This window comes from Meles meles, chromosome 10 (genome assembly GCF_922984935.1).
Source record: "Meles meles chromosome 10, mMelMel3.1 paternal haplotype, whole genome shotgun sequence".
NCBI classification, from domain to species: domain Eukaryota; kingdom Metazoa; phylum Chordata; class Mammalia; order Carnivora; family Mustelidae; genus Meles; species Meles meles.
Window position 1 is genome coordinate 82,823,211 of NC_060075.1, and position 72,089 is coordinate 82,895,299.

At 35.5% G+C, this 72,089-nt stretch overlaps 1 protein-coding gene and 3 pseudogenes across 1 annotated transcript; all 4 read right to left on the minus strand.

Annotated features, from left to right (window-relative positions):
- Nucleotides 1-6,835: 6,835 nt before the first annotated feature.
- On the minus strand, nt 6,836-7,446 carry LOC123952052 (annotated as a pseudogene).
- An 8,033-nt stretch (nt 7,447-15,479) lies between these two features.
- LOC123952048 (small nuclear ribonucleoprotein Sm D2-like) lies at nt 15,480-15,905 on the minus strand. The gene has a single exon (XM_046021274.1). It carries the CDS (start codon nt 15,846-15,848, stop codon nt 15,495-15,497), a length of 354 nt encoding a protein of 117 aa, XP_045877230.1. The 5' UTR covers nt 15,849-15,905; the 3' UTR covers nt 15,480-15,494.
- Nucleotides 15,906-37,141: 21,236 nt separating this feature from the next.
- Nucleotides 37,142-41,825, minus strand: LOC123951538 (annotated as a pseudogene).
- A 6,278-nt stretch (nt 41,826-48,103) lies between these two features.
- On the minus strand, nt 48,104-48,533 carry LOC123951324 (annotated as a pseudogene).
- Between the last annotated feature and the right edge of the window lie 23,556 nt (nt 48,534-72,089).

Consider the following 72,089-nt stretch of genomic DNA (forward strand, 5'->3'; position numbering starts at 1 on the left):
GAATGTAAATGGGCTAAATGCCCCAATCAAAAGACACAGGGTATCAGAATGGATAAAAAAGCAAGACTCATTGATATGCTGTCTGCAAGAAGTTCATTTTTGATCCAAAGACACCTCCAGATATAATGTGAGGGGGTGGAAAACAATTTACCATGCTAATGGACATCAAAAAAAAGCTGGGGTGACAATCCTTTTATCAGACAAATTAGATTTTAAGGCAATGACTGTAATAAGAGATGAGGAAGGACTCTATATCATACTCAAAGGGTCTATCCAACAAGAAGATCTAACGATTTTAAATATCTATGCCCCTAACCTGGGAGCAGCCTATTATATAAATCAACTAATAACAAAATAAAAGAAGCACATTGACAATAATACACTAATCGTAGGGGACTTAAACAACCCCCTCACTGAAATGGACAGATCATCTAAGCAAAAGATCAAAAAGGAAATAAAGGCTTTAAATGACACACTGGACCAGATGGACATCACAGATATATTCAGAACATTCCATCCCAAAGCAACAGAACACACATTCTTCTCTAGTGCACATGGAACATTCTTCAGAAGAGATCATATCCTGGGTCACAAATCAGATTTCAACCAGTACCAAAGGACTGGGATCATTCCATGCATATTTTCAGACCACAATGCTTTGAAACTAGAACTCAACCACAAGAGGAAGTTGGAAAGAACTCCAATACATGGAGGCTAAAGAGCTTCCTACAGAATTAGTGCATGAATGAATGGATCAAACAGGAAATTAAAGAAGAATTTTAAAAACTCATGGAAACAAATGAAAATGAAAACACAACTGTTCAAAATCTTTGGGATGCAGAACAGAGGGTCCTGAGAGGAATGTATATAGTGATAGAAGCCTTTGCCTGGGTGGCTCAGTGGTTTAAGCCTCTGCCTTCGGCTCGGGTCATGATCTCGGGGTCCTGGGATCGGGCCCCGCATCTGGCTCTCTGCTCAGTGGGGAGCCTGTTTCTCCCTCTCTCTCTGCCTGCCTCTCTGCCTACTTGTGGCCTCTCTCTCTGTCAAATAAATAAATAAAATATTAAAAAAAAAAAAGAAACAAGAAAGTTCTCAAGAAGACAACCTAACCCTACACCAAATGGAACTAAAGAAAGAAGAGCAAAGAAAGCCTAAACATAGCAGCAGAAGAGAAATAATAAAGCTTAGAGCAGGAATCAATGAAATAGAAACCAAACAAACAGTAAAACAGATCAACAAAACTAGGAGCCAGTTCTTTGAAAGAATCAATAAGATTGATAAACCCCTGGCCAGACTTATCAAAAAGAAAAGAGAAAGGACCTAAATTAGTAAAATCATGAATGAAAGAGGAGAGATCATAACCAACACCAAAGAAATACAAACAATTAGAAGAACATATTATGAGAAACTATATACCAGCAAATTAGACAATCTGGAAGAAATGGATGCATTTCCTAGAGACATATAAACTACCAAAACTGAACCAGGAAGAAATAGAAAACCCAAACAGACGCATAAACAGTAAGGAAATTGAAGCAGCCATCGAAAATACCCCAACAACAACAAACAAACAAACAAACAAACAAAATATCCCAACATAGTAGAGCCTCGGGCCAGATAGCTTCCCAGGGAAATTTTACCAAACATTGAAAGAATTAATACATTCTCCTGAAACTGTTTCAAAAAATAGAAATGGAAGGAAAACCTCCAAACTCACTTTATGAAGCCAGCATTACCTTGATCCCCAAACCAGACAAAGATCCCATCAAAAAGGAGAATTACAGGGGCGCCTGAGTGGTTTAGTGGGTTAAGCCTCTGCCTTCCACTCAGGTCATGATCTCAGGGTCCTGGGATCAAGCCCTGCATCAGGCTCGCTGCTCAGCAGGGAGCCTGCCTCCCCCTCTTCCTCTGCCTGCCTCTCTGCCTACTTGTGATCTCTTTCTCTCGTCAAAAAAATAAACAAAATCTTAAAAAAAAAAGAGAGACTGTTTCAAAAAAAGAATTACAGACCAATATCCCTGATGAACTTGGATGCAAAATTCTCATCAAAATACTAACCAATAGGATCCAATAGTACATTAAAGGATTATTCACCATGATGAAGTGGGATTTATTCCTGAGCTGCAAGGTAGGTTCAACATCTGCAAATCAATCAATGTGACACAATACACTAATAAAAGAAAGAACAAGAATCATATGATACTCTCAATAGATGCAAAAAAAAGCATTTGACAAAGTGCAGCATCCTTTCTTGATCAAAAACTCTTCACAGTGTGGGGATACAGGGTACACACCTCAATATCATAAAAGCCATCTATGAAAAACCCACAGCAAATATCATTGTCAGGATATAAAATCAATGCATAGAAATCAGTTGCATTTCTATACACCAACAACAAGATTGAAGAAAGAGACATTAAGGAGTCAATCTGTTTTTAACTGCACCCAAAACCACAAGATACTTAGAAAGAAATCTAACCAAAGAGGCAAAGAATCTGTACTCAGAAAACTATAGAATACTCATGAAAGAAACTGAGAAAGACACAAAGAAATTGCAAAACATTCCATGCTCATGGATTGGAAGAACAAATATTGTGAAAATGTCTATGCTACCTAAAGCAATTTACACACTTAATGCAATCCCTATCAAAATACTATCAACTTTTTTCAAAGAAATGGAACAAATAATCCTAAAAAGTTTATATGGAACCAGAAAAGACCCCGAATAGCCAGAGGAATGTTGAAAAAGAAAACAAAAACTGGCAGCTTCACAATTTCAGACTTCAAGCTGTACCACAAAGCTGTAATCATCAAGACAGTATGGCACAGGCACAAAAACAGACACATAGATCAATGGAACAGAATAATGAGCCCAGAAATGGACCCTCAATTCTATGGTTAACTAATCTTTGACCAAGCAAAAAAGAATGTCCAATGGAAAAAAGACAGTCTCTTCAACACACGGTGTTGGGAAAACTGGACAGCCACATGAAGAAGAATGAAACTGGACCATTTCTTTCACCACACACAAAAATAGACTCAAAATGGATGGTAGACCTCAATGTGATACAAGTATCCTTCAAAATCCTTGAGGAGAACACAAGGCAGCAACCTCTTCACCCTCAGCTTCAGCAGCTTCTTCCTAGAAACATCACCAAAGGCCAGGGAAGCAAGGGCAAAAATGAACTATTGGGACTTGATCAAGATAAAAAGCTTTTGCACAACAAAAGAAATAGTCAACGAAACCAAAAAACAACTGACAGAATGGGAGAAGATATTTGCAAATGACATATCAGATAAAGGGCTAGCATCAAAAATCTATAAAGAACTTATCAAACTCAACATGCAAAGAACAAATAATCATATCAAGAAATGGGCAGAAGATATGAATAGACATTTCTGCAACGAAGACATCCAAATGGCCAACAGACAAGTGAAAGAGTGCTCAACATCACTCAGCATCAGGGAAATCCAAATCAAAACCACCGTGAGATACCACTTCACACCGCTCAGAATGGCTAAAATTAACAAGCCAGGAAATGACAGGTGTTGGTGAGGATGTGGAGAAAGGGGAACCCTCCTACACTGTTTGTGGGAATGCAAGCTGGTGTAACCACTCTGGGAAATGGTATGGAGGTTCCTCAGAAAGTTGAATATAGAGCTACCCTATGACCCAGCAATTGTACTACTGGATATTTATCCTAAATATTTATCCTAAAGATAAAAATGTAGTGATCCGAAGGGGCACATGCACCCCCATGTTTATAGCAGCAATGTCCTCAATAGCCAAACCATGGAAAGAACCTAGATGCCCATTGACAGATGAATGGATAAAAATGTGGTACTTATATACAATGGAATATTCTGCAGCCATAAAAAAAAAAAAAACTTACCATTTGCAATGACGTGGATGGAACTAGAGGCTATGTTAAGCGAAATAAGTCAATCAGAGAGAAACAATTATTATATGATCTCACTGAGATGAGGAATTTGAGAAACAAGACAGGGCATCATAGCAGAGGGGAGGAAAAAATGAAACAAGATGAAACCAGAGAGGGAGACAAACCATAAGAGATTCTTAATCTCAGGAAACAAACTGAGGGCTGTTCAGTTTGAGGAGGGGAGGGTGGTGAGAGGGATGGAATGACTGGGTGATGGACACTGCGGAGGGTATGTGTTATGGTGAGTGCTGTGACTTGTGTGAGACTGATGAGTCACAGATCTGGATCCCTGAAATAAATACTACATTATATGTTAATTTAAAAAAAAAGGAAAAGGGAAAATAAAAATACAGAAAACCTGTGATCACCTTAACTGCATTTTTATGTACTTTTTTCTTCACAGCAATTAGTACAGTCATCATTAGGGTGAGTGGCATAAATGAACCGAATCCAATTAGAACTACATTGGCATTTATCTTCAATATATTCAAAAAGAGTCCAGCTAATACCCTGGTTTGGAAAATTACATTAACAGATGCAGACTGACCATTTAATAATATAAAATACATCATTGTTGGAGGAAATTGGGGACCACCTCCCAAATTTTATGTTGAACCAAACACAGGTATTATGATAATACTGGTATCAATTAATAATACAAATTAAGAGTTCCTACACTCATTTGAAATTTATTTTATGAGTAACTTTGGATAGAAGAACATCTAAAAATACAGCTTTCCCTTAAACTATGTAATGTTCACCTTGGTTTGTAAGCTGTATCCATACATTATTAATTACTACAAGAAAATCACCAAAGAATTGATCTTTATTATATAGATCTTCAGAAAGTTTAAGCATATGTATGTTCCTTGTATCTAAGAATGTGAAAGAGGTGGTTAAATGGTGTGTGGATGGGATTCTTGGGTGGCTCAGGATGGAGTCCCACACTGGGATCCCTGCTCAGTAGGGGCCTATTTATCTCTCTCTCTCTCCCTCTGTGTGTGTGCTCTCTCTCTCTAGCTCTCACTCTGTCTTAGATAGATAGATAGATAGATAGATAGATAAAATGGTGTGTAAATTAACATCTGCCATGATTTTGCTGATGAATTATACTCTGGAAGTATGAATATATAACAAAATTTTATTTGTAATAGTTCATTTCCATTTGTTATTTTGTGACTATTTCATTTATATGGTTTATGATTTAGCATAAATTAAAGATATTTATTGTCCCAGGGATAACAGTTCTCCGTTCATTGTAGTGTCAGGAATGGTAAAACTATTGGATTCATTGGTTAGGGAAATTGAATCTCAGTACAAGATAACAGAGAAAATAACAATCTTGGACCCCTATCCCCTTATACAGAAGAGTGGTACTGCTCAGGTAATTGTCAATGCTCTGGTAAGAATGAGTTACTGCTTATAATGCAGTTATCCCTTAGGAAGTTCATTCTTAGGAAATAAAAAGAGAAATTGTGAGTGAATACAATTTGGTGTCTTCAGCATGGATTTAAGTTCAGAGAGTAACATCTTGGGTTAAAAAAGTGGTAAAAATACCATTTTATATATGATATATATCAAATATATATCATATATTATACATGATAATTATATATTATATATCAAATATATATATTATCATATATATTTCCATATGTTATATAGATTTAAGCTTTCCAATTTTCTTCTTGTAATTAGTTTCTAAGTTCATAACACTGCAGTGAAAAAGGATGCTTAATATTATTTCAGTCATCTTAAATTTATGGGGGCTTATTTTTTTGCCTAATATATGATCTGCCCTGGAGAATGTTCTATGTGCACTTGAGAAGAATGCATATTCTGGTACTTTTGTATATACTGTTCTGTATATATGTGTGTGTGTGCATGTATATATATATATAGAGAGAGAGAGAGAGAGAGAAGAGATAGAGAGAGTTTAGTCTAATGTGTAATTTTAGGCCAGTTTTTTATTGAATTTTCTGTCTAGGTGATGTAAGCATTGAGGCAAGTGGGGTATTAAAGTTCTCTACTACTATTGTATTTCTATTTCTCTCTTTAGGTCTTTATATAGTTAGATATTCTTATAATTATATAATGCCCTTATTATTATATAATGCCTTTATTATTGTATAATACCTTCTCTTGGCTTTTATTGTAGTTTTTATTTTAAAGTCTCTTTTCTTTGATATAAGTATAGTCACCCCAGCATTCTTTTGGTTTCTATTTGCATGAAATATCTTTTTCTATTCCTTTACCTTCAGTCGGTCTGTGCCCTAAATCTGAAATAAGTCTCTTCCAGGCAGCATATAGATGGACCTTGATTTTTCACCCATTCAGCCACTCCATGTCTTTTTTTTTTTTTTTAGAATAACAAAAAATATTTTACTAAAACACAAGATTTATAGAAGTTTCCAGACAAGCCATACAAAATGGTCACAAGCTTTTTCTTGAAGGAAGGATTCTACACTTGACAGCAAAGTCACAATGTTATTAGTGAGGCTGTGATGTTCGTTTAATGTTCCCATTTTGGTTCAAACCAATCAAGCTTGTCCATCTACAGCGTCTAAATAAAGTTAGACTTGGCTAGAGAGCATATTCTAAAGAACTGGTTAGCTGCTTTTAACCAATGCAATTAGATCACCATAAAAAGGGGGAAAGGAGCCCATAAAATTAAAATAAACCTACCTCTCCCCCTCAAAAAAGTAATAAAGAAAAACCCCCACACCCCTTCAGCTAACCCTGACAACTACCTTCATTCACAGTGCTTAACCACGATGGGGGAAATGAATAAAAGCAGAGAAGGGCGTCTGCTTTTAAACGTTTCACAACAATCCAGATGGTACTTCTAGCCTCTGCTCATGCTTTACAACAGTGAATCAGGACAAGACAGATTTGCTAATGTGCATTTAATCACCAAAGGACTGAAGATGTCTGGGCTTTTATTCTGTAATGTTTCTAAGACTGTGTCCATTAAATGCAAACAAAAAAGGAAGAAATCTTGGCAGAACAGGATAAGTGATGCACACTTGATGATCAGATCGATTTTAAATATTATTCATGGCATATAGCCTAGTCCATGCTCTAGCTGTTTCTATGGCTTGGGCCTCGTTGATCTTCCACTGCTCTGCTACATCGTTTGCTAATGGATCATCCGGATTGGGAGCACTTAACAAAGCCTGGATAGATAGCAGAACTGTGAGGATCTGCAGTGCTGGGGACCACTTATCTTTCAAAATATCCAAACATATTCTTCCCAACTTGTCCACATTAGGATGATAAATTTTGGTCATGAAACGTACTTTAGGGGCTGCCATCGGGTATTCTTCTGGTATGAATAGTTCAAGCTTAATAAAAGTCCCTCCCTCAAAGGGGGAATCCTGGGGGCCAGCAATGACCACATGAAAATAACGGGCGTTGTCTCATCTGGTTCTGCTTTAATGCCAGGAACTGGTTCTGCCAGCAAACGCTGGGTTTCCTTGATAATCCTGCGGGGCAGCCTGGCCATCTTGTCATATCCCGAGTTCGGCCTCTGGTCTCCACTCTGGCTCCACTCGCCTCACACACGAGTGGAAGTCCGGGGCTTCTCCATGTCTTTTAATTAGAGACTTTAGTCCATTTATATTTGAAGTAATAATTGGTATGTAGGCACTCATTGACATTCTGTTAATTGTTTTCTGGCTAGTTTGTAGTTCCTCTCTATTGTTTTCTTCTTCTCTTGTTCTCTTATGGTTTGATAACTTGCTTTGTTATGTTTAGATTCATTTTTTATTATTTTTTGTGTATCAATTATAAGTTTTTGCCTTGTTGTGACCATAAAGTTCACCTATAACAGCCTATATAAATAATAGTCGATTTTGAGTTGATGGCATTTTCAGTTTGAATATATTTTAAGACTCTATATTTTTATTCCCCTGACATTTTATGATTTTGATGTCATATTTAACACCTTTTTATTTTGTGTATCCTTTAAATGATTATTATGGTTATAATTATTTTCATTGCTCTTCTGTTTTGATCTTCATATTAGCTTTATAAGTGAGGGATTTATTTATAAGATATTTATTAATCCCTTACTTTTTCTATATATTTGCTGTCACTGAGATTGATACTTTCATGTTTTCTTCTAATTAAATTAAAAGTTGCTCTGGCTAGCCTGATGGAGGAAGCGGGCGGAAGCTGGTGGCTCTCGTGAGGATTTATTCAGCGACCCGCCAGTCTCCAGTGGGGTTTGTTTTCTAAAGGGCGAGACAGAAAAGGTATTTTCTGTCTCTCTTTGGTGAATGGAATAGGCATCTGAAAATCTATGATGTGGGGCTAGATGGCTAGACAATTGGGCCGGGATAATCAGAAGGGGGAGGGAGCCACCAGAAGCGACCCATTGGAAAGTAATACCCCAATACAAGCGCGCCCTATGATTGGGGACCAGTATTGTCTTGGAGTCTGGTTAAAAGCACTCAAAAAGAGCAAAAGATCTTAAGGGGCAACTGGTGGAATCGGGTGGTCATGGACACGGGCCTAAGCCCATGGATCCAGGACAGCCACCGCCAATGACCACCTGTGCCAGAGAGAGTGTGGCTATACCCTCAGGGTCCAGATTACCATCATGGACACTCCCGCCCCACATGCGGGAGTCTGATGACGGCGTCAGCCTGTGCTCCCTAGAACTTTTGCACACTGCTTGACTGGGAACTGACCCACTCCCCACGCACTCCCCACCAGCCCTGAGAAAGCTCTATCCTGGAGCTAGCTGGTGGTCTCTAGGCCCCCCTGAGGATCTGGATTCTGCCAGCCTCGGTGCAATCGAGCTGTCAACATGAGGTCTGCAGTCCTGGAAAAGGCAACCATCAGAAGCGGGCTCCCTGGACCAATGTTGCTCATAGTTTTGGCACGGGGGTGCAGACAAGAGGGCGCTTAAGGCAACCCCTAACACGGTGGCTGGGGACATGCTCTGCCTATGGGAGGGTGGATGGCTCAGCGGAGTTTGCAGAGAGGGAGTGTGTATGTTCTGGGCCACAGAGAGAAGAGCGGACTGAGGCTTCTCTCTGAGACAGAGGTCTGGGTGCAGTTTGCTTCCCTCTAAACCTCCAAAAAGCTGGAAAAAGCCACCAGAGGAAACAAACAAACAAAAAAACTTCCAGAGAACAAAAGCCTGAAAAATGGTTTCCACAGAGCCCAGCCCCTTGATAGGGGGCAGGAGGACTCAACCCAAGCAAGACTGATTGAAAAACAACCCAGCAAGCCCCTCCCCCAGAAAGCCAGCCAAAAGAATGAGAGGACAACAACCACAGGATCCTCATAAAACTGTAAAACCCTAATATCAGAGGAAAACAATATATTAAGTTCCCGGTATTGCCCTAAAACCTATATATTTCATAGATACAACTTTTATTTTTAATTCGTTCTCACTATTCTTGTTCTGTTTAATTTTTTAACCTACTTACCATTACAACTAGAGGTTTAATACAACATATTCCATAATAACCTTTTAACTTGAACTTTTTCTATACATATACCTGTGTTTTTCTTTTTCTTTTCTATTTTATTAATATACATATAGATATAAGCTTCAAGGTAATCTTCTTTCCCTAATCAATACTACCCCTATATATAAACCAGTTTTAATCTCCCCTTATCTCTGGAAGGTTGAGTCTTTTAACAAAGTTATCAAGATATACCCAGGAAGAATCAAAATAACCTGTCTCGCCCACATTGAGGATTTATAACCAACCTCCCATCTTTTTCTTCTGTCAGTGTCTCTGTGTATTTCTTTTTGTTCTGGTATTATATAAATCCTATACTTGGGGTTCATTCTGGCTGGGTTCTTTCTTCTTGTTGTCATTTACATTTGTTGGTCTTTTTGTCCGTTTATGTTTGTATACCTTATAAATCTTACCATTGGGGCGCATTCTGGCTGGGTCTTCTCTCTCTCTCTCTTTTTTTCCCCCGGTCTCTCTCTTTCTTTCTCTCTTTTTTTCTTTTTTCTTTCTTTTTGCTGGTCACTTCTGATTGCTCAAAAGTGTTCCAGGGTGCACCTTGCCTGGATCATGGTTGATATATTCAGCTACAAATCCCTTCAACCGCCTCTCACCAAAATGATTAGGAGGAGGAATGCGCAACAGAGGAAAAATTCAGAGACTGTGCCCTCTCCATCAGAGCTATGGATATGGACATAAACAGTATGTCAGAAAGGGAATTCAGGGTAACAATTATTCAGGCAATTGCTAGGTTAGAGAAAACCATTAATGAGAACATGGCATTGATTAGGGCAAAAGTGAAAGCTGCCCAGGAAAAAGTTAAAAATGCTGTCAATGAGATCCAATCTAATCTAAATTCTCTAACAGGGTAACCAAGGAAGAAGATTAGTGACCTAGAGGACAAACTGATAGAGAAAAAGGATCAGAGAAGGCCTAGAACAAATAGTTTAGAAGCCATGAAAACAGAATTCGGGAAATAAATGATGCCATGAAATGTTCTAATGTCAGAATTATTGGGATCCCTGAGGGATTGGAGAAGGAAGGAAGACTAGAAGATATAGTTGAACAAATTCTCCATGAAAAATTTCCCAGTCTGAGGAACGGAACCAGCATTTGTGTCCTAGAAATAGAAAGATCATCCTCCAAGATCATAGAATCTAGAAAGACCTCAAGACACCTGATTGTGAAACTGATGAATCATAATTTCAGACAGGAGCTCTTGAGAGTAGCTAGGAGGAAGAGATTCTTTACACACAGAGGAAGGTCCATGAGAATAACGTCAGACCTGTCCATCGAAATCTGGCAAGCCAGAAAGGGCTGGCAAGACATATTTAGGGCACTAAATGAGAAGAACATGCAGCCAAGAATACTTTATCCAGCAATGGTGACATTCAAAATGAATGGAGAGATAAAGAGCTTCCAAGACCAGCAAGGTTTAAAAGAGTATGTTACCACCAAGCTGGCACTATAAGAAATACTCTGGGGGTTCCATAAAAGAAGAAAGAACCCAAGAGTGTCATAGAACAGAAATTTACAGAGACAATTTATAGAAACAAGGACTTCACAGGCACCATGATGCCAATAAAAGTATTTCTTTCAATAATCACTCTCAATGTGAATGACCTAAAGGTTCCCATAAAACGGCACAGGGTTGCAGATTGGAGAAAACAACAGAACCTGTCCATATGTTGTCTACAAGAGACCCATATGAACCTAAGGATACATCCAGACTGAAAGTGAAGGGATGGAGAAACATCTTTCATGCCAATGGGCCTCAAAAGAAAGCTGGAGTAGCAATTCTCATATCAGATAAATTAGATTTTAAACTAAAGACTGTAGTCAGAGATAAAGAAGGACACTACATCATTCTTAAAGGGTCTATCCATCAATAAGATATAACAACTGTAAATATTTATGCCCCCAATATGGGAGCAGCCAAATATATAAGACAATTGTTAATCAAGATAAAGAGTCATATTAATATGAATACATTAATAGTAGGGAATCTTAACATGCTACTCTCAATAATAGACAGATCATCCAAGCAGAAAATCAATAAAGAAACGAGAGCATTGAATGACACATTGGACCAGATAGACATCATAGATATATATAGAACATTCCACCCTATACAGAATACTTATTCTTCTCAAGTGCACATGGAACGTTCTCCAGAATAGACCATATATTGGGTCACAAATCAGGGCTCAACTGATACCAAAAGACTGAGATTATTCCCAGCATATTCTCAGACCATAATGCTTTGAAACTGGAACTCAACTATAAGAAAAAGTTTGGAAGGAAACCAAACACTTGGAAGCTAAAGACAACCTTGCTTAAGAATGTCTGGATCAACCAGGAAATCAAAGAAGAACTTAAACAATTCATGAAAACCAATGAGAATGAAGACACTTCAGTCCAAAACCTATGAGATTCACCAAAGGTAGTCCTAAGAGGAAAATATATAGCCATCTAAGCCTCCCTCAAAAAAGCTGAAAAATCCAGAATACACCAGCTGTCTTTACACCATAAAGAACTGGAGAATCAACAACAAATTAAGCCAACCCCACACACAAGAAGGGAAAAAATCAAGATTAGAGCAGAAATCAGTGAGATAGAAACTAAAGATACAGTAGAACACATCAATGAAACTAGAAGCTGGTCTTTTTAAAGAATCAATAAGATCAATAAACCATTGGCCAAACTAATCCAAAAGCTAAAAAAAAGGACCCAAATTAATAAAACTATGAATGAAAAGGAAGGATCACCACTAACACCAAGGACATAGAAACAATCATCACAAATTATTATCAACAGTTATTTGCCATTAAGTTAAGCAACCTAGATAAAATGGATGCATTCCTGGAAACCTATAAAATTCCAAAACTGAATCAGGAAGAAATTGACAACCTGAATAGACCAAACTCTAGTAATGAGATTGAAGCAGTGATCAAAAACCTCCAAGAAACAAGAGCCCAGGACCTGATGGATTCCCTGGAGCATTCTACCAAACATTGAAAGAAGAAATAATACTTATTCTCCTGAAGCTGTTTCAGAAAATACAAACAGAAGGAAAACGTCAAGACTCTTTTTATGAAACCAGATCTCAACAAGATCCTAGCTAATAGGATCCAACAGTACATTAAAAAGATTATCCACCATGGCCAGGTGGGCTTTATCCATGGAATGCAAAGGTGGTTTAAACATTAGCAAATCAATCAATGTGATAGAACAAATCAATAAGAGAAGAGAGAAGAACCACATGGTCCTCACAATTGATGCAGAAAAAGCATTTGACAAGATATAGTATCTGTTACTGATTAAAACGATTCAATATATTGGGATAGAGGGAACATTCCTCAACTTCATAAAATCTATGTATAAAAAACCCACAGTGAAGATCATCTTCAATGGGGAAAAGCTGAGATAAGGAAGACGAGAAGGATGCCCACTCTCGCCATTGTTGTTCAACATAGTACTAGAAGTCCTAGCAACAGCAATCAGAAAACAAAGAGAAATAAAAGGTATTCAAAGATTTTGTTTATTTATTTGACTGACAGAGATCACAAGTAGGCAGAGAGGCAGGCAGAGAGAGAGAGAGAGAGAGAGAGAGAGAGGAGGAAGCAGGTTCCCTGCTGAGCAGAGAGCCTGATACTGGGTTCGATCCCAGGACCCTGGGATCACGACCTGAGCAGAAGGCAGAGGTTTTAACCCACTGAGCTACCCAGGCACCCCGAAATAAAAGGTATTCAAATTAGCAAAGAAGAAGTCAAACTCTCTCTCTTTGCAGATGATATGATACTTTATATGGCAAACCCAAAAGACTCCACCCCCAAACTACTAGAACTCATACAGCAATTCAATAATGTGGCAGGATGCAAAATCAATGTACAGAAATCAGTTGCTTTCTTATACACTAACAATGAAAATACAGAAAAAGAAATTAGAGAATGGAGTCCATTTACTATAGCACCAAGAACCATAAGATACCTGGGAATAAACCTAACCAAAGAGGTAAAAGATCTGTACTCGAGGAAATACAGAACACTCATGAAAGAAACTGAAGAAGACATAAAAAGATGGAAGACCATTTCATGCTCATGGATCAGAAGAATAAACACTGTTAAAATATCTATACTGCCTAGAACAATCTATACTCTCAATGCCATCCTGATCAAAATTCTACTGGCATTCTTCAAAGAGCTGAAACAAATAATCCTAAAATTTGTATGGAACCAGAAGAGACCCTGAATTGCTAAGGAAATGTTGAAAAAGAAAAACAAAACTGAGGGCATCATGCTGCCTGATTTCAAGCTTTACTACAAAGTTGTGATTACCAAGACAGCATGGTATTGGCACAAAACAGGCACATAGACCAGAGCAACAGAGTAGAGAGCTCAAATATGAACCCTCAACTCAATGGTCAAACAATCTTCCACAAAGGAGGAAAAAATATACAGTTGAAAAAAGACAGTCTTCAATAAATGGTGCTGGGAAAATTGGACAGCTACATGTAGAAGAATGAAATTTGACCATTCTCTTACACCATACACAAAGATAAATTCAAAGTGGATAAAAGACCTCAACCTGAGGCAGTAATCTATCAAAATCCTAGAGGAGAATATAGGCAATAACCTCTTCAACATTGGCCACAGTAAGTTCTTTCAAGATATGTCCCCAAAGGCAAAGGAAACAAAAGTGAAAATGAACTTTTGGTACTTCATCAAGATCAAAAGCTTCTGCACAGCCATGGAAACAGTCAACAAAACAAAGAGGCAACCCACGAAGATATTTGCGAATGACACTACAGACAAAGGGCGGATATCCAAGATCTATAAAGAACTCTTCAAACTCAACACACACAAAACAGATCGTGTAAAAAAATGGGCAGAAGACATGAACACACACTTCTCCAAAGAAGACACACAAATGACTTACAGACATATGAAAAATGTTCAACATCATTAGCAACCAGGGAGATTCAAATCAAAATCAAATTGAGATATCACCTCACACCAGTTAGAATGGCCAAAATCAACAAGACAGTAACAAGTGCTGGAGAGGATATGGAGAAAGTGGAACCCTCTTACACTGTTGGCGGAAATGCAAGTTGGTGTAGTCACTTCAGAAAACAGTGTGGAGCTTCCTTAAGAAATTAAAAATAGAGCTACCCTATGACCCTGCAATTGCACTACTGGGTATTTACCCCAAAGATACAGACACAGTGGAAAGAAGGGCCATCTGTACCCCAATGTTCATAGCAGCAATGGCCACAGTCATCAAACTGTGGAAAGAACCAAGATGTCTTTTTTTTAATATATATATATTTTATTTATTTGACAGAGAGAAATCACAACTAGGCAGAGAGGCAGGCAGAGAGAGAGGAGGAAGCAGGCTCCCTGCGGAGCAGAGAGCCCGACGTGGGGCTCGATCCCAGGACCCTGGGATCATGACCCGAGCCGAAGGCAGAGGCTTTAACCCACTGAGCCACCCAGGCGCCCCCCCAAGATGTCTTTCAACAGATGAATGGATAAAGAAGATATGGATATACAATGGAGTATTATGCCTCCATCACAAAGGATGAATACTCAGTTTTTGTATCAACATGGACAGGACTGGAAGAGATTATGCTGAGTGAGATAAGTCAAGCAGAGAGTCACATATCATATGGTTTCACTTACTTGTGGAGCATAAAGAATAACACAGAGGACATTGGGAGATGGAGAAGAGAAGTGAGAAGAGGGAAGTTGGAGGGGGAGACAAACCATGAAAGACTGTGGACTCTGAGAAATAAACTGAGGGTTTTGGAGGGGAGGGGGTTTGGGGGTTGGGTAAGCTTTATACCTAGTGGGTATTATGGAGGGCATGTATTGCATGGAGTACTGGGTATGGTGCACAAACAATGAATTTTGGAACACTGAAAAAAACAAAATAAAATGAAAAAATGAATTAATTAATATTCTTTCTTTCTTTTTTTTTTTCCCCCCACTAGAAAAAACACAGGACTTTATTATTCCCATTACAAAGGGCAGGTCTTCGCAGGATGAGAGCAGGAATTCTGACGGCAGGGAGGAGGCCCCTATTTGCCAGCGATGGGTGGGTTCCACAGGACCACGATGACAGAGTCCCCGCGCAGGAACATCTTGGAGATGTAGCGGTCCTTGTTGACTGGCTTGGACTTCTTGCCCTTGCCACTCTTGGGGAACTCGGTCCACATCGCCTTCACATTCTCCAACACCATGTTGCAGTGCCTGTCAAAGGCCTTCACGTGGCCCAGGAGCTTCTTGTTGTTGTGACAGTTGATGAGCACCTGGGTGTTGTTCTTGACTGACTGTGTGAGCACAGAGAACGGACCCATGTTGAGCTCTTCCTCCTCCCACTTCTGCAGCTCCTCTGGGGTCATCTCACTCTTGGGCTTGTTGAGGAGGCTCATGGTAGTAGTGGTCGCGCTCCCAACTCAGCACCGTCTCCTCCGCGTTGCTGCTGCCTCTGAAGGAAGAGCGACCAATATTCTTTCCTTTTAATTTAAAGAAGCCTCTAACATTTCTCATAAGAATGGTTTACGGTTGATGAACTCCTTTAGCTTGCTTGTCTAGAAAACACTGTCTCGCCTTCAGTTCTGAATGATGACCTTGCTGATAGACTATTCTTGGTTGAAAGTTTTTTTCCTTTCAACATTTAAAATATATTGTGCCCCTCTCTTCTGGCTTGCTAAATTTCTGCTGAATAACCTGCTGATAGCTTTATGCCATTTTTATGTATATGTAAGAATTTGTCTTTCTCTTGCTGCATTTAAGATTCTTTATCTTTACCTTTTGACACAAAATATATCTTTTGTGGATTTCTTTGGGTTCATCTTATTTGGATCTTTCTGGACTTCCTGGACCTGGATGTCTATTTACTTCCTCAGGTTAGAAAAGTTGTTAGCCATTATTTTTTCAAATGTTTTCTGCCCTTTCTCTCTTCTCCTTCTTCTCCTTCTTTCTTTATAATACAAATGTTATTCCACTTGATGTTATCCTATAGGTCCCTTAATGTATCTACTTTTTAAAAATTCTTTTTCTTCTTGCTGTTCTGTTTGTGTGAGCTCTTCTCCCTCATCTTGTAGATCACTGATCCTTTTTCTTGCTTTATCCAGTCTGTGGTTGACCTCTAGTGCATTTTCAGTTCAATTATTGTATTCTTCATTTCTATGACTCCTGTTTGGCACCTTCTTGTATTTTCTATCACTTTTTGAAGTTCTCACTATATTCATCCATCTTCTAAAGTTCTGTGAGCATCTTTGTAGCCATTACTTTGAACTATTTATCAAGTAAATTACTTACCTCCATTTGTTTAAGGTTTTATTTCTGAGGTCTTATCTTATTCTTTCATTTGGAACATATTCCAGTGTTTCCTGATTTTTCTTGACTCTCTGTGTTTGTTTTCATATATTAGGTGAAAAAAACTACCTCTCCCAGTCTTGAAAGATTGGACTTCTGCAGGAAATGAGCCTTATCTTTCAACCTTGCCCTGGAATGTGATTGTTGTCAAATCTTGATATTTGTCTAAACAGCCTGATTTATTCTTGCTAAGTGCCCATTGTGCCAAGACCGCATTAAAAAAATGGGGTCTCATTCAACATATAGTTTCAGGTTGATTAGAAGACAGATCCTTAGATAGCAGCTTTTAAAGTATGCAAAATATATTGTATTATGGGACCACAACCTTAAACCCCCCCAGTCTCCAAACCAGGCAATAAGGAGGTGTTCCCTGGGTGACAGTTGCAAAAACCAGGAATTAAGACAGTGTATAAGTTCCTTTCTGGGAGATACTAATGTAGCAAGGCTGAGGGAGAGTACAACGATGACATCCCCTGGCCTGCATTACTTGAGAGCTTTTCCATAGCTTCTAGATGTGTGGCAAATCTCAGGCTGAAGTTACAGGATCAGTAGTAAATAGACTTTTTTTTTCTCCCCACAGAAAGAGTGGGGATGTATTTCTGTCTGCTGTCTTTATAGTGCCCTGGGGTTGGGGGCCTTCCATGACCTGTTTCTTTAGTTGATACTGTCCCATGGGTTCCAGGAATATTAGCCTCCCTGGTCATCGGAGCCAGGCAATGATGGAGCATTCCCTGTGTGGACTCACATTCCTGCTGGTTTTCATGGGGCTATGGAAGTACAGAGGCCTGGGATGAACATACTGGCTTTCACAGGGCTTTGGAAAAGGATAGAGCCAGGGTGTACTTGCTGGCTCTCATGGGACCCCAGGAGAGTGTGGAGCTAATCCACACTAGTGAGGCAATCAAGGTGGAGGGACTGCAATAATAGCACCTGCCAGTGTCTCTGTCCCAGAAGAGAGTCCCAACAGGTCACTGACCCTCTAGTAGGTGCTTTAATATCTGCAAATGAATCTCCTTTACATATAGACTGTATATGCTTTTGTGCAGGTACCCAGGGCAAGTGTTTCTGCATGTGGGCCCTTTGAGAGGAGTATCTCAGTTCTGTACAGTCCTTTGGGTCTCCTGGATGTGAGCCACATTGGTTTTCAAAGACAGATATTTTGGTGGTTCATCTCTATATTCAGGTCCTAGGGTTTGAGGTGCCTAATGTAGCACAGGAACTCCTCACTCTTCAGAGTGAAGTTATAGATTTCTAAAATCCCTTTAAATTGTGGGTCACTGTGCTAAATGTGGACATTTTGGTGAGACCACATCTCTGCCTCTCCTACCTGTCCTAATGTATCCCTTTTACCATTTATTGTAAAGGAGTCATTCAGCTAGTTTCCATGTCTTTTTCAAAGCAAACTGTTCCACATGAAGCTATAGATTCCCTGTGTCTGTGGGAGGAGGTGAGTTCAGGACCTGCCTACACCATCTTGGAACACCAGAGAAAAGCTGATATATATTTATTTTTTTAATATGTTTTTCTGCTTATCTGGTTATTCTCTCCTTTTAAGCTTTCACTTAAGAAATAATTACTATTTTCACTACTAGTGAAGATTCTGAGGATCAGCTACAGAGGATCCAAACATGAAGAATACAGACAAGAACTTCTAACTTATAAATACTGTTTAAAATACTCTAAGTAAAAATATATTTGACTTGGCTTATTCAAGACTTACATCAATATAGTTCTATACATTACTTTTACTGGCAGAACTATACAAAAGGAGTTTTTTCCTTTATAGATAGTGCCAAATTTTCTTTATCTTATAACTTTGTGCTTTATCTTGCTACTTGAGAGCAATAAGAATTCCAACAATGGGTCCCACAAAGCAGGCAATGACTTCTAATAAAAATGATTTAAAACCACAAACATTGTTTAGAGTCTGTGTGTATACTTATATGATGAACACTTTCATATGTGTTCTTGGTGAACTAACCTTAGTGGTGCCCATGACTCAGTGTTACAATCCCCAATATAGGCTCATTATGTCTGGAAAACACAATAAACCAGGCCAACATTTTTTGCGGAGGGAAATTTAATAAAGTGATTTCAACGGTTTCAACCATGACTCAGAAGATGTCATAAGTTAATGAACCTGCTGTCTTTATGCAAGTTTTCAATACATACCCCAAGTGCACTCTAAATTACATTATAAGATTACATTCAGAAGATGTTCTTTTCATTTGCACTTCTATAAATGATTGTTTCTACTTTCATTTTGTTTGTGAATTCCTATACTCAGAGAGGACAGAACAAAATATCTTTGCTATCCAGCCTTACACGTATTCACCTTTCTTTCTCTTATGGGCTAGAAAGAATTACTGAGGAATAGATACTTGCTTCCTTGGGACTAGAAAAAGACTATGCATTCACCACCATTAGACAAGTGGGCTTAACTTTTGTATTGATACTAAATTCAAATACTTCTCCTCTAAAGATACTTCCAACTAAGCTTTGGTGGAAGATATCAATATAAGTTATTTAGGAAAATAATTCAAGGCCAAAATGCCCTAGGAAAATATAATAATTTTTTTATACTGTAACTTCTTATAAGAAAGACTAAAGCTGATATAAAAGATAAACACAAGATAGCAATTCTACTAAAATTAGAAGTAGATGAATGAATATATTTAACCAGTAAGAATGACTGAACAAGAAAAAACTCGTATGTTGTATAAGATGTGGGTGAATGGCCTCATGGATTATTTGTGTCCCACCAAAATTTATGTTAAAATCTTAATCCTCTTATTTGGAAATGGAACTTTTTGGAGGTGATTAGAGTTAGATGACATCATGAGGGTGAGGCCCTGGTTGGATGGAATTAGTTTATTTATAAGTGATACCTGAGAACTTGTTCTTTCTTAGCCATATAAAGGCACAACAAAGAAGCAGCCATCTGCAAGCCAGAAGTGAGGCCTCACCGAAATCAAAACTTGCTGAACTTTGAGTCTGGACTTTTCCGTCTTCAAAACTTTGAGAAAATAAATTTCTATTTTTTAAGTAACCCAGTCTATAGTATCTTGTTATGGCAGCCCAATTTGACTAACACAAATAGCAATTTAACTTAATAAACACAAAAATGTTATAAACTATATTTAAAAATGTGTGTTTCTGGGCCACCTGGGTGGCCCAGTTGGTTGAGCGTATGACTCTTGATTTCATCTCATGTCATGATCTCAGGGTCGTAAGAGCAAGCCCTACATGGGGCTCTGCACTCAGTGGGAAGTCTACTTGTGATTCTATCTCTCCCTCTGCCCCTCCCCCCCACTTTCCCTCTAAAAAATATATATAGATATAGATATCTATATATATCTATATCTATATCTATACACAACCACACACACACACACACACACACACTCATATATGTGTGTGTCTTGTAATCAGAAAGATAAAAAATCTCAATATGAATTCCAAGGTAATATAAAAACCTAACAACTTTAATAGTAAGTGAAGGAATAAAAATGAAAACAACCTGATTTATTTTTGTGTATTAAACTAGAAAAAATATGATATTTAGTGTTGATAATGGTATAAGGAATGGACAATTCATTCCTCTGGAAATTTAAATTAAATTGGCACAATTTTTCTGAAGGGTTTTTGGCATTCTATACAAATTAATCTTCACATTTTATGTGTGAGGAAGCTGATATTTATAGAGGTTAAATAACCTAGCATGATTACCAAAAGCATTGCCAACCCTTTGTCCCATGCCTTTAATCCCTATACAATTCAAGTATTTTTTCAAAAGCATAAACACAAAGACTATACTCCTAATTACTGTGATGGAAAATTATCTCAAATCATAGGAAACATACTATTTTCTAAATTGTATTTTCATTTGAAAATACCCACGGATGTATTTCCATGTCCTTAAATATTCTTCTTGGCATATATCTCTGTCTTTTAAATATCTTAATTAAAATGATTATAGTGTAAGATGACTCTTTGTTTCTAAAACAGCAATAGAATAAAAAGACAATGAAAAACACCCCCAGAACAGTACCTAAAAAGCACGTACACGATATCTTGGTATATCCTCCAAGATCAAATAATTTTGAAATGTATGTCAAAATGGTTTAGTAAAATTAATTTATAGACATCATTAACTATTATCAAATTAAAATTTGTTGTCTGTTGATTAGTTGACCTCCAGTCCTTCTTCTTGGAATAATGAATCATCTTCTTGGGTCAAATGTTTCAAGAAAACTCTTAGGTCATGATAATAGACTTCATCATGATGGTAAACTGGTCTGTTAGAAAATATATATTCCACAGGAGCAGGAGTTGGGAGACATGCCTTCATTTTGACAAAACTGGGCACAAACATTCAGGGAACATTTCTAAAGAAGTGAAGTTAAGAACACATCCCAATTTCATCCTACAGGGAAATATTATCTATTTCATAAAAGTATGATTACTAACCACCTTGACACCCAAGAAAGTTAGAAAATCTTCTCTCTTAGCTGCTGGTCATTATCTAAAGATATTTACTCATTGACTGACCGATATCCAGGTATACAATATGTGATTTCAGGCTTTTGATTTTCTCTCATTTTAATGTGTCTTTACTCTCTTCTTCTTCTTTTTTTTTAAGATTCATACATATTTTTTTTAATTTAATTTTTTTTTTTTTTTTTTTAGTGATCCATAGTTCATTGTTTATGCACCACACCCAGTGCTCCATGCAATATGTGCCCTTCTTAATACCCACCACTGGGCTCACCCAATCCCCCACCCTCCCTCCCCTCCAAAACGTTCAGTTTGTTTCCCAGAGTCTTTACTCTCTTCTGCACCTATTACTGTTCAATTTATATTTCAAGGTCGATTGTATTCTTTATACATGAAGCCTTATTTTTTTAAATAAAATGTGAGTTTTGAATGAAACTGTATGGCAAAGCCTGTGCTCATACCATGATCTAATTTTTTTCATACCATGAACTAATTTTTCTGTTCTCCAAATGCTTATAGCATGGTACAGTTATTCTTAACCAGGTTGCCTATTATTCGTTAAGGTAATATGCAGCCCAGAGAGGCTCCTTCTGGGATTATGAAACTTACAAATTTATTCAGAATATAAATTATATAAAACATAAATTAAGCCACAAAAAACCCTCAAATTTATGCTACCTCCTGTTCTGCTCAACTGAGGGGTTCCCAAGTCAGCAGAATTACAATTACACAATTTACAATTTATTTTCATTTTCACCTTAGGAGGTAAAGTGAATATCCTAAAGAATCTCTTGACACAAAACACCTTAAAATGTATGATAAAATATAACAAATAAGTCTTTAAAGTAGAAGATGATATCTAAAGAAATTAAGGGAAATTTCCAGGACCAAAAAACAGAGAGATCACTCAAATCTACCAATTGTTCTGGGACCATTTTTTTTTTCCTGTAAAGATGTTTGGATTTCACAGTGACTTGGAAACAGGAAAAAAAAATTGGGGAGCAAGAAAGGCACAAAGTTGAAACCTCTTATAAGAAGGGGGCCTTCTGGGGTGCCTGGGTGGCTCAGTGGGTTAAAGCCTCTGCCTTTGGCTCGGGTCATGATCCCAGGGTCCTGGGATCGAGCCCCACATCGGGCTCTCTGCTCAGTGGGGAGCCTGCTTCTCCGTCTCTCTCTGCCTGCCTTGTGATCTCTGTCAAATAAAAAATAAAATCTTAAAAAAAAAGGGGGGGGCTTCACAGAACAAAAGAAAGGACAAAAAAACATATGATCCTATCAACTGATGCAGAAAAGCATTTGAAAAAATACAGCATCCTTTCCTAATTGAAACTCTCCACAGAGTAGGGATAGAGGAAATATACCTCAATATCATAAAAACCATATACAAACTCAAAATGGATGAAAGACCTATATGTGAGACAGGAATCCATCAAAATCCTAGAGGAGAACGCAGACAATAACCTCTTAACCTCAGCTGCAGAAAGTTCTTGCTAGACATGCCTCCAAAGGCAAGGGAAACAAAAGCAAAAATGAATGATTGGGATTTCATCAAGATAAAAATCTTTTGCACAGCAAAGGGAACAGTCAATAAAACCAAAAGACAACTGACAGAATGGGAGACAATATATGCAAATGACATATCAGATAAAGGGCTAATATTCAAAATCTATAAAGAATTTATCAAAGTCAATACCCAAAAACCAAATAATCCAGTAAAGAAATGGGCAGAAGACATGAACAGACATTTCTTCATGGGTAAGTCGGTGGCTCAGTCAGTTAAGCATCCACCTTCAGCTCAGGTCATGATCCCAAGGTCCTGGAATTGAGCCCCATGTCGGGCTCTGTGCTCAGAGATGAGTCTCCTTCTCCTTCTGCCTCTCTCCCCACCACTTGTGCTCTCTCTCTCTCTCTCTGTCTGTCTGAAATAAATAAAATCTTAAAAACAAAAGACATTTCTCCAAAGAAGACACACAAATGGCCAGCAGCCAGGTGAAAAAATGCTCAACATCACTTGGCATCAGGGAAATACATGTCAAAACCACAATGAGATACCAGCTCACACCAGTGAGAATGGCTAAAATTAACAAGTCAGGAAACAACAAATGTTGGTGAGGATGTGGAGAAAGGGGGACCCTCTTACACTGTCAGTGGGAATGCAAGCTGGTATAGCTATTCTGGAAAACAGTATGGAGGTTCCTCCGGAAACTAAAAATAGAGCTATCTTAAGACCCAGCAATTGCACTACTAGGTATTTACCTCAAAGATACAAATGTAGTGATCTGAAGGGGCACCTGCACCCCAATATTTATAGCAGCAACACCCATAATAGCCAAACAGAAAAAAGCTAAGATGTCCATCAGTGGTTGAATGGTAATGATGTGATATGTGTATGTGTGTGTATATATGTGTGTGTGTGTGTGTGTGTGTGTGTATGGAATATCCTACACATACACACACACACACACACACACACACCCCACATCTTCTTTATCTATTATGGATTATATGGAATTCCATCAATATGGAATATTACTCATATATGTGGAATATTTTATATATATATTATATAAAATATATAATATGTAAATATATATATTTATTTGTATATTTATTTTTATTATTTATATTTATGTATGTGTGTGTATATATATATATAATGGAATATTACTCAGCCATCAGAAAGGATTAAATCTTACCATTTACATCAACATGGGTGGAACTGGAGGGTATTATGCTTAGCAAAATAAGACAGTCAGAGAAAAACAATTATCATATGGTTTCACTCATATGAACAATATAAGAAACAGAACAGAAAATCATAGGGGAAGGAGGAGAGGTAGAGGAGAGGTGGTTGGAAGGCTATGGTAACTGGGTGATGGACATTAATTAAGGAGGGCATGTGATGGGATGAGCACTGGGTGTTATATGCAACTGATGAATTACTGAACTCTACATCTGAAACTAATGATGTACTATATGTTGGTTAATTGAATTTAAATTAAAAATAATAATAACTTTTTAAAAAGAAGGGGGCCTTCACAATGATAAAATGAAAGAACAACTATATGTACTGACCTGGGGAAGGCAATAAATCAGCTTATCCATCGACCCTGAGTTTTGAATTAACGGGAACAACGGATCTCCTGAATTTGAAGCAAATATACTGGGTTTGAATTATAAATACTTTGAGATATTGGGAAACCCAAAACAAGACAGAAAACTTCAAATTAAGTCTCAACTTCAAATGATAATTTACAAGTTGTATCAAGATACCTGAAACACATTTTCAAAAAGAGAAACAAACTTGTCCTTTTATATAGATATGGCCTGAGTGGCTTCAGTCAGTAGATGTGCCTTTTATCAATTAGAAAGTGAACACAGAAATAGGTCTGTGCCATAAATAAGCAAATGACTAAAAAGAAATATGCTTATATCTAGTTAGAAACACAAGTTTTGCACCTGGAACATTTGAGGTAAATGAGCCAATATTCACTAATGGTCTTCTTGCCTAGATTTGAAGAAAACAAACCTTAAATTTCTTTACTTATGTAAAATAAGTAATAAGAATAAAATGATAAAACCAGTTTCCTAGATGATCACACATTGTCTATTACACCGTTGTGTACTTGCTGACAAGAATTTGCATACAAAATTGAAGGCTGTTTGCCTCCTGCAAAGAGCATGATAAATATCCTCAGAGGATAGTTTCTAAATAATCAGTGATTCTTTTGAAGAAGTTATTCCCAAACACATTCCTTTTGTTTCTAAACCAGAGTATAGTGGCTCTCCCATGACCAGATGCTTAGTTCATTTCTACAATATGTAAAAATACAAGCCATTTTCTTAACTTCTACATTATTAAAAGAGTCAATTACTTATAAATTAATGTTGGTCCTTCCTTAAATATGGCTATAAGAGAAGCCAAACTCTTAGAAATCATCCCTATTCTAAAGGAACTAGTATCCACAAGCACAGTAATGGCCACACTAATGCTAGCCAGTTTCAGAAATGAACTGCTTATTTTGATAAGTTAATTTTACTAGCTTTACTTTCTAACAGGAGTTAGAAAGCACAGAAATATTCTGAAATGACAAGGCACCATCAAGTGTTGCATGTCTCTCTGTGGCTACCTTTCTCTTGAAAAGCTTTTCATGCCAAATAAGTGGATACTGGATCTTCCTCTGTGCCTCTGTCTGTCTATCTATCTATCTACCTACCTACCTACCTACCTACCTACCCATCCATCCATCCATCCACCCATCCATCTCTCAGCTTTACCACTAACTGTCTTTGTGACCTGGGCAATTTATTTAACCTCTCCTGCCTTGTACTCTTATTATAGAATGCCATTAATAATAGTGTCTACCCCAGAAGGTAGATACAGGTTTTATAAAATGGATACTTATAAAGCACTGACTTGGTTATAGTAAGTATCATACAAGTAGTTGGTAAATAAATAACCTAAAACCATTTCCACAGCTGGAGAAGAAAATGATGGTAATTATTGTTCTCTTGAATGAACATAAGATTGGATTTTTATCATTTACTCTTCAAAACAAAGGCCAGAAACCTCTGAAATATAACTTATAAGCACTTCAAAGTGTTCTTCTTTTTTTTTTTTTAACAAACTGGAATAAATAAAGCTACAACATAAAAGTCACTAAGCTTGCATTTTTTTTTAAAAAAGAGTAATGTTTTTTGAATTGTTTATATTATGAAACTGAAACTATAGTCCAATTACTTTCATATACTAGACATGGCACAGCTTAAAGAATCTTAAAATATAGCATAAAGAACTAACCTACTGCAGATTTTATTTACAAAATGTGTGAGATCACATTTTGGGGAAAAAAAAATACTGCAAGCTGAAGGAAACAAACAAAAACAAAACAAAGCAAAAACACTGTATTCATCAGAGTTCTCCAGAGAAATATCTATATATAGCTATCCATGCATCCATCCATCTAGCTAAGAGATTTAATATAAGAAATTGACTCACGTGATTATGGAGGCTGGGAAATCTCACGACCCACGTCTGCAAACTGGATACCTAGGACAGCTGGTGGTGATTTCCACTGTTAGTCTGAAAGGTTGATAACTAGGAGCACCAAGGGTGTAAATTCAAGCCTGGCTGGAAGGAGAAAAGCAACATCTCAGCTCATCAGTCAGAGAGAGTAAATTCTTGCTTTCCCCACTTTGTATTCTACTCAGGACCTCAATGAATTGGATGATGTCCACCTGTACTGCAGAGGACAATTTTTTTTATTCAGTCTACCTAGGCAAATGTTAATCTCATCCAAAAATTCCCTCTCAGACACAACCAGAAGTGATATTTAACCAAATATCTGGGTATCCCGTAAGCCAGTTAAATTATACAACTATAAATTTGATAGGAACTATGAGTAGGAAGAAATATATTACTGCCTAAGTACTTACTGTCATTGAGTATGAGAATTGGGGCTGGAGAAAACCTAAGAGAAACTCATACCTTTCTCTCATTTTACACAAAAGATGTTTGCTTTATTGAAGTTGAAAAGCAATGTGACTGTCAATGGTTCCCAAAATGTGCAGCTTTGAAGTTTGAGGTCATGACAGAACACTGGTATGTGCTCCCCAGATTTATTTTTTGGGTACACAGAAAGACTACCCTCTTAGGCTACTTCTTAGTGAGATTGGGGCCGTGTGACTGGATGTAGGCTGAAGCTTCTTCCCAACTCTGGCAATGAAAACTCTAGGGCAAGCATCTACTTTCCCTTTGCAAGGTGGTTTTCAAGGGCTATCTTTCAAAAATGGAAACATTAAAAAATGGAAGTCACTGCCTGAGTGTCAAGAAGATCTACCAAACATGTCTGATTGCGATACAGGCAAGAATTAGTTTTGTTTCATATTGTCAATCAAAGTTCAAATTTTAATTGTTACCACTACCTAGTCTAGCCTATTGTACCCAATGCAGAACTTTTCTAGATGACAGCTGGATTTTCCCAAACAGTTATAATTCTTACTAATTTCTTTCCATGGTTTTAAGAGGAACCAACAGTCTTTTTTAGAACATCAAGGCACTCTTATATGCACTTATGGTTTTATTTAGATTCTAAGAGTACATAAACATTTATATGAGGAACTTCCTTGGAAAAATCATCCATATAAAAATTTTATCAGCTAATGTTCTTTACAACTATGTGCTTTTCTAATTGATAATTTTTCTAGTATCACTGAATGATAAAATAAGAAAAAACTCAGGAAATTTCTTGATAAAATTTAATAATTACTTATTTTAGCAAACATTATTTCAACTTCAATAATAAAAGATAATAAATAATATGTTTTGAAAATCACAAAAAATGAGGTGCGATATCTGTGCAATGTTAAAATTATTATGTATATTGGCATTTTTATTCCAATATTAAGTGATTTATGGGATCAACTTCTTGAGATGAAGGTTGTCTTTAATTTGTCCTCAACTTTTATTTTTACTGGAATATGACTGTCCTGGGAGTAATGACTCAGTGTTATACAAGATTGTTTTATATGATTACAAGAAACCAGTGCATTTCTGGGAAAATGCAATTTTTTGAGCGGGAGGGAGATTTGATGATTACTTTAAATAAGAATCATTGGGGCACCTGGGTGGCTCAGTGGGTTAATGCCTTTGCCTTCGGCTCAGGTCATGATCTCAGGGTCCTGGGATCAAGACCCACATCGGGTTCTCTGCTCAGCGGGGAGCCTGCTTCCCCCTCTCTCTCTGCCTGCCTCTCTGCCTACTTGTGATCTCTCTTTCTGTCAAATAAATAAATAAAATCTTTAATAAATAAATAAATAAGAATCATAGAAGACATAAAAATGAACATAAAATGATGTTTCCTGTCTTGACAACTTAAAATTCTTCTGTAAGTAATTCTCTTGGCAATTTGGGGGGTAGGATAAAATACTTTATTCCCTACAATACGTTGTTAATCATAAATGCAAAATTTTAAGTTTAATTTCAATTTAAGCAAAACTGGTAACAAATAGGCATATACAAAACATTTTTTTTTATAATTTTTTTTTCATTTTATTTATTTTTTCAGTGTAACAGTATTCATTCTTTTTATACAAAACATTTTTAAATGAAAACATGTGTACTTGTTTCCTGAATGAAAATCCATTCATTATTATCATTATTATTATTTTAGATGCACTAAATTCAAAATTTAGTTTTAATTATTTTAAATTATATTACAATTTGCGGGGATGAGATATATTCTATGTCAACCATTTTCTAATAATCTGTATACATTTCTTCAAATATAGAAATATGGCTATCCTATTAGTTTTAAATACTGAATGTAAACAGTTCATTGCTTTTAGTTTCCTAGGACTGCCATAGCAAAGTACTACAAACTGGATGGCTTAAAGCAACAGAAATACATTCTCATAATCTGGAGTCTCAAAGTTAAAAATCAAGGTGTCACCAGAGCCATGTGCTCTCTGAATACTCTGGATAATCCGTTCTTTGCTTTTCTTTTAGCTTCTGCTGTTGTCAGCAATTCTTGGCCTTTCTTAGTTTGTAGATGCAGCACCAGAATCTCTGCCTTCATTGTCATATAGTGTTCTTCCTACATTCTCTTCCTTTCTTATAAAGATACCATATTAAGGGTCTACTCTACTCCAACATGACTTTCTCTTAACTTGATTACATCTGAAAGACTATTTCAAAAAATCTATATATCAGATTCACAGATAAAAAGGGATAGAACTTGAGCACATCTTTTTGGGGGGTTCACAATTCAACCCATAATAATCACATATGTTTTCTTGGTCAATTTCTGTTTTGAAAAGGAAGTTAGAAATAGCAGTTGGAAGTATAGATTCTGGATTTAGATAAACCAGTTAGAAATCACTTTTTTGCTCTTATAAACTGTAAAGCTTTAAATAATTAATTAAGTCCTTGGGCCTCAATCCCTCACAAGTAACATGTGTTGACAGTAGTACTTCAGAGGTTTCAGATATGATTACGTGAAAATGCAGGTCCTGCAGAATGCCAGGGACATGGTAAATATAAAGTAAATTTTAGTGTTTATGACTGTTTTTGCTATTACTACAATTACTTGAGTTTTATTCAACTTTCATTGAATAGTTCTATTCAGAAACTAAAATTCTCTAACTCACAGAAGAGTATGCACATTTACCTAGTTAATATGATAAACATACTTTTTGGAGAAAATTACTTGGAAAATTTGAACAGAGTTCAGTAATATCAATATCAATCACTTTCGTAAGAGCAATAACAAATCAAGATGTAATATAGATAGATCAACAGATAGATATATATAAAATATAGAATCAATTATATAAACTATTTTTTTAATCCTCTGCTCAAATTGTCAGGGTATTTCAGAGTCTCTTATGCATTATTAATCTCTGAGGGGTTGATAATAATAGTTTATGTAATTTCCAAACTCATTGTCCATGAACCAAATGTTTATGGTATACCTCAGAAAAATTATATTCTTTTTTTTTTAAAGATTTTATTTATTTATTTGACAGAGAGAGGTCACAAGTAGGCAGAGAGGCAGGCAGAGAGAGAGGAAGGGAAGCAGGCTCCATGCTGAGCAGAGAGCCCAATGTGGGGCTCGATCCCAGGACCCTGGGATCATGACCTGAGCCGAAGGCAGAGGCTTCAATCCACTGAGCCACCCAGGCGCCCCGAAAAATTATATTCTTTAGAACACATATTAGGAAATGATGGACACAAATAACAGATAATTGTTATTAAAATTAAAAAATGAATTTAAGTACAACAATGTGCTGTAATTACACATATATTTGTGAAAATTCTAATCTCTTAGACATACATTTTATTCCTAATAACTTAAAAAGTATATATCTATTACAGTATTCTGGATGATCAATTGAGAGATTAGTTTTAGGGAATTTGCTGCTGAAATTATTTGAACCAAAATCTACAAACAAAATGTTTTATTTGGAAGACTCAGTATTGTCCAGATTCCAGTTATTCCCAATTTGATCTATGGATTCATTCAAAATCCCAAGAAGTTATTTTATGGCTATAAAGGTGATTTTAAAGTTTATATGGAGAGTCAAAAGACACGGAATAATCAACACAACATTAAAGGAGAATAAATTTGGAGGATTGACACTACCTAGCTTCAAGACTTACTGTAAAGCTATAGTAAACAAAAAAGTGTGTATTGGTGAAACAATAGATGAACAAATCAATGGAGCAGAATAGAGAGCTCAGAAATAAACCTATATAAGTACAGCGAAGTGATCTTTAATAATAGAGCAAGGGCAATGATATGGAACAAAGTTAGTTCTTTCAAAATATGGTGCTAGAATAACCAGATATCTAATGAAAAAAAAAAAAAGAATCTAGACACAGACCTTATACCTTTCATGAAAATTGACTCAAAATAGGTCATATATCTAAGTGTAAAACGCTAAATTATAAAACTCCAAGTAGATAACATAGGGGAAAACTTAGATGACTTTAGGTATGATGATGATGCAAAAAAAATGACCCACAAAAGCAATTTAACTAAGGTGGACTTCATTAAACTTAAAAAAAAAAAAAAAAAGTTCTGCTCTTCAAAAATCTCTACCAAAAATCTATTAGAACTAATTATGAACACAGTAAAGTTGCAGGATACAAAATCAACATACAGAAATCTGTGGCATTTCAATATAATAATGATGAAGTAGCAGAAAGAGAAATTAAGAAAACAATCCCGTTTATAATTGTACCAAAAAAATTAAAATACCTAGCAATAAACTTGACCAAGGAGATAAAAGACCTGTTCTCTGAAAATTATAAAACACTGATGAAAGAAATTGAAGATGACACAAAGAAATGGAAAGCTATTCCCTGCTCATGGATTGGAAGAACAAATAGTTAAAATGCCTATACTACCCAAAGCAATATTTAATGCAATATCTATTAAAATACTACCAGAATTTTCCACAGAAGCAGAACAAACAATCCTAAAATCTGTATGGAGCCACAAAAGATCCCAGAAGTCAAAGTAATCTTGAAAAGAAAAACAAAAGTGGAGGTATCCAAGTCCAGACTTCAAGTTATATTACAAAGCTGTAGTAATCAAAACAGTATGATACTGGCAGAAAAATAGACACATAGATTATCTGAACAGAATCCACAATTATATGGCCAACTAATCTTTGACAAAGAAGGCAAGCATATGCTTTGGGAAAAATGCCTTTTCCTCCACAGATGATGTTGGGAAAACTGGACAAAGAGAAAAGAATGAAACCAGACCACTTTCTTATACCATACACAAAAACAAACTCAAAATGGATTAAAGACCCAAATGTGAGACCTGAAGTCATAAAAGAATACATTTTAAAAGGCGAATTAAAACCAGAAACTCAATATTGTGGATTATATTGAAGAGCAAACATGTAAAAGAAAATTGAGAGTTTTACATGCTGAAAAGAGTGAGTCAAAGTCTTCGTTTTTAAAGATATGGATCAAAAATTGCAAAGGCAGGAACTTGGTGGGTAAACTGGGGTGCACAAATGGGACTGTGAAAAAACACTTGTTTCTTCATGGGGCCTGATCAGGTTTCAAGACTTTGTTCTGCTCCTCTAGGCTGGTGCCTTGATTCTCCTTACACAAAGCACTTAATTCTCTGGGCTCTCTGTGCCTAATGTGTGAAACAAGAGTGATGGAACTAAAAGGTCATTTCCAGCTGGAAAGTCAAATGATGTATGGCTTTTTGGAAAAAAAAATAGGGTAAGAGTGAGAGAGAAAAAGATGATACTTGAAGGATTAACGATGATGGTTTTCTTATATACGACAGAGTCCTGATCATGTTGGTAGACAGAAAGAAAAAGATCCAAGACAGATCATGGGTAAATAGACTAAATGGGGGAGGATACGTGTAGACTAGGATGAGGAAAGGAATACAAGTTATAAGTAAGGGTCTAAGGTTTCACATGAGTGAAAAAAATAATTATTTCTCAAGAAATAATAACAGTATTAAGGATGTCTACACAGGTGCTGTCCTAGATGCTTTGCATATAATAAATCTTTTGATTCTCACAAAAATCTAAAATACAGTAAGTTTTTATTCCAATTTTACAGCTAAGGAACTCAGGGGTTCCTTGCTGAGGAAGCTATGATAGGGACAATATTTTGACTCAAAATTCTGACTCCATGGGGGCACCTGGGTGGCTCAGTGGGTTAAAGCCTCTGCCTTCAGCTCAGGTCATGGTCTCAGGGTCCTGGGATCGAGCCCCACGGCAGGCTCTCTGCACAGCAGGGGGCCTGCTTCCTCCTCTCTCTCTGCCTGCCTCTCTGCCTACTTGTGATCTCTGTCTGTCAAATAAATAAATAAAATCTTTAAAAAAAAAATTCTGACTCCAGATTTTGTAGGCTGGTAAGCAGAATCCTGTGGTTTGATCACTTACTAAGACTGGTTATTTAGCCAAGCCATTTACTACTCTGCACCTCTGTTTCCTTATTCAGCAAACAGACAGAATATTTTCTTTTCCATCTAACTTCCAGAGCTACTCTGAAGCATGCTTGAGAAATTGTACTTTGTAAAGGGTAAATTATGATAGCTATGTGGTATACTTTTATTAAAAATGGACAAATGGACATATAAAATTTTAATTTAAAGGAAAGAAATTAGACTTTTTATCTTGAATGCCCTTGATTATAATGTAGACAAGGTTATATACTTGAAATAAAGAGACAAACAGTATTTAAGTTTAAGGAGCAAGGAAAAAATCTGGACAATTTCATACTAGATAATCCCCAGTAGTATTACTATTTTTACTCTAGTTTGATAATGGGAAATTTGCCAGAACATAACAAAGGAAATTCCAGATTATGATTTAGCAGATACTCTTATGTTGGCTTCAGTGCCTTTTTGCTTTCTATATAGTCTGTCAACATTCATACCATCTTATATTAGTGCAGTGTGTCAGACATACAATTGCACTCACTATGGAAACCAAGATTTCTCATGAGATTCTGAACATTAGCATGACAGCAACATTGGATATATATACCCACACAAGAGCTTTTCTTTCTGAGTTTTCTCTTTTTCTTCTTTGGCTAAGACTAGGAAATGCAGAAATAGAGTGAGGGGTTTAGGTTTTTATTTTTGTTATTTCTTTGTACCTGAACAGGCATTTGCTTCTATTTTCAAAGCTGTTGTTGTTTAACCCAAACTACTTTACTTTTCTTTTTGCAATGCTGCAAATCTTAACAGCATGACGAAAGCATGGATAGGAATGTATTACTCTTTCTTTTTTTTTTTTCTTTTTTTTGGCTCAAAAAAATCCGTGTGAAGAAAAAAAAAAAAAGACAAAGGGAAAATTATGTCTGTGCCCACCCACAACTAGAAAACCCTCTCAAGTTAAAATAATCAAAGGCCAGTCTCTGGTTGGAGGCTGTGTGTGTATAAACCCCAGAGATAACATAAAAACAGCCTCTGGGCTTCCTCTGAGACAGAGGATGTTCAATCAGATTCCAAGAACTCAAGAACATGTGTTTTACAAGAGGGAAAGCCAAAATACAAACTTTCCTGTAAGAACTGCAAATACCATATGGAAAATTGATCCCATAAAGAAGAAAAACACAACGAAGTCATGGTTTTGAATCCCACTATGCTGTGTAAAGGATATAATCCAGCTTTTTATCCTAATTTTCAAAAAAAATTATGATTGAATTAAAAGGGAAGATTTAACTAATAATTCAGGTACTATTTCTCACTGTCTTACTAAACCTTACACAGACTCCTTCCTTGTCTTGTTTTCTGCAAAATAAACCAGTATGACAGAGCAGGCGGTAGGGGGAAAGAGAAACCATTACTTTCATTGGTTTCCTATATTATTTGGTATTGTGGGTTAGTGTTTATGTTTCAAGTAAAGCTGTAGGATGGTAGCAAATTTATCTTAAGTTCTAAGGAGTTGCTCAATATATAAAGAAAACAGGCCATAATTTCTGTATTCAGGGATTTATTTATTTACTATATTTGCTCATAAGGCAAAGATGTCAGTGATGAGATTATACATTACAATCAGCATAAACTCTATCCTTATAGAAAATTATACTTTTTACATGACACTTACTATTATTTCCAAGTGAAACAGAAAAAAAAATGGCATTTATCAAGTCATATCTTTAATAAGGCCTTATGCTTTGTTTGCAGTTTATCATATTTAAAATTTTTACTTTAGCCAATTTAAGCATACTTACATATTGTACCTTTCATATAATTCTATCATTTCCTAGAGAGTTATTTCTGTCTGTGTTTTGAAATTTTTCATTGTGTGCTTTTTTTTTTTTTAAATTTGCTTATTTGACAGAGAGATGACAAGTAGGCAGAGAGTCAGGCAGAGAGAGAGGGGGAAGCAGGCTCCCTGCCAAGCCTGATGTGGGGCTCGATCCCAGGATCCTGGGATCATGACCTGAGCCGAAGGCAGAGGCTTTAACCCACTGAGCCACCCAGGCGCCCCTGTGTGCTTATGTTTTGAAGGGAGTTTTTTTCCTTAAAGGAAAAGTCGATTGACTGGCTTATAAACATAGTGATCCGAAGGGTCACGTGTACCCGAATGTTTATAGCAGCAATGTCTACAATAACCAGACTATGGAAAGAACCTAGATGTCCATCAACAGATGAATGGATAAAGAAGATGTGGTATATATACACAATGGAATACTATGCAGCCATCAAAAGAAATGAAATCATGCCATTTGCGATGACGTGGATGGAACTAGAGCGTATCATGCTTAGTGAAATAAGTCAATCGGAGAAAGACAACTATCATATGATCTCCCTGATATGAGGACATGGAGAAGCAACATGGGGGGGTAGGGGGATAGGAGAAGAGTAAATGAAACAAGATGGGATTGGGAGGGAGACAAACCATAAATGACTCTTAATCTCACAAAACAAACTGGGGGTTGCTGGGGGGAGGTGGGATTGGGAGAGGGGGAGCGGGCTATGGACATTGGGGAGGGGAGGCGAACCATAAGAGACTATGTACTCTGAAAAACAACCTGAGGGTTTTGAAGGGTCAGGGGTGGGAGGTTGGGGCAACCTGAGGGTTTTGAAGGGTCAGGGGTGGGAGGTTGGGGGAACAGGTGGTGGGTAATGGGGAGGGCACGTTTTGCATGGAGCACTGGGTGTTGTGCAAAAAGAATGAATACTGTTACACTGAAAAAATAAATAAAATGAGATAAATTCCAAAAAAAAGAAAAAATGATCCCTCCAGAACAGCTTTACCTTTATTTCTGCTTTGCACTCTATGAATTTCATGGGTTTTGGATCAAATTTTGTATCACTCTCTTCCTCAAGATTCTCACAGGATGAAAATAGGGTTAATCTGAACTCCCTAGCAGAACAAACATAGGATTGTTGTCTTTATTTATTCCAAAGAGTTTTTGATTTGCAAAATGAGTTTGCATCTTTTTGCACTGCCTGTTTCTTCTCCGTTAGTGACATCTATGGATTTCCTTTTCATTCCTATAAACCCACTTCAGTAAGTGCGAATTCATCATTTGATGCAACTTGAAGTTGTTGAAGATGTTTCTGTCATTTTTCTGGAAATTGAAATCTGAAAGGACTTTTTTCTTTATTTTTATAAAGTTGACCTCACTTTAAAAGTAAGCTTTTGTGCACAAACTTGGTCCTTGGTTCAAAACTAGTTTCCATTGTTATTCCATGGCCTGCTCTTAAAGTCATTTTTTAAAAAGATTTTATCTTACTTATTATTATTAAATATTAAAAATATTTATTTATTTATTTATTTATTTAACAGAGAGGGAGAGAGAGAGCACAGCAGGGGGAGGAGCAGAGGGAGAGGGAAAAGCAGGTTCCCCACTGAGCAGAGAGCCCCACACAGGGCCCGATCCCAGGACCCTAGGACCATGACCCATGGATGCTTAACCAACTGAGCCACCCAGGCAACCCAAGTAATTTTTAATAATAAAATTATTACCTTAAAACTCATCAAACAAAATAATACTCTGAATCTTGATGATATAAGGTAGAACAATGGGCAAATGATGACAGCAGTCAGAATGAATAATTCATAGTGACACCAGCCCTATGCAATGGATCTTAGTAATATGATATTGTTTTAATAAGTTCCAAAATTTTATACCCATTTAAAAAAGTTATAAAAAACAAAACAAAACAAAGCAAGAGAATATTGAGTACTAGTTTCAGGATCAGGGTTATCTCTGGTGATGAAAGTAAGTGTAAGACTAGACTATGAGGACCAGGAATACTGCATGGTTAGATGTGCATTATTTTCAGATCCTTTTATTTTCAACTCAAAACAATCTTATGTAAAATTCAGATATGGTCACACTCTGTTCTACCCCCTGATTGTGGAATTTCTATTTTATTTTATTTATTTTTTTTCCCAACTCAAACTTCATCTATTTTAATGTATTATTTGCCTCCCTCTAATAAACCTTTATTTCACTCATTATAACTGAGCAATAAATCTTTGAAACTGAAGTATCTTCCTTGCCCAATTAATCTAAAGGAAAAAACTGAAATGATTAATAAAGAAAAATGTAGGGACTAACACACCTTTTTAATATGTTTTTAAATATTTTTAAGGTTTAAAAAGTGTTTAAAGTTTGTAGCTCCTGGTTAGGAAAACATTATCTGAATGAACACCCTAATGGCAAACCATTGTAGAATGTTTCAGTTGCATACGGAGCAGAGGGGTAGGGATTCTCTTCACAGCACCCCAGCTTTCTTCATGAGAAGGTCAGAGGTACACTGGTTTGTATTACTGTGACATCCATTAGGTGATCGAAGCTGCTTTTCCTGCAGCAAGGGCTTTATTTGTCAGAAGGGCATTATGCTTGAACTCCAAATTTGGCTGACAATTTACTGATGAAATTCATAACCTTTGGGCTGATCTGATATTTTGACATATTCACTGGGTTCTGGGCCACATCCTGGAAGGCCACCATAACTTCTGGATCCTCCGTGGCTGCAAGAACTTCTGGATCACTAAGAATTTCATTGAGCCCAGGCATTCCTGCCATTCCAGGCATTCCTGCAGGAAAATTACCAGGCATTCCCCCCAAAGCCACCTGGGAAAGAGCCATACTGAGCTCCTGATTGCTGTCTGCCTTCTTCCTCCCTCTGGGCTCTCTCATGTTCTTCCTGAGCCTTCTTTTTTTTTTTTTTTTTTAATTTTTTTTTTCATTTTATTTATTTTTTCAGTGTAACAGTATTCATTCTTTTTGCACAACACCCAGTGCTCCATGCAAAACGTGCCCTCCCCATTACCCACCACCTGTTCCCCCAACCTCCCACCCCTGACCCTTCAAAACCCTCAGGTTGCCCCAACCTCCCACCCCTGACCCTTCAAAACCCTCAGGTTGTTTTTCAGAGTACATAGTCTCTTGTGGTTCGCCTCCCCTCCCCAATGTCCATAGCCTGCTCCCCCTCTCCCAATCCCACCTCCCCCCAGCAACCCCCAGTTTGTTTTGTGAGATTAAGAGTCATTTATGGTTTGTCTCCCTCCCAATCCCATCTTGTTTCATTTACTCTTCTCCTATCCCCCTACCCCCCCATGTTGCTTCTCCATGTCCTCATATCAGGGAGATCATATGATAGTTGTCTTTCTCCGATTGACTTATTTCACTAAGCATGATACGCTCTATCCACGTCATCGCAAATGGCATGATTTCATTTCTTTTGATGGCTGCATAGTATTCCATTGTGTATATATACCACATCTTCTTTATCCATTCATCTGTTGATGGACATCTAGGTTCTTTCCATAGTCTGGCTATTGTAGACAATGCTGCTATAAACATTCGGGTACACGTGCCCCTTCGGATCACTATGTTTGTATCTTTAGGGTAAATACCCAGTAGTGCAATTGCTGGGTCATAGGGTAGTTCTATTTTCAACATTTTGAGGAACCTCCATGCTGTTTTCCAGAGTGGTTGCACCAGCTTGCATTCCCACCAACAGTGGAGGAGGGTTCCCCTTTCTCCACATCCTCGCCAGCATCTGCACATGGAACCTTCTCCAGAATAGATCACATCCTGGGTCACAAATCAGGTCTCAACCGGTATCAAAAGATTAGGATTATTCCCTGCATATTTTCAAACCACAATGCTCTGAAGCTAGAACTCAATCACAAGAGGAAAGCTGGAAAGAACCCAAATACATGGAGACTAAACAGCATCCTTCTAAAGAATGAATGGGTTAACCAGGAAATTAAAGAAGAATTGAAAAAATTCATGGAAACAAATGATAATGAAAACACAACAGTTCAAAATCTGTGGGACACAGCAAAGGCAGTCCTGAGAGGAAAATATATAGCAGTACAAGCCTTTCTCAAGAAACAAGAAAGGTCTCAAGTACACAACCTAACCCTACACGTAAAGGAGCTGGAGAAAGAACAAGAAAGAAACCCTAAACCCAGCAGGAGAAGAGAAATCATAAAGATCAGAGCAGAAATCAATGAAATAGAAACCAAAAAAACAATAGAAAAAATCAATGAAACTAGGAGCTGGTTCTTTGAAAGAATCAATAAGATTGATAAACCCCTGGCCAGACTCATCAAAAAGAAAAGAGAAAGGACCCAAATCAATAAAATCATGAATGAAAGAGGAGAGATCACAACTAACACCAAAGAAATACAGACAATTATAAGAACATACTATGAGCAACTCTACGCCAACAAATTGGACAATCTGGAAGAAATGGATGCATTCCTAGAGACATATAAACTACCACAACTGAACCAGGAAGAAATAGAAAACCTGAACAGGCCCATAACCAGTAAGGAGATTGAAACAGTCATCAAAAATCTCCAAACAAACAAAAGCCCAGGGCCAGACGGCTTCCCAGGGGAATTCTACCAAACATTTAAAGAAGAACTAATTCCTATTCTCTTGAAACTGTTCCAAAAAATAGAAACGGAAGGAAAACTTCCAAACTCATTTTATGAGGCCAGCATCACCTTGATCCCAAAACCAGACAAGGATCCCACCAAAAAAGAGAACTACAGACCAATATCCTTGATGAACACAGATGCAAAAATTCTCGCCAAAATACTAGCCAATAGGATTCAACAGTACATTAAAAGGATTATTCACCACGATCAAGTGGGATTTATTCCAGGGCTGCAGGGTTGGTTCAACATCCGCAAATCAATCAATGTGATACAACACATTAATAAAAGAAAGAACAAGAACCATATGATACTGTCAATAGATGCTGAAAAAGCATTTGACAAAGTACAGCATCCCTTCCTGATCAAAACTTTTTTTTTTTTTAAGATTTTATTTATTTATTTGACAGAGAAAGATCACAAGTAGGCAGAGAGGCAGGCAGAGAGAAAGAGGGGAAAGCAAGCTCCCTGCTGAGCAGAGAGCCCGATACAGGGCTCGATCCCAGGACCCTGAGATCATGACCTGAGCCGAAGGCAGAGGTTTAACCCACTGAGCCACCCAGGTGCCCCCTTCCTGAGCCTTCTTAACCCTTTGTATTCTTTCTTTGATCTCTCGCTCTTCACATTTTCACTCATACTTTCTCCGATGTTCAGCAATTTTCTGGGCCCTCAGTTGAACTTCTTTCAGCATTGCACTAGCATCTTCATCATAATCCAGTTTACAAGCAAAGGCAAGATCATGTGCTGCTTCTTCCCAATGGCCCAGAAGTCTATGTGCTTTCCCCAAGCCACTTATAAGGCTGAGCTGAATCAGGATTTATTTCAATAGCTCTGTCACAGTCTCGAATGGCAGCATTTGGCTTCTGTAATTTGATGAAGACATTGGCTCTCTTGGCATACAGAATGGCCAAGCGAGGATTTAGTTTGATGGCATCTGTGAACAAATCAATGGCTTTCTGTAGTTCACCATCATTTAGGGCATCAATGGCAGCCACTTTTTTATCGTTTGCCTGATCCATCATTTCCTCGGTTATCTCTACATTTTCACCTCCCATTTCTTTTTTTTTTCTTTTTCTTTTTTTTTAAAGATTTTATCCATGTATTTGACAGAGATCACAAGCAGGCAGAGAGGCAAGCAGAGAGAGAGGGGGAAGCAGGCTCCCCACTGAGCAGAGAGTCCCATGTGGGGCTTGATCCCAGGACCCTGAGACCATGACCTGATCCGAAGGCAGAGGCCTAAACCACTGAGTCACCCAGGCGCCCCTCACCTCCCATTTCTTGAGGGGCATCAGTACCTGGTTCAATCACACCTTCATTGTCATTTTTCTAGATCATTTTCCTCACTTGATGGTTCATCTGTCTTTATGTTTTCCTCTGTCTTCTTACTGTCTGATTTTTCTTCCTTTATACTGTCTTCTGATTTACTTTTATGAGTGGCAGGTGGTATTTTATCCCCCCATGCTCTGCACACACTCCCACAGGAAATGCATTTCCTCAGTGTGCAGAATGCTCGGATCCTGCTTACACATTTTCATGAAGTCCTGAAGCTTGCTCACTTTCCCGGGGTCCCTGTTCCGGAGGTAGTGGCAGGCAGCAGGCAGCAGGCAGCAGGCACGGCTGAGGTTGCTACCCAATTCCAGGCACGGGTACTAGCTCAGCGTGACCACGTGGAAGGTGTGGGATTTCTATTTTAATTTGTATTCCTAAGCAGTTCTGGAATGTCTACAATTTGTAGGATTACAAACAAAAATCTCTACCTCGAAGTAGGAAGATATTCAGGTCTTTTTATAGCTGAAATCGTTCAATGATGAGATCAATTCATACCTCTTTTATTTCATTTGAGGCAGATTCACTGGGTTAGGGCAGACATTTCATAGGACTATATGAAAGTATATGGACACAATTTTTGGCCAAAGTTGTCTCACAGAAACTTGTAAACCCAGGATACACTATTTATAGAAATATTATGAAATTAAACTTTTGACAAAGATGAAGAAAAATCTTAATTTGATTTTATAGTGAAAAAATAACAGGAGACATTTATTATCCACAATTCCCCCCCAACCCAGGGAGAGGAAAAAAAATTAAACATGTTTGGTGAATGTCTGGGAAATTTATGATTGGGCAAAGAGTACCTTGGAATTGATTACAAATAAAGATACTCTAGCTTCTAGAATGTTCTCTCAGCCTTCTTCCTTGTCTGGAAATTTTCTAGAATTGACTAATAGTCACATTTTCAAAAATGGCGGTTAACTTCCAGTAAAAATGTCACAATCCTCTTTCTTCCTGCCCCTCCCTTCTAAACATGACTATAAACCCTGGAATAATACAAGAAGTAACCAAAGGAGAAGTCTCAAAGATTGTAAAAAGAAGACAGACTTGTTTGGAACCCCAGGATTTGAGGGGCAAATGGCAATTTATTTTACATTTCCCTATTCAAAAGAAAGTGACCCAGATTCATTTCTCAGCTCAGGTAGGTTCATTCTGCCACAGGATGAAATGGGTGTCTCTCTGACAACTTCAGGGAAGCCCAATACCACTGAGGGTGGATCAGGATCTCTACCAACAATAAGTGGCCACTGGAAAAGGCCTCTTGTTAGTTGTATCAGCAAATGTTCACTCATTAGGCCCTTTTCTCTATGTGATCTTTGTTTTTCACTTATCTGTGAATGACCTCACTCCCAAGGAACACTGGAGTGAAAATTAAGTATGTTTTCTTCTAAAGAGATTTACTTTTTCTGCTTGAGGAAGGGCTAACTATCTATTAAAAACCACTATACTCTTCTTCATGCAGCCTAGCTTACAATGATCTTAGATTCACCTCTTTTAGCTTCAAGTCTGTTTTGGGATCTCAGTGCTGATATGGTCACTGTCCAGCTTTAGCATTCACCTATAAATCTGAGTTCGAATTTCTCTTTTTTTCTCTCTCTTTATCATAAAATATTGATTATGTAGAGACCATGAATGCATTAATCATCATATTTTACTTAAATTAAATTTATTTGCTACAGCACAGACTCTCAGAGCAACTGGTTTGATTATGGCACAAAGCAAAATTCTCAAGCAGACTTTTTGACTACTTAAACTCAGTTTATATATGCGGCTGCTTCTGCAACAACTCATTGGCTGAGGAATTACTTGTGTACATAGTCAAGGGATTGAGAGACACTTTAGGGTAAAAATTATGCACATTGATTAAGAATTTTTAAGAATTATTCACAACTGTCCCTAACTTTAAATGGGTAAACATCACCGTTTTTCCTTCCTTTTGAAAATTTTTTTTAAATTTTAATTTAATTTAATTTTATTACATTTTATTAAAATTAATTTAATTAAATTTTAATTTAATTTAATTTAATAAATTAAATAAAAATTTATTTATTTGACAGAGAGAGAGGTCACAAGTAGGCAGAGAGACAGGCAGAGAGAGAAGGAGAAACAGGCTCCCCACCGAGCAGAGAGCCCGATGCGGGGCTCGATCCCAGGACCCTGAGATCATGACCTGAGCCGAAGGCAGAGACTTAAACCACTGAGCCACCCAGGCGACCCCCTTTTGAAATTTTTAAATTTGTAAAATACATTGATATTAATTTGAAGAGATATTTCAATGTATGTTCCAGATGATTCTTTTTAATGACTGCCTAAATAGGGACGCCTGGATGGTTCAGTTGGTTAAGCATTTACTTTCTGCTCAAGTCATGATCTTTTGGTCCTGGCATCCAGCCTTAGGCTAGAACCCCACGTCAGACTCCTTGCTCAACTGGGAGCCTGCTTCTCCCTCTCCCTCTGCCTCTCCCCACCACATCCCACTTGTGTTATCATTCTCTCAAATAAATAAATTAATTAAATCTTAAGAAATAAATAACTACCTAAATATTTTACCCCATAGACAACTGTATTAAACTTAGTAAGAATTCAAAGACAAATTGAAGTGCACACATTTATAAGAACAAATCATTCACTTTAGAACTCCACAAAAACTTATTTTATCCTAAATGAGAAGTGTCATATGAATAGCAGTACTGCCAAGGTAGTTACTCTTGATTTAGATTATTAATATGCAACACTCTGGCTTATATTCATATATTATGCATTAATTACAATAGCATAAGAAAAAAAAATAAACCCATAAAGCACTCACAAGATAGTTTATGTTGAAAATTCTACCACTTTATAAAAGAGAAAGTGCACATAAACAAAAAGTGGAACAAAGTCTTACACCTAAAATTTAATTGAGGAAGCAAAAAATCTTGGGAATCCATAGCTGTGCTTTGAATCAAGAGCCCTACTACAATGAATTAGAATTATCCATCAAATCCTCCACCATATTTTGTAGGATTTATTTAACAGTCCATTGAATCCATGGTCTTATGCATGGCATATATCACAATCCCATCAGTAGCTTGTTCAAAATAGAGATTCTGGGAACTCATCACAGACCTACACAATCAGAATCCCCACAGACCTACACAGTCAGAATCCACAGACCTACACAATCAAAATCCCCAGGTTATTTTCAATTTTTAAGATCTTCAGTTAATTCCAGAATAAACAATTCTTTTTAATTGTTTAGTTCAATTTTTACTTAATTGTTTAAGTTAATTTCTCAAGGTAGGTGATGTTTAATTTAATTCTCAAGTTTAAATTCTGATATAATTTGGATGTTGCATTAGCCAACAACTAAACATATATTGATTTTAATAAAAACCCAAATCACAATTATAAAGAGGATTATAAATTTGATCATTCACAATGGCAAAAAAAAAGAAAAATCACTATTTTTTTCTGGGTTGTAATTATTTTCTTTACTATATTCCTCTCCTGCTTACTATAAGAATTCTTTCCTAAATACTACCTACATTCCTTTTGAAAGTTTATAATAGACTCTCATGATTTAGCATATTTATTTTCTGTAGGTAAATATCAAAAGATTTTATTTCACAGCTGGAATGCTAGCTTCCTGGTTATTAGGCACTTATGTCATATATTATGTTTTCACACAGATTTTAGAGCATTTAAAGGTATAAAAATGTGATTTTAATGGATAACTTACACAATTGATTATTTTTACAATTACATACTAACTTAATACAACAATTATATTTAAATTTAAGTTTTTCATTTATGGGAAGCATGCTACATTAAACAAATAACCACAACAATGAAAAGCACACTATTATTGTCCAGTTTAGGAGCCTGGAAATTAGTTGGTCTGAACTATTGTGCACCACTATACCCCAGCTGGGGTTCTGGGGTCTCCTTCATTTCAAAATACTGGGTTATAGTCTTCCAAACATTATAGTTATCATCACCTACAGGTCTAATAAGTGTAGTATTGCCCTGTGCTTGTTTTGAGAAATAAGAGAAGACCCTTATGTTGCCTTTACATAAAAACATCACTTCTGCTAAACTGTTATATGCCTTTAAAATACAGAATTAGATTTTGGAGCCTTTTTATTAGCATTTATTAGCATATGCATTGCATATATATTATTGAAACAAACATGTACATATTCACTTGAATTATTTCTTTAAATGATAAGGCTTTAGTATCATATGTACATTTTAGTGGAGGAGAAGACATGAGTGGTTAGAAGGAGTCTGAGTACCTGCATTCTAAAAGCCCACCATGGACTTTTCTGTGTAGAGCAATTAATGACCTTTGATATAGATAATCTCTAAATTTCTTCCAACTTTCAATGCCAATGAGATTGTTTAATTTCATTCATGTCAAATAAGTAATGTATAAATGGTAAAATTGTGGGCGGCTCAGTCCTTAAAGTGTCTAGACTTCTGCTCACAGGTCATGATCCCAGGGTCCTGGGATCAAGCCCCACATGGGGCTCCCTGCTCAGCTGGGAGCCTGCTTCTCTGTCTCCCAGTCCCCTGATCATGTCTTTCTCTTTCTGATAAGTAAATAAAGTATTAAAAAAAATGAATAAACAGGAAAATTGTGTTTGCATTCTTTTTAAGTAATTAGTATCATTCACTTTTGATGACGTTTGTTATTGAGAGGTTTTGCATAAAATATAATTAAAACGACATAAAATCACTGTAATTCATCATTTTATGAAAGAGAAATTTTGCAAATAATTCTGTCCCATTCATCATTCATTTTGGGTGTGTAAATTTATAGGGACTAAAAATGAAAACTTGAAGAACTTGTCACAAACTTGCATGTAATAAATTCTGTAGAATGTATATTTAAAAGGTCTTTACATTTCCTTTTTTTTTTTTTTGTAAAGAGAGAGCATACACACATGCACAGGTAAACATGAGAGAAGGAGGGGCAAAGGGAGAGGGACAGAGTAAATCCTAAGCAAGCTCCACCCTCAACGAAGAGCTCAACACAGGGCTGGGTGAAGTGGGGCTCTATCCCATGACTCTGAGATCATGGGCTGAGCTGAAATCAAGAGTTTGATGCTTAACTCAAGGAGCCACACAGGTGTCCCAACATTTTTTGAGTATCATCATTATTTGTTTAATCATTCTATGAAAAGCAAGATTTTTTAAAACACTTTGGATAGTACGTAACTCTTTTTTCTCTCCATGAATTCCATGAATATTCACACAAATAATTTTAAATTAGAAATTAAAAAGTCACACTCTCCCTGAATATTCCCTGAACATTTCTGTGAGAGAATGACCTGTTTAGAGATACCCAAGCTCTTAATTTCCCCTTGCAGAGTAAGTTCTTGGTTTTATTATCTTATATTACTACTCTCTTTTGCATAATAAAAATCAGTATATAGTACCCATATTAACATTACATATTACTATTTGAAAGTTTGCTTAACTTAGTTAAGTTTCCAATTGAGATTTTTCATTTAACTACAATTTATATTAAGACAATGGTTCATAGCTGACTAATGATCTGAGAGTTTACCTTATTTTTATTTTAACAATATACATTCTACACTTAAAGAAAATCTATTCTATCTCCAGAATGTAAAATAAAAACAATAAATACCATTAAGAATTACAATTTCTAGGGGCACCTGGGTGGCTCAGTGGGCTAAGCCTCTGCCTTCCCCTCAGGTCATGATCTCAGTGTCCTGGGATCAAGCCCTGCATTGGGCTTTCTGCTCAGAAGGGAGCCTGCTTCCCCCTCCCCCTTTGCCTGCTTCTCTGCCTGCTTGTGATCTCTGTCAAATAAATACATAAAATCTTTAAAAAAAATTACAACTTCTATATTGAAAATAATACTTTCCTATATAAAAAATAAGAAAATACAGATAACTTTGATTTCTATATCAACAAGAGGGAAATTGAAAATGTCTTTTTCTTATTTCTTTTTTTTGTTGTTGTTGTTTTTTGTTTCATCAGTTTTATCGGTCATATCCTGGATTCATCATATGAATCTTTCAAAATAACTAGATGTTACAAGAATAGTTTATAATTCAGGTCTGATTGCACAAATACTTGACCCAGGAAAGCATTTTTACAAACACATATGTTTACTTATAAGAATACTTTAATAAAGAAAATAAGTCTTTATATGTCTTACAGAAAACTCTATGCAGTTTTCCCCCATTCAACCATCATTTCAAGTTTGCTATCACAGCATGTTTATCACATCCAATAAACCAAATTACAAATTACAATTATAATTTTCAACCATTACTGAGATTCACAATGTTAAGAGTTTTTAGGTCTTTTTCTAATCTTTCCTGATCTGAAATAATTCACATATTTAAGCTAGAAGAGGTATTGAATGCCATTCCTTCTAAATATAGCTTGAAGCCTTGTTAATCATTGGGCTTGGTGATCTTCTCACTTGGGCAAGACTGACTAGTAGTTTCACCCCTGCTGCACCAAGCATGAAGGATAAAGTCCTTGCACTCCTAATAGTTTCAAAACCACAAAAACAAACCCTAGAAATAAAGGTTAAATACAAATATTAGGAAAACTAACATTTGCTAATGATTAGAATAAAGGTCATTTGGGGGGATCCCTGGGTGGCTCAGTTAATCAGGTAAGTGTCTGCCATCATCTCAGGTCATGATCCCAGTAACCTGGGATCAAGTCCCTCATCAGGCTCCTTACTCCATGGGGATCCTGCTTCTCCCTCTCCCTCTATTCCTACTCTATCTTTCTTTCACTCTCTGATATATAAATAAATAAATAATAAATAATATAAATAAATATAAAATATATAAACATAAAATATAAATAAATAAAATAAAGAATTTTTTTCAATTCAGGCTCTTTTCTAAGCTGAAGAAGACATAAAAGAAATAAAGTATAAGGGAGCAGTTTTATTAATACTGAAAAACTAAAATAATGCTAATCACTTAGGTCAGTGGTGTATCATTTCCATAGAAGATACAGAATGTTAGACTCTAAGGCTAGCTGAACTTAGTGTCCAACATTCTTCTTATGTTGTTGCTTTGAAATAGCCTAATACTCACTTGCCTAAAGCAAGTCATCATTCAGGCCAAATGGAACTTTGCAGAGTACTGACCACAGTTATCTAAAGAGACAGAACACACCAGGGGAAACATTTGGCATCCATGCCATTCCCTCACTGTTACTGAAACATGTGTCCACTTAGCAAAGTTTGTCTTACTTTCCAGATAGCATGAAGGAAAACCAAGAGACCAGAGATATTCCATAGTCAAGTTCCTGACTACTCTGCTCCAATTATCCAACATTCTTAAACGGAATCTTTAACCAAGCTCTTGTCCAATAAGAAATTTAACAGTACTTGAGGGCTACGATATGTCGCATTTCTTTTCTATTTCTCTCAATTTCTCTTTCTCACTCTAGTATAATAAACTGCTACAGGTTTTTACCAAAATAATGCAGCAGTAGTTCAAAATGTGTTATTTTGCATTACCAAAAGTGTTCAATCACATTATAATGGGTGACGTTTACATATAACTAGATGACCAAACAATGTCTATTGCAGTGATTTAGCAAATTCAGCACAGTCAATGTATTCATCATTGTTCTTGTCATACTTCTCAAAACAACATCAAGTTACTCAGTTCAGCTTCACTCATTGGTGGTGCCTAGTCATTCTCTTCCTGCTTATGAAGTGAGTGACTGGTATGGAAAATTCTAGTCATCATGCAAATTATTGTCATCATAATCAAGCATTTTGGAATAACAGAGCTGTAGCTCTTGTGGAGATATCTCCACCTCTGGTTTGTTGATATTTTTTAGATGTTCCATGATATGCTCTTAGTCATGTACTGTGTTCTCATCCAGGCCCACTCTGTGGGATGGGGGAAGCTCACTCCAGGCACTTCAGCCCTGGCACCTGAAGCTTAAAAGATCAAGAGCAGACCACACAGGAAGGGGGTTCTGAGCAGCCATAAAGACCTCATGGTCACCAGTACCCTTACTTCCCCTAGTTTCCAAGCAGTTTTCCTCAGACATGCAGACTTCCAGCCAACTTTTCCTTCTTTCTTAAAGATAATCTTAACTTGTTTTTAATTGGGAATAGGTTTGGAAGAATTTCCCAGATAAATTGGTTGTTTGTTTTTAGTTATTGAAATTTAATTAATAAATACATATTATAAAATTCTAGAGTATGAACAATAATGTTATGAATTATGCTGCCTTGCTTTATTTATATTTTTGTGATGAAAGTTAAGAGAAAGGTGAAACACTACCTACCCTCTTTTTCTTAGTGAAAAGAGCTTTTTGCATTCTAAAAGCTTAATAATTCTGTTTTTGAAATGTACAAACAGCTAAAACTTAGTTTTTCTCTCTCGTAGACTTTGTATTGAGGAAATTTCCATAATTCAAAAGTCATACTTCTAATATTTTAATTGGGCACATTTAGAAAAGTGAATGTGCTACATTATTCTGTAACTAGAGATTCAGTTAGTCAGTATAATGATGGTCTTTTGCCAAAATTAATTCTGACAAGGAACACTGGCATAATATATTAAATGCCAAGCCATAGAAACAACACCCCAGAAATAGGAGCTGATGATTCAAGCTTGGCAAAGTCTCCCTCTGCTCAATGTTAAAATCTAGCTTAAAGGCTGGCCATAACAATGTTTGAGAAGGAAGAATTCTTCTTTCCAACATGTTCCTTGAGTTCAAAAACATAATGGAGATTTCAAATATTGTTGAAAAATACAGGTCTAGAAAATAAGGTCAAGAGATGAACTTGGAAGCCACCAATAAAGAAAAGCCACAAAGTATCATGGGAAGATTTTTTTTTTGAAAGCTTTTAGACAGCTTCCATCTGAGGACTATGTGTTGATCCTTACCTTCTATCCTTTCAGTAATGTTTTTATTATCTTCAGGTTTGTTAATTCCTCATTTATGTTATGAGATGGATTAATGTTCAAAGATAACAAAGTTCACAAGAAAATTCATGTATAACATCAACTCAGTTATCTCATATCTTTACATTTGATCTTGTCGTTGTAACCATAGTAACCATAGAGAGCTTTTTTTTTCTTTTTGCCTCAAAGTTCTTCAACAACCCTGATTTTCTCTTTGTTAATTCGCACTGTTCCTGCAAAGTACTATACTAGAACACTCAAAATAAAGCCATTGGAGTCCTTAGTATTATTTTATGCCCTTTTACTATGGGACAATCTCAAGTGAAGTAATACATTTTCCCATGTAATCTTTATGAAAATGCCACTGCATATTCAAATCAATAGTATTAACGGTCCAGTTTATCTGTTTTATTTCATAAACGAATAACTTGCGAATAGAAAAAAAAGGTATTTGAATGAATGAGTCCAATAAGAAAATAAGTGGTAGAACAAGAATTTTCTGTGAAAATAGAGTATTGTGCAAAGTTGTAGAGGTGAAGAACTCTGCCAACATCCAGTTTTGATTATTTAAACTGTCTTGGCTATTCTGCAATCTCAGGATTTGAGCCACTGGGAATAGATATGTATGTGTGTGTGCACGTGTGTGTATGTTTAGATAAATAAATTATCTATATTATGTCACACATAGTATATTTACTTCTGTATATATACATACATATATATATATATACACACTATATAATACATTTTTGTTTGTCTTTAATATCTTTTTAATATCCAGTTTTATATAGACACTTTCTCCAAATATAGCTCTATTTTTCTTGTCCACAAAAATGAAAAAAAAAAAACAAATAGAAAAAAACTGAAAATTTAGGTTGAGTACTGGACAATGATATTTTCCTTCATAGAGTAACAGAGACACCGATATTTGCATTTAAAATGTATTGTTTTATAACCAACATTTCAGTTTATAATACTTAAAATATATTTAGCTAATTTAAAAAAGTGTCTGATTAACAAGGGAAACCTATTTGGGATTTTGTTAAAATTTCAGCTCAGATATGAAGAAGTTATAAAACACACGAACCATAGTTTCTTAGAATTGGGAAGTACTTTGAGAGTTCATGTAAATTGAACCATCATTTAGAAGATGAAGAAAAATCCTCTTTCAATGAATTTATATCATTCAGAATATCTTTTAGAGAGTGGAAGGGACCTTTTATGAGAACGTAACACAGTAGAGTAGTGTTGTAATAGTGTAAATAAACACTGTTTATGATTACATAGAAAGTGATATTCTCAGGTTAAAACTTGGGCTCTGGAGATATTGTTGAATTCTGGTTCCTATACACTTTATAGCTATCTGAGCTCTTTTACCTCTTCTCACTTTCCATTTTAGGATAATAATACTATGCTTTTCATGGGGTTATTAAATATATATTAATTTAAGTATGTCTAGTACATATTATTCATTCAATAAATATTAATTATAATTATTATTATTTACTATTGCTAAAGCAACTATGAGAAACTGTGAAAGAACAGATACCATCTTTCCCTATTTTGGATTGCGTTTGGAAGAAGAAAGGGAAACTAAGAATGATTCATTTTCAGAGAAATATGGTTATCAAGGATTTACTTTTAAAGAAATCTGTACTTGATGAGACAGTGCTTATTATTAGCAAGTACCTCCTTATGGTCTCCACTGAGCAATCCAACAAAACAAGCTGCATTGTGTTGGAGAAAAAAGCAAAAACACATGACTTCTAAGAAAACTGTGCAAACTGAAGGAACCCAAGAATGTTCAAAAAATATAACTAAGGAAAGGAAAAAAAGGATAAATGGATTAGGCACTTCATTTTCCTAAACTGAGGACATAAATTGGTTTCATTTCACATCCCATTCTGAAAAATTGCTATTGTCTTCATTGATTACTACTTTGAAAATGTCTCTGAGACTATGCTTATATTCTTCAGGAGAGGGGACAGTCTATAACAAAGTCTGTTACAGGTGAGAAGAGGTGTGTTAGTGGCAAGTAGTTCATCAGACTTCCAGATTATACAAAGAACCTTAGAATTCAAACATTCTTGGAGATAATATAGCTTCCCTTTCAATCTAATTGCTGGAATCCCTCACATATTTGAAATATAAGTCACATGCCTTATTAGATTTTGAGTTTCCTCAGAACAAAAACTGGAAAGAATAGGTTAAAGTTGCTGGCAAAAAAAATACTTGAGTCAACAAAAATGAGTATGTCTAACAATTAAAGCTCTCCAATAGTGAAATACACTTTCTTTTAAGTAGTGAGTACCCTTTTTGAGTATAATTGTTTAAGAGGAGACTTAATGACATATATCTTCTGGATTAAAGGGAAGTAATTAAAATAGATAACATTTAGTTTCTAATTTTAAAATTCAGCAGTTTCATGAATGTCATGATTACCTGTCCTAGAAAAATTATATGAGAAATAGACATTATTAAAAATTAATTCTTCATTCATGGGGCATCTGGCTGGATCAACCGCAGAGCATGTGACTCTTGATCTGAAAGTCATGGGTTCAAGCCACATATTGGGAGTAGAGTCCACTTGGAAAAGAAAATAATTCCTCATTCATAATATTAAAAATGGAACATGGATTGTACTGCTGGAAATCCCCAAACAACAGAGTTTCTACGATGAAACATTAAAATATAGTCTTCAAATGTAAAATAAGATGGACTATAAAAATATCCTTGAATGTTATTATAAAGGTGAAAATAATGAGTAAGAAAAAGAAACAAGTAATTGACTAGATGTGGCAAGATTTTTTAAACATAAGCTAAAACAGGTAATATTCTTGTTTTATAGAACATAAAGGATGAACCTCTTGTATGAAATCCACCACATTTGGAAATCCAGATTTATTACACTATTAGGACACATATTATTCAGCTCAATTGTCCAGACAAAGATTCTCCACACGAACAACTGAGAGATTTAATTGTAGGAGGTAAGACATAGATTTTAAGTACGTAACTTCTATGCTATTTTACCAGATAACCACATAATGTATTTTGGAACTGTTAGAAACACATTATCATGTAACATATTTTAAAGAACTTGAACAAGACAATAGAAAGAATATAATACATAATGTACTTTTATTTCTGTTTTATTACCTCATAATTCTCAGGAAATACAAATAATCAATTCATACTTTAGAGACTAGGTGTTGATCTTCCTTCTCTGGCCACCACTCAGAATTTCCAGTATGATGCGTTTCAAGGGATTCAGGAACCTATGACTTTCCAGCTACTTATTGAAGTTACTGATGAATTAGGTGGGAATAAAGCTAGTCAGCTGTCAGCCACTACAACAGTCATAATTCATGTGTTTCCTTGGACCACAGTGCAGCCAACTTTTTCCACAAAAACAACTACAACTACAGTAAGTACTTAGTGATGAAATATAATTCTAAAGTAGTCTGAATTAGTCATAAACACAGAAAGTATTCGGGAACTCTTACAGGAGTTATTCTTATATTTTGGCAATAAGAGACATTAATGAAATAGTTACTTTAATACATTAGAATTTCCATCATCAAAGTAAGGAAAAGTTGTTAGAGCTGTTAGGCAGTAATTTTGAGTCAAGGTAAATATTCATTTTTTAAAAAATGTTATTTATTTATTTGACAGAGAGAGAGAGAGATCACAAGTAGGCAGAGAGGCAGGCAGAGAGAGAGGAAGAAGCAGGCTCCCCGCTGAACAGAGAGCCCGATGCGGGGCTCGATCCCAGGACCCCGGGATCATGACCTGAGCCAAAGGCAGAGGCTTTAACCCACTGAGCCACCCAGGTGCCCCTAAATATTCATTTTTATAGGAATTTTTATATTATTTAGTTTAGATTCTTAGTAATTCTGTTCTCATCATAGCATGCTTTTCTCTATTTAAATGAACACTTATTAGGTTTTCTTATGTACATAGCACTCTATAAGGTTTACAAAAACAAAAGTATGTTTCCTTGAAAAGCATATAGACTCATTGGAAGACAAGATATACACTTAGAACTATTTAAATAAATACTAAATAATGTCAAATGATAACACAATTGTTATGTAACTTTGAGTTTGAAAATAAGGTAAATTTATTTGGGCTAAGATACACAGAAAGTTCTCAATAAATAGAGAAGAAAAGTAAGAATGTAGTTCTTTAAGAACCAATTTTTTTTTTTTTTTAATGTAAAGAGAAGAAGAAAAGCTTTGCAGGAAGAAGGTATAGAATTACCTAGGAAGAGTGTAATCTGTTCTGGGAAATGCTGGGACGGTAGTGAAGCTGGAGGCTAGACTTACACCAGGAAAATGAAGCTCATGGTAGATAATATAAAATATCTGAGCATGGAACATCCTGAAAAAAAAAGATTAGAATCCTCTTAAACCATACACAAAGATAAACTCGAAATGGATAAAAGACCTCAACGTGAGGCAGTAATCTATCAAAATCCTAGAGGAGAATATAGGCAGTAACCTCTTTGACATTGGCCACAACAATTTCTTTCAAGACATGTCCCCAAAGGCAAAGGAAGCAAAAGTGGAAATGAACTTTTGGGACTTCATCAAGATCAAAAGCTTCTGCACAGCCATAGAAACAGTTAACAAAACAAAGAGGCAACCCATGGAATGGGAGAAGATATTCGCAAATGACACTACAGGCAAAGGGCCGATATCCAAGATCTATAAAGAATTCCTCAAACTCAATACACACAAAACAGACAATCATGCCAAAAAATGGGCACAAGACATGAACGGACACTTCTCCAAAGAAGACACACAAATGAAAAAATGTTAATCATCATTAGCAATTAGGGAGATTCAAATCAAAGCCATATTGAGATACCACCTTACACCAGTTAAAATGACCAAAATCAACAAGAAAGTAAACAACAGTGTTGCAGAGGATGTGGAGAAAGGGAACCCTCTTACGCTGTTGATGGGAATGCAAGTTGGTGCAGCCACTTTGGAAAACAGTGTGGAGATTCCTTAAGAAATTAAAAATAGAGCTACCCTATGACCCTGCAATTGCACTACTGGGTATTTACCCCAAAGACACAGATATAGTGAAAAGAAGGGCCATCTGTACCCCAATTTTCATAGCAGCAATGGCCACAGTCACCAAACTGTGGAAAGAACCAAAATGTCCTTCAGCAGGCGAATGGATAAAGAAGATATGGTCCATATATTCCATATATATAATGGAGTATTATGCCTCCATCAGAAAGGATGAATACCCAGTTTTTATATCAACATGGATGGGACTGGAAGAGATTATGCTGAGTAAAATAAGTCAAGCAGAGAGAGTCACGTATCATATGGTTTCACTTACTTGTGGAACATAAGGAATAACATGGAGAACGTTGGGAGATGGAGACGAGAAGTGAGATGGAGGAAAGCAGAGGGGGAGAAAAACCATGAGAGACTGTGGACTCTGAGTAACAAACTGAGGGTTTTGGAGGAGGGCGGGTAGGAGGTTTGGTGAGCCTGGTGGTGGGTATTATGGAGGGCACGTATTGCATGGAGCACTGGAGCATTGTTCCTAAATAATGAATTTTGGAACACTGAAAATAAAATAAAATGAAAAAAAAAGAGAGATTAGAATTCTGCATGATTACTGAGTTTCACAGCAGAAGACTGATTCCCAATGCCTCATAACCTTTGTTAATGTGGAAATACAGAGAAAATCAATGATGTGTAGGATGGCTTTGTGTGGAATATGCTGTTTGATTTCAAACAGGTGGACTTTGAACATCCAAGTAGGAATTCATATCCATGCCTTCCCTCACATTATTATGGTGCTCCCTATATAACTGAACTAACACAATTAAGATACATTTGAATTAAAATAGCCATTTGTTGGAAAAGTTATAGAAAATTTCTCCCTTGCTTAATTTCACAGTCAAGAAGTTTTGCATTAGCTGTACAAAATCATCATAATACAATTTGGATACTCCAGATCCAAAGAAAACAAAACATTGGATTAAAGTGGTGTGGGACTGGTAATGCTCCCCAGGGCCTAGCAGAAAGAAATGTAAATTCTTTCTGTGAGAAGATAACAGCATTCTAAGCTTCCAATTATTTATAACATTTTTTTTTCAATCTAGTGAACACCACATGATTAAATATAGTTAGGCGTATAAGAAAATAAGATGTCATAGCAAAGAAGCAACAAAACCACAAAAAGCATAAACAGAAACACAGTAACTACAGAAGTTTTCAAAAACAAACTGCAAAATAATTATGCCTATTAAATTCAAAAGATATAAATCCCAAGTTTGAAATTTGGTCAGGGTATTAGAGACTATATACTAACATAGAATATCTGAAAACATATTTAAAAATTGAGAAATCAAAAAAACAATAGCTGAAATTAAATCCTGACCATACTGATATAGAGAATATAAAACACTACAATGAACAATGATCAAATATGCATTTTCTGAGCACATATGAATGCATAAAAAAGTTGATCATATATTGGTTTATAAACCAGATCTAAACAGATTTCAGGGGCTTGAAATCATGCTAAGTGTTATCTGTGACTTTAAGAAATTATACAAGAGATCAAAACAGGTATTTAGAAGTTAAAGGAATAAAGAATATTTTTAAATAAGTGAATGAATGAAAATACATAATAAAACTGCGAGATGAATGAAGTTAAAACAGAATTGAAAGCTATACATTTTCCCCTACTATTTTAACTGCATCTCACAAATATGTCATATTATTATTTAAAAATAATATCTAGTTCCTTAAAACTTATTTAAAACTACATTTCATTTGAAGTTAGAAAAAGAACAAAAAAAAAACTCAAATAGACTTTTTTAAATGAAAAAATAAACTCGACTTTTTTAAACTCAGTGACTTTTTTAAATGATAAGAAATGAAATTAATGAAATTGAAAGCAAACACAAAATAAAGCCAAAAGTTGGTTATTTGAAAATAACAATAAAATCTATATATTACTCTGAAGAGGCTAAAGGTGAGGAGTGAAGTCACATTTTATCAGTGTCAGAAAGAAGGGAAAACTACTGTATATGGCAACTCTTCCCCCCTCCAAAAAAAAAAAAAAAGATTATAAGAGAGTATAATAAACAACCCTGTCATTATGTTTGGTGGAGAAAAATCAAGGTGGGAAGAATTTCTCTACCTCAAATAAAGACTTAATATAAAATGCATTGATTAAGATAGTGTGGCATGGGTGCATGGGAGACAAATAGACAAGAGAATAGAATAAAAAGTCTAGCTAATGATCTACAATGTATAGACATGGTTTATATCAAGTGACACTACAGAGCAGTGGTAAGAGAATGATAGGTTCAATAAATTATACTAGGCAATGGTCATACATATAGACAAAGTAAGAATGATCCTGAATTCAAATTAAGTCCAGATGAATTTATAGACTTTAAAGGCAAAAATAAACACAATTAGGGTCCCCTGACTGGCTCAGTTCATAGAGCATGTTACTTTTGATCTCAGGGTTGTGAACTCAAGCCCAATGTTGGATGTAGAGATTACTTAAAAAAATAAAATCTCTTGGGGTGCCTGGGTGGCTCAGTGGGTTAAGGCCTCTGCCTTCGGCTCAGGTCATGGTCTCAGGGTCCTGGGATCGAGATCCACATCGGGCTCTCTGCTCAGCAGGGAGCCTGCTTCCTCCTCTCTCTCTCTCTCTGCCTGCTTCTCTGCCTACTTGTGATCTCTGTCAAATAAAGAAATAAATAAAATCTTTAAAAAATAAAATAAAATCTCTTAAAAAAACTAAATAAAATTATAAACTTAGGAAGAATAGAAGACACTATCTTAATAATTTGAGGGTATGGAAAGATTTCTTAAATAAGACCAAAAAAACCCAAACCCTAGCCATAATGAAAGTTTTTGGAAATTGAGTACTTTAGAATTAAGAACTTCTTATTATGGATAAAATACAATATTTTTCTATGTAATGTTTGAGCTGGAATAAGTTAGTGGAGAAGACCATGTGTAAGTAAGTTTAAATAATACTGGGAATAAATTGACAATTACTGAGATTGTGTTATGGGTTTCTCGTGAGTTCTTGTACTACTTTTTTATACCTCTGTATGTATATTAGGTATCACAAAATAACAGTTGTAAAATAATTGAAAGAGAATTAATCTGAAATTCCGATGTACTTTTTAAGCTATTCCTGTTTAATGCTGCAAATTTTTCCCCAGATGCCCTTTACAACCAAAATATTCTAAACTTTTTTTGGAGCTTCATTAAAACTGTCTGCTTTGGAGCTTTTAATCATATTTCATACAGTCAAGCTCTGAAATTATTTTAAGTATAAATGTTCCCCTGGTCTTTCAGTAAATTAATTCTTAACTTTTACCTTTACCTCAGGTTATGTGACCATACAACTTTCACATTCCACAAATATATACTCAAATAATTTTATAGGTCAAGTAAATATTACCCAAGACCAATCTGCAACATAGTAGTATCTTAAGTGGTTGTAGCAGCATTCTAACTATTAAAATGTTTTGCTTTTTATTTCTGACTCAACACGAACATCATCTACCTATTCTGAGTTAATCTTCTCTACTGGATATTGCTTCTTTAGGACAGATCATTTTAGCCTGTTCCATGATGGAAAAAAAAATCTAATTTATACCAACACACTGATTTTTATCATCTAAATTTCTGATTAATAAAGCAAAATCTAGCAAAGCTGAAGGCTTGAAACAAAGCATAATAGAATAAACAAATTCTGTAGCAAGACGTGAAAGGAGTTTCAGATTTGTAGTTGAGTGAAACTAATCCATGTAATTCTCTTGACAAACTACATGAGACTTGCTAAAAGAGGCAAACCAATTAATGTTGCCTAGAAATGATTACAAACGTTTGACTTAAGAATTTACTTCCAAAGTTTGTGGCAAATGGTCTTTGCTATTTTCCATAAGCCATGTCAGCTTTTATGCTTCCAAGTGTACATACATAATACACACCTCTCTACAGGGAGATATATATGCTTCTTTTTGCAAAAAGTATTACCAAGCCAGAAGTAACCTTAGAACTTCTACAGTTCAGTCCACCCACTGTGCAGGAAGGGGAAATGATACCCCCAAAAGTTATAACTTCAATGTTCTTGAGAACAAGCAGACAAAAACACCTGCATATTTTAAGACAGTTTTTTTAAAAAAGATAATATTTCTATAGGCTTATTTAATGTATTATTGACTAGCTATTATTTGTATTTGAGTATGTTATGAAATTACCAGTAAAGATCACCTATGTCTTTAGATTATTGAATCAATTGCACAACCAAGCCTTGTGCTAGTTGAAGTACAAAGCTAAATAAATCAGGGAAAATCTTGTTGTAAATAATGGAATATCTAGGGGCACCTGGGTGGCTCAGTGGGTTAAGCCTCTGCCTTCGGCTCAGGACATGATCTCAGAGTCCTGGGATCAAGCCCGGCATCGGGCTCTCTGCTCAGCGGGGATCCTGGTTCCCCTCACATCCCCTCACCCCCTGTGCCTGCCTATTTGTGATTTCTCTCACTCTCTGTCAAATAAGTAAATAAAATCTTTAAAAAAATAGAATATCCATCTTGAAGTGGCTTAAATAATAAAAAGTTGGGTTCAAGAAAGTAGTAGACTATTAATACAAAAAATTTGAAGCTCTCTAATATTAACCTAAAGAATATGGACTTTATCTTCTAATCAGAAAGGCCCAAAAATGTTTTACAAGGAATGAGTGATAGGGGGCACCTGAGTTTCTCAGTTGGTTGAAACATCTGCTTTCAGCTCAGGTCATGATCCCAGGGTCCTGGGATCAAGTCCCCACATCCAGCTCCCTGTGTAACTGAGAGCCTGCTTCTCCCTCTGCCAGCCACTCCCCCTGCTTCTTCTTTCTCTCTCTCTCTCTCTCTGTCAAATAAAATCTTTAAAAAAAGAAAAGAAAGGAAAAAGAAAAGGATGATAGGATAATCAGATATGTTCCATAGTGTAAGTAATTTAGAATACATGAAGGAAAGATCGGAGAATAAAGAAAGCAGTGCCCATGAAATCATTTAGGATCTTATCTCTTTAACCCAGATAAAAGAATTAGGTCTTAAAAAGGCAGTGACACTTCATGTGGAGGTGAAATACTAGATCTGAAAGATACATAATCAATAATATTCACCATTTATTGTGTTTGGAATTTGTGTATTACAATATATGAGAATTTCTCTAAGGATTTACCCATTATTATTCCACTACATTTTTTTTAAAAGGCAGATCTTTCAGCTAGAATGTTGAATGAGATATGAAAACTTAAAAACATTTCTAAGTGGATAGAATACACTGCCAGAATTTTATCTACTTTTAAAATGTAACTATATAACTATAAAATCCATTACACAAATAGAAATAGAAAATTCTTGAAGCCAGAATGCTAGCAATGTGAATCTATGAGTAATAAATAAATTAAGGTCTGAAGATAAAAGATGCAAAGTAATTAAAAATAAATCTAATCATATTATAAATATTATAAGAGGCATCACTAGCATGAAATTTACTATAAATGCAGATTTTTTAACAAAAAATTATTCAAAACTCTAGAAAAAATACAGGGCATCTCATAAATTGTAATCTAGTGAAGACACTCAATAAAGACCTCTGCTTCTTTTACAATGCCAAATATGGTACTTGATAAGTGAAAGGACCAATGTTGTATATTGGATAATATATTGTATAAATATATATTGGATAATATATTGTATAAAGTATATGTGTTCATTCTTAAATGGGGGCAGGGAGGATTCATGAACTGTTGCAGAATCTGATGAAAGCTATGGTTTCTCTCTCCAGAACAATGTGCACATGTGTATGTGCATGCACTTTTATATTTAACTTTACAGGCTTGTATAACCCATCCATGGAACCCAGATTTAGAACTGAGTAAAACTAAGAGTTTATTCCTGCTTCTGAATTTGTAAAAAAAAAAAAATTCCATAAGCAAAACACATTTCTATTATTATAAAGCAGACAAAGCAATATAAACCACTAAAATAAATACACAGAAAACTTTACATAATATATTTCTTATATATGTTAATACTTGCCATTTTCTTATAGACATTATAATAAGTAAATAATACCTTGAGGCTTAGAAAGGAAAATAAGAAGAAATACTTTTATCTTAAATGTAGAAAGACGTAGTCAAAGAAGCTAATACGTAAACCCAACGCCAGACTAAGTAAAATAAACAGAACTGTAAATTGTCTCCTGATTAACATTCATCTTTGAACCCATACCTGCCTACTCAGAGGTCCATCTCAGGGCAGGTAGAGAGAGACCAACTAACTCATGTTTCAGGAACTGAATTAACTTGTTCAATTTAAGTTCAGATTGGCGAAAGAGACAATGAGGTAACTGGCTAGACATCCTTTCCTGCAAATATAATCCCCAAGGGATTATGAATCAAAATTCCTGAACTATCACATGCAGCAAATTGAGTTCCATAGTAAAAAGCCCAGAATTAATATCTATAAATCACATTAATTTATAGCCATATCTTTACTCTGATTTCAACATTAAACAATGCATGGGTAAAAGAATACAAGGGAGAAAGTTTCTATAAATAACTCTGTCCAATCTTTTCATACATTCATTCTAGTTACCCATCTTTGTTTCATGATGTGTAATAGAATAATAAAAAAGGTTTTAACCCACCAATGAAGAACTTGAAAAAGGCATCATATGCTTTAGACTTAATCTGAATTTTGGAAAACTAATCCTAAAGACATGGCTGCTTAGAGACATATGCTTAGAGGTGAGAGGTTATGTCTTTACAACCTTTCATGTTTTCTACACTATTGTGCTCACTGCAGAGGCATATGATTATCCCAAGCCTGATTTGACTCACTGAAGACCAATCCTTTATTAGTATTATACTTCACAAGGTAGTTTGCAATCAAATATGTCTAGAAATTTGTTTTCAGCTGATAATTTGGAACAATGGGGTGCTGCTCATTCAAAGTAACGAGAGTACTGTTAAGCATTCAGAAGTTTTGTCAGCTGTTTTTTTAGCCTTTTATAGCTTGAAATCTGTCATGGCAGGAATATTAACACTATGGAATTTGGTAAATACCAGGATTTTTTTTTAAGAGGTAGTTTATTAGCACACTACTGTACGTAATTTGTCTATCTTTTTCCTTAGTAATTTTCCCAAAGTAGAAGAAATTTAAAGTGGGTAGAAAGAACAATTAAGTAAGATTAACAAATACTTATGTATGATAAGCAAAAGGCTAGCCACCAAAAAATGAAAGAGCATTTACTTTACTTTCTTAACCTTCATCTCAAAAATCATTCTAGGCAAATTTTTGTAGGTCAAGGTATCAGTAGAAGCCACTGGCATGTTCTACTGACCTGAGTCTAGTATCACTGAAGAAACTAGGGGAATATGTATTACTTGTTGTGAGCTATGCCTTAACACCCACTATGCCTTGTATACCTAGGAAATAGAGCCCATCATTGATATTTCTATAATCACCCAAAATCTTCCTCCCAAACTAAATTTATCTTCTTAGACTTTTCTAATATGAAGAAATAATGACACAGTAGTGTCGGTAAGTGTGGTCACTAATTGATTGTTTACTGAATGCTAGAAGTTGCCCAATTTAACTGACAGTCATAATTTCAGCCCAGACCTGTTTTCAGATCCTACATTTGGTCTACTGTTGCAGTATTCCTGTATTTCTTAAACTTTATTAATCCATGTACCCTCATAAGGAAAAAAGAAAGAAAAAAAAAACCCTCTCAGATATTCAGCATTATTTTTGTAAGAATAGAAAAAAAGTGTATTAAATTATAACTTTTTAAATGCAGTAACAGAATTATAACAAGTTCATTTGTCTTATTTTAAATTATTCTTAAAAATACATCAGTAAAAAAAAAATACATCAGTAAAAAGCCTTGATGTAATGGGTTGACAATGATGAATATAATAAAATACCTTTATGGTAGGCCAGAAGTGGAGAGAGTGTGAAGAAACACATAACAGGAAAGCATGCCTATTTTTATCTGCTCTTACAGAACATGCAGGAAGATGTATTATGAGATATGATATATGTATACCCACGTGGGGAATAGCTATATAAGTTCCCTTGAACCTATGGGGAAAATGAAAATCTTTGCTTCATTTCTCAAGTCATTCTGCTATTCAACCTCTAACTATAAACCATATAATTTTTCTTCTTAAGTAGCAGACAGGGGAACTAGGTGGCTAAGTCACTCTCCTTTCTTCAGATGTTGCTCGGGAGTAAATTCTCTTAGTGACCCTCAAAACACTGCACTTTTTCTTCCCTGTTGAGAAGTGACATGGTTATGCAAGTGTTTGGGAATTTATTTCCATGTGTTTTAAGTGTTATATTTATATACCCTATAAAAAATCACTCTATTAATAGTGAGAATCACATTTTACATTTATTTATTTCTCGGTCTTCTTGTTCAGTTAAGAACCAGTTGTACATAGACACAAAGTAACAGAAGATTTACAGAAGAGCTTATTTAAAAAGGTGTAGACAGAGATATGGAAAACCAGTATGGCATAACTTTGCCTATCTCTTCATAAACAAATTCATCCTGGATATTTGGTATATAATTTTCTTTTCTGATTTTATTTTGACTGTTCTATTGTCTAAAGTACATGACTAAATCTTCCTGAGCTACTTTGCAGAAGACCAAGGATTTATTTTTAAGGAAAATAATTGTTGTTAGTGTAGTTGATTTATTTTAAAAAGTTATTTACAAAATAGAAACCAATAATTTAAATGCATTATTAAATATATTAAATTTTAATAATTTAAATATTTTAAATTTTAATATTAAAATATTAAATAATATTTTGCAAGATATAAGGAAAGTCACATGACCTTCAAGAGTAATAGTATGGGTAATCAAAGTGAGAATATCACTAATTAAAGAGACTTAGGAAGTGTTTTCATTTTGTTTTACTTTCCTAAATAATGTCTTTTAGCTAGTGGCCCTGTGTTTCATTCCAGGAAAATCAAGTAGTGCTGTTAATTACTTTAAACTTCTGTTGTTATATTTTTAAATAATCTTTTCATGTCTTTTTCTTATTTTCAGCATTTGTTCTAATATTATAGCATTTACTAATTTCACTAGTACCTCATATATGAGAGTGCATAAGAAGTTCTAGGAGTAATATCATAGTTTAAAAAAGAAGTTATTTTTTATAATAACTTCATACTCAGAAAACACATTAGCAATATTACTAAATTCTCACCATACTCATTTATTCTTAATGTGACCAGGTCTTCTAATCAAAAGGAAATAAGATTTTCAAATGGAAGTTTGAAATGAAATGTAATAATATAATTTCATGTAAATTCTGTCAGAATTTTAACATGGACAGCAAATAGTCTTAAGGTCCCAGTTGTGGAATAGAAAGAATGTAGTCTTAGGAATGAGACAGATCTTGGTTTGAATCCCAGGTCTTCCCACTCCATAACTGTGTTAAAAAAAGAAACAACAGGCCCAATCTGGAGTAATTTGTGCTAAGCTCCACATCAGCAAACCAAGGCTTAACATCCAACCTAATGCAGTTTCCTTCCCAGTTACGTAATCATAACTGGTCAGTCTGGAATTTTCTGGTCAGCACTAGTGAATTAATCTGCCTGACAGACCCGTTCTATCTCCTAAAGAAAGTTTAGGTAATCAGATATTTTCTTGTCCCTGACCCTATCTGTCTATAAAAGCCTTCCATTTTGTACAGCTCCTTGGAGCTCCTTTCTGTTGCTAGATGGGATGCTTCCAGATTCATGAATCATTGAATAAAGCCAATTTGATCTTTAAATTTACTTTGAATTTTGTTTTTTAACAGCTGTGAAGCTGGGCTGAGTTATTTACCACCTCTGAACTTCAATTTCTTATCTGTCAACAGGGATTATTAAAAGTTACTTCAGAAGCCTCTCCTAGTGCAATGCTCAGAAAATAGGAGATGACTAGTAAGTATAGCATTATATTAGTTATTTTATAAATGTTTATTAATTGATGAAAACATGGAAAAGGACTGTTTGAAAACATGTGGCATTAAATGAAGGCTGAAATGATGTTCAAACCTCTTGAAGGACAACAGAATTTACCACCCCAAAACATGCCTCTTTGGCATAAGAATTATTTTATTTTAGGATGATTAATTTTTTTTAAGATTATTTATTTATTTATTTGACAGAAAGAGATCACAAGTAGGCAGAGAGGCAAGCAGAGGGGGGGCGGGGGAAGCAGGCTCCCTGTTGAGCAGAGAGCCTCGTGCGCGGGGGCGGGGCTCAATCCCAGGACCCTGGGATCATGACCTGAGCAGAGGTTTTAACCCACTGAGCCACCCAGGTGCCCCTAGGCTGATTATTTTTAGGAATCAGCTGACATGGAGAAAGCTTTGAAAACAGAATAGAAGTTAATTTTTTGCAAAGGACATTTATAAGGAAAATTTCGGTTTGTAAAGATATCTCTCTATATATATACCAAGAGGAAGATCACTGAATTTCTCTAAACTCTTTATCAGTGGAAAAGCAACTGACTTAAATCTGCCTTACCCTGTTTACTGCTTTTTCTGGCAATGTCTCATAACTGGCTTCTCTTTACACCCAACTCCAACCACATCATCTTTTGTATTAAACTGGAGTTGGTATTTAAGGTGGTGGCTTGGGCCATTTTCAAGAATTACTCAGTTTTTCTGGGTATTTCTCATGTATACAGGAGGCATACATGTTATTAAACTTCTGGGTTTTGTTGTTGTTGTTGTTAATCTGTCTTTTATTACAGGGGGTCCTCAGCCAAGAACCTAGGAGGGGAGAAAAAAATGATTTTCCTTCACTACACTCTACTTCTCATTTGCAGTTCCCTCTAAGAAAAAAACAAAACAAAACAAGTTTTCATGTTTTATTTATAATACAAATATTTTAAAACATATTTCTAATATTTTATTAATTTTTATTTAAAAATTTGGCAAATGAGAAAAATGGGCATTTCTAATTAAATTATCAGTGTTTTAGCACTAAACACTATTTTCTGCAGCAATCTGGTTTCTATTTGATTTTAAATCTTTGAGACACTGCATGAGAAGAAACTTTTTATAAACTTGAAGCAGAGTTTCTTATTTGTAGACTTTTAAAAACTATCTTCGATGAGAGTTAAATGAAATAATTGGAAAGTCAGCAGAAATACATAAATTGTACTCTGCTAGGTTATAGCCTTACACATCTGCTGTGACTCTAATACTCATTGATGAAAGATTTTATGACAGGGAGAATATTATTATTGTCTTTCCTGTAAAATATAACAAGTAATTAAGGTTATGAATCAAACCAAATTAACTGCACACAGATGTAAGAAGCTTGGTACATGATCAAATAACAGATGAGAAAATCTTTTGTTTTCACTGGTGATTTACCTAATGGTGAGATAAACATCTGATGACATATGTAGTCCAGTGTCCTGTCAATCCTTAACCATTTATTTCATCACTCCTCATGTTTGTGACAAAGAGGAGTAACTGTTTGATCAACTATAAGAGTATCTTCATGGTTTCTGCTTAAGCAAGCCCAAAAGCTGGTTAAAAAAAAAAAAGTTGCAATCTAGATTTAAAGTATAACTATAAAAAGAGAATACTTTGCATAATAATATCTACATGACCTAAAATAAGTTCTGGAAATTCTCGGATGAAATAATTAAATAAAATTTTAATGATTTTTCTTATAAGAAAATAATTCCATTAATATACTAACAAAATTTTATAGCTAGTCATGAAATTTGTTTATCAATTTATCTATACACATATATATTATACTATACTTTACACAGATACACATATACTCCTGATACGAGTTCAAATAACTTGCCCAAAGTCAAACTTAGTAAATGCTAGGACCAAGAAGACTGGCAAAAAGATAGTGAAATGGTAGAAGTCTCAGCAATCTTCTGGTGTGGTGAGTTACAGAAAACTGTGAAATGAAGTGAAGAGACTGGCAGGACTCACACCATGCAAATACTTATAAATAGCCACGTAGATGTATTTCCAATAAATCAAGTTATGTGTCATTATGACAAGTATTATAAAGCAAGAATAAACAATTGTCATTATATGGACACATCATAAATTCTGACTTAGAGAATATGGGATGTTCTGGGAAGAGATTTTTGTAATTTATGTAGCCCTTTAATGGGTAGAATAAGAAACAAAGATATTTAGAAATGGTGTAAATTAAGGAATAAATGTGCAAGAGTACATGGTCTTTTCTTGCAAGGAGAAAAATTAGAAGTGTCTAGGCCATGTGAGAAGGGTTGGTCAGAGGTAAGCACAAAAAGGTAGACTGAAACAGGTCTAGAGTCAATGCTATGGATTCTAGACTTTGTTTTGTAGATAAATTCAAAGCCAATTTAGATTCCTGGGAGTTATAAATGAATAGTTGCAGGATTAAAACTGTATTAGCAGAGTAGAGGATAGGAGGAGTAGAGGGGAAAACAGGGCAACAAGGCCAGTTAGGTCACTATTGCAAGAAGTAAGGCAAGGATGAATGTCTTTGTCCTCATGATTATATCTACTTAGGACTCCAAAAAGTCAAAAATCAGTTAAAACATAATGTGATAGGGTAAGAAACTATGGAAGCACTGAGAGTGTCAAAAGCTAACCCTCAAATTCAGTTTTTAAAAATTATGTTGAACATCAGTTGAAAGAGTATTTAATTGAGAGAGCCAAACCTACATATAATACATATTCAAATATTTACTGTACATATGGATTATCTAAGGGATTAGAATAGTTGTATATATTGTACAAAAGATGCTGCAAGGATCAAATAAAACAAGAGATGTGAAGGTTTGTAATAAACATGTTATAAAAATACAAGTCAGTAATATTATATTTAGTTCTCACAGAAACATTTTGCTTTTTTAATATAATTCCTGGGGGGAAAATGTTGTATCCCAATTTGTCTTAGACTTTAACATATTTTTTTAAATGGTGTGGCTTTTTTTTTTAAATACAGGAATTAGGTATTTTTAGCGTGTATACCTGAAAGAGAGAGAAGAAAAGACCAAGAATAAAGAAACTAGGAAATCTACCCATATCTGTCAAGTAAAGCAAGTACAAGGAGTAAGGATGATCCTTTCATCTAACCTTTAAGCAATTTTCAAATACCTTTAATTGGATCTATACAATTCAACGCTCATGACCAAAAAAACCCAAAAAACAAAAACAAACCAAAAAACCCCCAAAACAAACAAAAAAACAAATAACAATAAAACCCTACACATATCTTTATATGATATAGACATTCATTTTTCTCAAAACTCTCACAATATCCTCAATTTCTTGGGAGATAGGTATTGTCTAGTAGAAAGAACGCGATCTTTAGAGACACGCTCATCTATTTGTAAACACAAGTTCTACCATTTAGTAGCTGTACAACTTTAGATAATATACAGAACCTCGCTGCAATTATAAATTGGAAGCAGTGAACATCTTTCTTTTAGGATTAGAATTAGGGGAAACTGAAGTAATACAGCTAAAAAGCTTAGCATTGACCATGGCACACGGTGGCCATTAAATAAATGCTACTCTTATCATTTTCAGTTTAAGGGTTTTTTTTTAAGGTTTTATATTTCCTTTATATAGTGATTCTGATGCATATTTCTTGGGATATAGTAAGTGTTCAATAAATATTTGTAGGAAAGAAGGACACAAACTTAACAGGTTTAGGCTGGGGTCTCTTTTTTTAATGTTTTTTATAGTAGTGGCATTCTTCCCAAATAAGTTTCATAGGAATATTTTGTCTTAATGAGCTGAAAATAGCTAGGTGATTAAGACATAATCAAATTGTCATCCATTTATGTATCACTGGAAATAAATTATATTATTTACTTAGGAAAACAAGGTCACAGTACTTCAACTGACCCTGCTGGAATCTGGTCTAATTTCTCTATCTTGCTTTTGTCCAGACATGCTCTGATTGAGTGTGTAGTCATATAATAACCAATTTCAACAGCTACCAAAATTCAACAAAGTAATCAGAATTCTTCTCACTGACATATAAGTAGTGCTATTTTTTCTACTACTGTTGTTGATGGATTCTTGTTTGCAAAAATATGTTTTCTCCCTTTCTCATTTCTGTGAAAGCAGCCCCAGGACTTAATGTCTTACAACACAGCATACCTAATATGCCTGTGTTCACAAACTTATTCTATCCTACGCTGCCATCTACTGGGAATATCATGTTGTTTAGTCATGGAATTTAAAGTCTGTATTATATTAAAATTTGTATTACTAGCTGTTTTTTAAACAGTAACATGTTAGTTGGGGATCCATCTGAGAAACACGTTTTTGTGTTTTTAAGATAGAGAATGAGAAAAACCAAAAACTCTTTTTTTTTTTTAATAATACTTTGGTCTGTAAGCAACCCTCTGATTCATTCAAACTCACCAAAACTCATTACTGTCTTCTCTGTGGCAAGAATTCTACAAAATCCATACCTCTAAGATGAGAGAGTAATAATGGCTCTTTTTAAAATAGGGGCTTATTTCCCAAAAGAAGAAGCACAATTAAAGAATATAAATATGGCAAATTAATTCCAAAAATTACATTAGAAATCTGCACAAGGAGATGTGGTACCCAGAAGTCAGGCTTGCAAAAGCAATGATGGAGGATAACCCTGATAAATGAACAAGCATGTACAAGCATGTACAAGAAGTTCACCATGACAGGAGAGAGGATTCTAGCCAGAGTCAATATTATGGACAAAGACTTTTGCTTCTAAACAAAGACATTTTTTTTTCTTGGTGGCAGAAAGAGATGTTAGTTTATTATACTTTGTAATTTGCTCTTCATGTTTTGTATTTTTCAAATAATTCTCAGGTGATGATCTTATTTTAATAATTTAAAAAGAAGAAAGAGTGAAACATGCAAAGCACTCTACTCAGCATATAGTGTTCTTCATTTTCTCAACAGTACTGCTATCAGTTCCTACTAAATATTTTTTTATATTTCTCAGATTACTATTTTTGTCTTAATAAAGATTTCATATTATTGGAACCCTGATAACTGGATTCCTGCAGTACTAACTCTAATGGGAGTTCTCTGGTGATGTGTCTCTATGCCATTGTATGGTGCTTCTTCAAAAAGAGTAAGAATTGAATTGCTGTTTCTATTTGAATTTGTTCATTGCTCATTAAATCTATCAAGAATGACCTTAAAAGGCCACAGTGGAAGTGGAGACAAGAAATTGGAAAAAAATGTGTCAAACACCTATTATTTTTATGTATTACAGAGGTTATCCTTACTGTTATCTCAACAAAGCTGAGAGATGACGCATCACTGTTTTTTTTATTTGGATACAGGATGTTAACCAAGATCTTCTGGTTCTAAAACTAATACTTTTTCCCCTAAACCATCAGTCAGATAATTCAAGCTAAAAAACTATTTGCCTGAAAAATATAGTAAACTAAGTGAAATAACTGTGTTTAAAAATCTACATTGTACCCACTCCCTACTCTTCTCTATAATGCATTTCATATCTGAAATCATATATCATGGAAGGGGATATATGGAATGTGCTATTGCCAAGAGGATCATGACAGAACTGTAGTGCTGCCAGATACTATGGTAAGCTAGAAACTTCTCCCCAAGAATTTAAATGATTGCTTCCATAGTCATGTGTTGTTTTTCTTTTCTTTTCCTCATTGCAGAAATGGCAATCTGAAATATCTTTAGCAACTGATATTTTCTTCTTCTCTCTTTTTTAAAATAACAGCAATAGAACTGTTGACTTTATTTTTTTTCAAAGATTTTATTTATTTGAGAGAGAGAGTGAATGAGAAAGAGAGAGAAGGAGCAGGTAGAGAGTAAGAGGGAGGAGCAGAGGTGGAGGGAGAAGCAGGCTACCCGCTAAATAGAGAGCCTGAGCCCAAGGCAGGTGCTTAACCAAGTCACCCAGCGGCCCCTAGAAGCTAATATTTTCTTAAGGAAATTTTATAAGAATGATTTGAGGATTTTTTTCATTTTCACATACAAAAGAAATACTTGTTAATTGGCATTTTGTTTAGATTAAGTTGTTCTTTTTGGACAAGGAGTGTTTACTGGGTAACTCAATGATATTTGTTTAATAGCAAAGTAGATGATTGATTTTAATAATTTTGACAATTTTGATTAAAAAATAGGTGCTAAGTTTCTTTTTTAAAACTTTCTCTGTTTTTTATTCTTTTATCCATAGTGCTCCTGCCTGCTTAAGATTGTTTCCCCACTGCCACAAACATCAGCAGACCCAATCAAATCTCACTACCAAGGATCCTGGGCAGGTATCAAGGTAAAAGTTGACTTAATGTTTTGAAGGGGAAAATCTGAGGTTTAAAGCATTATGTAATGTTTATCTAATTATTTATAAAGATAAACTATTGATTCATTAATTACTTATGCATATATGAATTGAAATATTTATATTAAAGGTTAAAATAAATATTTCCATTATTTTAAAATTTTCTTTATAGGTATGGGAACTTACTGAATAATGATTCAAAATAAACACAAAGTTAAACTTCTTGCATGGAAATCGTCAGGTAAGGGCAAATATCACAGGTTTGACAGTAATAACTCTTTTTTCATGACATCCAGACAATAAAAAGCACTTACAAGTAAATTATAGTGAATGGTAACTCATAAAGAGAAATGAAATAATTTAAGCCTATCAGTTGAAAGTGGAAATGGAAATTGAGGGATAAAAGAGCTAACATTCAATTTTAAATGATTGACACTGGTGATATCAGGTATAAGGGAAATCATATTCTAAGACTGGCATAATCTATAAAGGTATAATTGATGGTGTGTATTGGTGAGGTGGCATTCAAATTTTCATTGCTCTTTCTTTTTTCCTTTTCAGTGTTCTGCTCCCCCCCCAAAATTGGTGAAATTAGACTGCATAGATAATCTAGTTGAGCTGTATCTAAGGATATCTATGGTGCCCGTTTATCCTTATTACAGTCAGGTATTTAACAAATATATACTATATGACAACTATCTTCTAAGGGTTCTTCCATTACAATATTATTTAGCATATATTTTATTTCAAATTGGAGTCAAAACATTGAAACCAAAGCACAATATTTTACTGAATTAAAGAACTAATTTTTTTTTTATTTTATTTACTTATTTATTTTTTTTTTCAGAGTAACAGTATTCATTGTTTTTGCACAACACCCAGTGCTCCATGCAATACGTGCCCTCCCTATTACCCACCACCTGTTCCCCCAACCTCCCACCCCCGACCCTTCAAAACCCTCAGGTTGTTTTTCAGAGTCCATAGTCTCTTATGGTTCGCCTCCCCTTCCAATTTTTTTTTTTTATAAACATATAATGTATTTTTATCCCCAGGGGTACAGGTCTGTGAATCGCCAGGTTTACACACTTCACAGCACTCATGATAGCACATACCCTCCCCAAAGAACTAATTTTTATGCAAAACTATATCTGGTACAACGTCTTTAGATAAGTAAGATGTTTTCATCTTACCAATACCAAGGTAATTAGCACTTAAACTAGTTTAATAAATATAATTCATTCAACAGGTTTTTATGTAACATTTAACTATAGAGTTCA

Coding starts and splice junctions, on each gene's coding strand:
- LOC123952048 (XM_046021274.1), bottom strand. CDS start 15,848: ATGAGCCTCCTCAACAAGCCCAAGAGTGAGATGACCCCAGAGGAGCTG.